Source organism: Vicia villosa, unplaced genomic scaffold (assembly GCF_029867415.1).
Source record: "Vicia villosa cultivar HV-30 ecotype Madison, WI unplaced genomic scaffold, Vvil1.0 ctg.001699F_1_1, whole genome shotgun sequence".
NCBI classification, from domain to species: domain Eukaryota; kingdom Viridiplantae; phylum Streptophyta; class Magnoliopsida; order Fabales; family Fabaceae; genus Vicia; species Vicia villosa.
Window position 1 is genome coordinate 300,171 of NW_026705701.1, and position 72,089 is coordinate 372,259.

At 37.6% G+C, this 72,089-nt stretch overlaps 2 protein-coding genes across 2 annotated transcripts; one reads left to right on the forward strand and one right to left on the reverse strand.

Annotated features, from left to right (window-relative positions):
- Positions 1 to 23,580: 23,580 nt before the first annotated feature.
- LOC131636342 (2-Cys peroxiredoxin BAS1, chloroplastic-like) lies at positions 23,581 to 26,860 on the reverse strand. The gene is made up of 7 exons (XM_058906959.1): positions 26,559 to 26,860; positions 25,326 to 25,400; positions 25,111 to 25,192; positions 24,948 to 25,027; positions 24,406 to 24,531; positions 23,961 to 24,074; positions 23,581 to 23,860 (listed from the first exon to the last, which is right to left on the reverse strand). Exons 1-7 carry the CDS (start codon positions 26,760 to 26,762, stop codon positions 23,744 to 23,746), a joined length of 798 nt encoding a protein of 265 aa, XP_058762942.1. The 5' UTR covers positions 26,763 to 26,860; the 3' UTR covers positions 23,581 to 23,743.
- A 730-nt stretch (positions 26,861 to 27,590) lies between these two features.
- Positions 27,591 to 55,536, forward strand: LOC131636340 (uncharacterized). The gene is made up of 8 exons (XM_058906957.1): positions 27,591 to 27,628; positions 27,751 to 27,827; positions 27,916 to 28,918; positions 29,078 to 29,219; positions 29,765 to 30,163; positions 54,406 to 54,790; positions 54,963 to 55,072; positions 55,519 to 55,536. Exons 1-8 carry the CDS (start codon positions 27,591 to 27,593, stop codon positions 55,534 to 55,536), a joined length of 2,172 nt encoding a protein of 723 aa, XP_058762940.1.
- The last annotated feature ends 16,553 nt before the right edge of the window (positions 55,537 to 72,089 follow it).

Below are 72,089 nucleotides of genomic sequence, written 5' to 3' on the forward strand. Positions count from 1 at the left end.
TCTTTTCCTCACTTGAAGGGGACCAGTAAGGGTATTTTTGGTATTCCAGTTGCAACCTGAATGGAAGTGAATGATAAGTACAACCTAGGGCAAAAGGAGAAGACACTTTTTGACAGATCGTAATAGAGAATTGCAGAGGAGAAAGAGACGGAAGCGAGAATTTGGAAGGCGAAGAGATTCAACGGTGGACACCATTGAAGATCTTAGTACTCCCAATTGATTGTAATGTCTAAACTTTTTCATTTGTGTTTTTTGAATACTATGAGAGGCTAAACCCCCCCAATGCTAGGGGGTGTCCCTGATTCGATCTGTAATAACTCTGGATTTGGTATTTCGTTAATTGAAATTATATTTTGTTCCTGTCAATTGTATAATGTTCATAATGCTTTCTTTATCGGACGATAAGGATTGTTCTGTGGTTAACAATTCGTAGATCTACAATTGTTAGGGTTTGTATGCAATTGAACCTTATGATCATCACCTAGGACTAGGGATATAATTTGGTTATTCGGAAATTCTTGATAAATACATGATTTGGTTTTATCCGATTTCTCTAAGGACTTAAGTAATCGGAGTTTAAATCAAATAAGATTGTCACTAAGGACTTAGGATTATCATTCTTGAGAATGAATACTTGGACCATATGATCGGTTTAATGAGATCTACATCCAGAGAAAATTAGAGAAAGAATCACACACCCTCCCTTAGCATTATTTTATCATATTCTTGAATTCAGTTTTAACTTTCGTTATTTCTTAGTAGTTTAATCTCTGTGAAACAACACACTATATGAACTTTTGTTTAACTGACTAAGTCTAATCACTTGTATTTCCTACGCAATCCTCGTGATCGATACTTTGGATAAAACCCATTATTACTACATCGGTAAAAATAGTACACTTGCTATTTTTCCGATCACCCACTGTGACTATCTTCTGGCCCTATCTGATCAGCTTCAGAATGGTTATCCAATTGGTGTTCTTTATAGGAACATTTAGCCCCCACCGTGGAGCCTTGGTAAAACTTTCTTAGGCCACACACAATTGTGAACCAAATCACTCGCCACTCCTACAAGACCAAGGTTAGCAGGAAAACCCAAGAATCATAAGTTGCCATGGAAGAATTGATCATTGTTGTCGAGAACCTGCGTCAACAAAACGAATTGTTGCAAAACACTGTTCAGACTATGCAGCAAAACCAATAGCAACCTACCAATGGTCTTCTCACTAAATCAAATATGAGTGGGATATACGTATTCTCTACAAAATAGGAGTTTCTAATTGGGATCCGACTAACCATGGATCACATATCACACTAACCCAATGATGAATCGTTTACAATTAAGCTTCCTATTGCATTTCCGTCCTTGATTAGTGGTATAATTATTATAAAAAACTTGATATATTAATTAGTGATGATATTGTTGGAATTTTTGTGAGTTTCTTAAATTTTAGCTAAAAAATGTTTGTTGGAAAACATGTCCCAGACATTGTTCTCCCAAATCTCCCAAACTTTGGTAAAGAAGATCTGTCTATAGGTGCCAATCTTCCTAAAATCCTTTATATGTCTAGGGGTGCTAGAGGCCATATTCTAAATGTTCTCATCAGAAGTATAAAGCTTTCCAAAAGATGATTGCTACCTTAACTAGAACAAAAGTGTGGTTTAAGATCTTATTCAAATGACGAATCCCAAATCTTTTGTGGCATCCACTTCTCAAGCAGCATGTCAAGATGCTAAGAAAGTTGATGAAACGTCTGTTGAAAATGAAGAACAAGCTAGCAATGAAGATGATAAAGATGTGGAATATGACTTTGTCTCCAATATTTATGACTTGTAGTGACCACATGGTTGATGATGAAGTTTTTTTTTTTTGGTTTTTTGATTAAGTGTTCTATAAGCCATTTGTATGGAAGGATTTTGGTTGCGCTCCTCTACCCATGTGTGGGTCTTTATTTTTTATGATGTGATTGCCCCCAAGTGGGTTGGATAATGTTCTTTTGTGCCTGTTGTTGGGCTATTTTCTGGTTTTTTGGTTCTGATTGTATGCCTTTTTTATGAACTAGATAGTATTTTCCCTCATAGTGCCCATTTATGGCCAATAGGGGGAGAAGAATGGTTCACATACTTTCACTTATATTGTAGAAAGGAACATGTTAAACATAATGTCCTACATTGTGTGATACATCTTGCCTCGCTCAGGATTGCTTCGTGCAAAAGCATGTTATAGTAATTCTCGTGCATTTGACGATTTGTTCCCTTTTATATACAACCAGAGACTTGTTTGTTTTTGCGTGTTTTTATATTAAGGAAAATTTTAATATGAATCATTTTTAGCATGATTGAATTTGTATATTTAAGAAATTCATATTTATTCAAGATTTTATCTATCAAGATTTACAATCAAAATTATTGAAGATTGATCCGTTGCACTTGTGAAGGTTCAACCGCTCTCAAAATCAAAAGCCTACTAGGCTTTCTATCTTGACCACTGTTGCTATTTAAGGAGTAGTTCTCTGTTCTGAAGATTCAAACCATGCACTACTAAGCTTGGCGTGTTTTATTGTTCTCGAGTCCTTTGTTTTTTTTTGTGTAATACTATATTCTTGAGTCATAATCCTAAGTTAGGAGAATAGAGTATTTGAGTTGTGTTTTATTTTCCATCATTCATATACTTTTGTAACTTTCCAAACATTTGGGAAAGTGTTTGAGTGAAAGTGAGAGGGGTCTCATATTCATAGGAAACCTGGATCGAAGTTCACAAGTAGTATTAGGAAAAAAAGGCATTGAATTGTGATTGTTAAAATCAGACCAATTTGTACTTTTGACTATTAAGAGTGAATTTCATTTAGTTAGGTTAATTCCTTCCAAATGTAAGTGATTTTGCATTGAATTGTGTTATCAATTCTCGTGTTATTTATTATATTGTGCTTTTATTCTAGATGTTACATGTTCTACTTGTCATACACATTGTTCCATCACTGTGTCTGAAATCTTGTTATCCATAGAATACAATTTCAAAATAGATAACAGAAAATAAATAGATGAAAGATAGAAATATCATAGGGTTAATAAACTTTTTCGTCCCTTTAAATATTTCAAATTTCGTTTTTAGTCCCTCCAAAATTTTCCTTCAAAAAATCGTCCCTTCAAATTTTTTCTTCCGAACTATTGGTCCCTAACGTCAAATTTCGTAGCTAATCAGTGGCTAAAGTCGTAGCTAATCTCTAGAAAATTTGACGTTAGGGACCAATAGTTTAGTCGAAAAATTTTGAAGGGACGATTTCTTAAAGGAAAATTTTGGAGGGACTAAAAACGAAATCTGCAATATTTAGAGGGACCAAAAAGTTCATTAACCCAATATCATACTAGAGAATTACACTAATTTTGTCTAACCACTTGACCTACACTAGTCCTCAAGATTTTCTTTTGAAATTTTCACTAAAATTTCCATTGAACTTTTTCACATGATTAGCCTAGCAATTTGAGCTTTTGTATATGATCAGTCCAAAAACTTTACAACAATAACTAGAGCTTTAAGGCTCAACTCAACATCCTTCACTCAAATTTTTTTTCACGTTTAGCTTGAAACTTTCAAAATCAATACCAATATATCGCGAGAGAACAAAAATATTGAATAAGAGCTTTTAGCATGACACCAATACAACAACTATCTGAATACGAGCTTTTAAAATTCTATGCCTTTTAATCTTTTATTAGCCCCCTTAATCTATTATGAGACATCACACTTTGATTTAATCAATTAAAAAGACATCTTAATCGATTAGGAAATGTATTTTTATCTTTGTAATTGATTAAAAAAAGCTTGCAATCCATTAAGTGCTTGCCCGAATTGGTTTTCAAAAGATTTATCAAAAGAGGTGTGGTTTGAAAATATGTTGTGAGTGTGTGTGATTGTCTTGGTATCTCAATACTTACTTTTATTCCTTTTATAATAAACTGATCAAGACTAGGAAAAAAATCCTAAGCGCAGGATAATGCGAGCTTTCAAACTTTTACACCTTCAAGCTTTAAGATCATAACTTCAAGTCTTCAAGTTCCTTTGCTTGATTCACTAATGACTAGCATTTTGACTGGAACTTAATATCTTTGACTGATGAGACTTGAGATATTTCTTCTTTGATTAGATACCATCATCATGAATCACTTGAAGAACAATCATGGTTAAAACCATTTGACTAATGTTACCAACACGTTTGACAGTTGTCTCATTTGTCATAATCAAAACTATAGTGTTACATGCATAACACATGGAACCACAACAAGTTCGTCAGGTTACTTTCTCAATAAAAGTTGTGAGGAAGGTTGAAAAATGATGGAAATGGGATTTGCTCACAAGCTCCTTCTTTCTTTCTTTTTTTGTTCAGAGTAAGCTCTAATAAAAATGAAGAGTAAATGTTTGACGCGATAATATAACTCAAAATGCGTCGAAAAGTATACTTCCGTAAGTTTTTACAAAAGTATACAAGCAACCTCACCCTTCCATTAATACAAAGATACACTCTCGTATTAATTTATGGCAAATTAAGAGTGACTCACTTACAAAATGTTGCGTGTGGATTTAAGTGCATTCGAAAGTGCTATGATGTGAACTTTGGATGTGTAGAAAATACATCTCCTTATTTAAGAGACATTTATAATTCTTCATAGAAGAAATGTGTGAGCACCATTAAAAATGCATTCAGTAATCCTTTTCCTTAATAATAAATAGATTCTCTCCCATGAGGGAAAACTTGTTGAATTAAGCCATTTCAAAATCAGATTCTTTACAAAAGTAGTTAAAAAATTAGTACTTCTTTTAAATTATTTTATCATTATCATGGCAAAGATGGTTGTTGCCTTGCCAACATTTAAAATTATATATTAGGGATATTTTATTAAGCTTGTATATCGCCAAATTCTATAATAAAAAAGAATTGTCCCACCGTATGTATAAGAGAAAATTGTGATGTAACGCAATACATGTGAGGCACATGATATATAGTAAATTACAATTCAATTACCTACCTAAAAGTTTATTTGGTTTAATTAATCATTATCAAATAAATCTAATCCAATCTGCTTGGAAAATTCAATGTCACCGACCTCATAGACTATTTATAAAATGAACTCAACGACGCTAACCAATTTTGTTGGTCTAAAGTTCTCATTCAACAAGAAACTAGAGAATTCCCAACTTCTGGCAGTGGGTCTATCTCTAGTTTGGCTGTTATATGTATATAATTAAATAGAGAGAAATGAATACAAAAAGTTTTAAGAGATTAAATATTTATTGTTGTCCATATGTATGTTTAAAATTTGGTCCTAGAAATTCGGAACCCACTTGAAGAATCAATAATAATCAAATAGAATTCTAGTTACAAAAATGTTTAAGAATCAATAATACTAATGTTACTTTATAAATATTCCCACTCTTAGTTTTACTGAATTTTTTACGGTAAATAATATCATTCATTCATCAATTATCAACTATCTACCCAATATCTACCCAATACTAAAGTGTTGTTCAAACTGACCTTTTTGCCCTTCCAACAAAATCTTTTTGCCTTTGCTAAAGGTTATTCAAGTAATTAACAAAATAAAAATTACTCCATTCCAAGTGTTGTGTTCTCATTAGTCAGTTTAATCATCTGTTGTACTTGCACATGTACTTTTCATTTCACTTTCGTTTCCCTCCAAGACAAAAGCTAAGCTTTGCAAGCAACATACCTCACTCATCTCAGTGTTTGTTTTCAAGGCGCCATTGTTTTCAGGAAGACACAACCATTGCTTTGCTCTCAAGTGCCGGAAACTGCTCTAACCTCTTCGTTTGCCCAAGCTCAGGTTTGAATCTTCCACCATACGCTTCGCCTGCTCCCACTAACGCGTTCGTCTATGGAACTTTAGTGTGTTTGTTTTTGCTCTTTCTTCAGTGCATTTTCTCTGTTGTTTTCCTCTTGCCATGGTTTGTATTTTCCGGATCTTTCAAGTATGGAAGATTCATTTTATCGTTTTGCATTTTTTCCCGGTTTCAAATGCTTCTCTGCGAATACGTTGTGACAACAAGTTTACATTTTTACTCTTATATTTTACATTTGCAATCGATTTCAAAAACCCTTTCAAGAAGACACAACCATTTTTACAGTCAATTGAAACAATTACTAGATCTCAATCAACATAGGAACACATTTCTTATCATCAACACATCAATAAGTTTTGTTACTGTGTGGCTTTAAGGTTCCAAGAATTAAAATACTAAGTAGTAAAATTATTTAATTAGACAAACAGGTTCATGGTGGTGATGGTGGAAAAGATCTTCACATGTTTGTTTGGAGTTCAAGTGTTTCACCTGTTTCTGAAGGTGGAATTCATGTCTTTAGAGGTGCCGGAGAGTATGGGAATGAACATCTTAATGGGGTAGCTCACCAAAAAGGTTTGACTTTTAGACTCTAATTTCCCTCTTTTGACTTTTTTAATGTTTAGGTGGTTTGTTTTGACATGTTTTTCTTAATTGTTATTGTTCCTAATGAATTATTGTCTCTTTTAAATATGGGTTGTTGTTGGATTTACCTTAGCTTAAGTTTGGTTATATGTTTTTTTGTTTGTATCTACATTCAATAATGTGTCATTTTTACTCATGTTTTTTGAATGATTGTTGTTAGATTACGAAGAATTTGGACATGATGAGTTTAGCTTCGGAAATAGAACTGTTGCTAATGGTGTGGACAAAGATGGACCAGTGTTATCCAAGCTTGGTTCAAGCTCAACTACTGAGCTTCATCCAAAAGATGGATCTCAAGTTGATTCCAAGCCTACTAACATGCCTCCTACAAGTGTTATGACAAGACTCATTTTGATTATGGTGTGGAGAAAATTAATTAAGAATCCTATGAGGTATTACTTGCAGCCATAGATGTGTTTTTGTTGCATCATTTATTTTTCTTAACATTGTAATTTAATGTTTGTTTTTTATTTAGTTTTTTAAGGAGATTATCTGTTAAAGATCAGTAAAACACTCAATGTAGGTTCATACAATATATTATACTTTGTGCAACCAATGTACCTTTGACCAACATTGTTATTTTTTTTCTTTATCTATTGTACAAACCAAGGCTGGCACGATATATAGGGTACATATAGCTTTCATTGGAAACAGCATTTATGGTTCAATATTTTTCCTTTCCTACGATAAATGGTTCAATAAAAAGCATTGGGAAAATGAAATTGATAATGTGAGATATTGGATCGAACTCTAGTATTGTCGAAGGGTAGCTTCTTGGTTCGACAGTTCGACAGAGTTAAGCATGAAGTCGAAGGATTGTTCACATGCTGGTGTCGAAGTGTGCATGCTATAGTCGAAGATGGGTCTAGCATGCAGATGTCGAAGATGCTAGAGTTGTTAGCATGTTAAATTAGGTTTTAGTGTTTAAACCCTAATTTGTTAAGTTAGCTTGTGTATTAAGTTGGCTTATGTAATGGGCCTTGCTGAAAAAGCCCATTAGTTAGTATGTTAGGTTTTATTATAAATAGCATACTAGTCTCTCATCATTGCTAAGCTGCAAATCCTAATTTAGGGTGAGAGAGGTTATTTGTTATTCTTGTAAACTTGTAATCTTGTTCTAAGAGAAAGTGAAAGAATAGCAGTTATAACCAATTCTTGTGTTCTTATTATCCTCTCTAATTCCCTATTATACTTTGTTATTGGTATCGTTTTTCACAACAAATTGGTGCGGTGAGCGTGGAGAAGATGCCTTCAACAAAGTATGAGATTGAAAAGTTCACCGGAGTGAATGATTTCGGTCTGTGGCGCTTGAAGATGAAAGCCCTACTGGTTCAGCAGGGTTGTTTGGAAGCGTTGAAGGGAGAGGCAGCCATGAATGCAGAATTGACGGCAGCGGAGAAGACAACTATGATCGAGAAAGCACACAGCGCAATTCTGTTGAGCCTTGGTGATAAGGTTCTCCGGCAGGTATCAAAGGAGACGACGGCATCAGGGTTATGGGTGAAACTTGAAAGTTTGTATATGACCAAATCGCTGGTAAATCGACTCTACCTGAAGCAAGCTTTGTATTCATTCAAGATGATTGAAGACAAAGTATTGGCTGAGCAGTTGGATATGTTCAACAAGCTGATTCTTGATCTTGAAAATATTGATGTGAAGATCGATGATGAAGATCAAGCGCTGTTACTATTGTGTTCTTTGCCTCGATCACATGCTCACTTCAAAGAAACTCTCTTGTATGGAAGGGAGTCCCTGACGTTTGAAGAAGTTCAATCAGCCTTGTACTCTAAGGACTTGAATGAACGAAAGGAGCATAAACCTTCGACTGTTGGCGAAGGTTTGGCCGTTAAAGGAAAACTCTTACGAAAGGATGGTAAGTTCGACAAGAAGAAAGGCAAAAGCCAGTCGAAGACTTACAGTGGCGAAGCATCTGGCATTCGATGCTACCATTGTAAGAAGGAGGGTCACACAAGAAAGGTGTGCCCTGAACGCTTGAAATATCATGGAGGTAAGGATAATGGCAACGCTGCCATTGTTCAAGATGATTTCGAATCATCTGATGTTCTTGTGGTTTCAAGCAGTGACTCTAAGAAGGAGTGGATTATGGATTCAGGTTGCACTTGGCACATGACTCCAAACAAAGACTTGTTCGAGGAATTATGTGATCAAGATGGTGGATCAGTATTGCTGGGAAACAACAAGGCTTGCAAGATTGCAGGTGTTGGATCTGTGAGATTCAAGCTCCATGATGAGTCAATAAGGTTGTTGACTGAAGTCAGGTATGTTCCTGATTTGAAGAGAAATCTGCTTTCTCTTGGTGAATTCGACAAGAAAGGATATGTTTTCCAAGGAGAGAAAAGTATCCTAAGAGTCATGAAGGGTTCGAAGGAAGTCTTGAGAGGCGTGAAGAAACAAGGCTTGTATACCCTTGAGGCTGAAGTTGTAAGTGGTTCGACAAATGTTGCATCCACGAAACCTTTGTCGAAAACAGAAATCTGGCACATGAGATTGGGCCATGTCAGTGAAAGGGGTCTGGTCGAATTAGGGAAACAAAATCTGCTTGGTGGAGACAAAGTCGAAAAGCTGAAGTTTTGTGAACCCTGTGTACTTGGAAAATCTTGCAGAGTGAAGTTCAACAAAGGCAAACAAAGAACACATGGATCCCTTGATTACATCCATGCTGATCTTTGGGGGCCTGCAAGGTGTGCATCACATTCAGGAGCAAGGTATTTTCTATCCATAGTAGATGATTATTCCAGAAAATTATGGGTATTCATCCAGAAGACTAAGGATGAAACTTTTGAGAATTTCAAAAGTTGGAAGACTCTGGTTGAAAATCAGACTGGCAGGAAGGTCAAGAGGTTGAGAACCGACAATGGCCTTGAATTTTGCAATGAGGCATTCGACAGTTTTTGTGTTGCCTCTGGTATTGCAAGGCATAGAACTACTGCAGGTACTCCACAGCAAAATGGTTTGGCTGAAAGGTTTAATCGAACTATTTTGGAGAGAGTCAGATGCATGTTGACTAGTGCCGGTTTAAAGAAGGTGTTCTGGGCTGAGGCTGTTTCGACAGCAACATATCTGATAAACAGATGTCCTTCGACAGCGTTAGATATGAAGACACCTGAAGAAGTTTGGTCGGGACATCCACCAGATCTCGACAAACTGAGAGTATTTGGCTGCATAGCCGATGCTCACATTAGGCAAGACAAGGTCGAACCTAGAGCTCTGAAATGCATGTTCATGGGATACCCTGAAGGAGTCAAAGCTTATAGGCTATGGTGCCTAGAGCCAGGTCACAGGAGGTGTATCACCAGTCGAGATGTAGTTTTCAATGAAGCTGAAATGGCTTTTAAGAAAACTGATGATGTTGGTCGAAGTACAGAAACATCTGACGAAGAGCTGGAACAGGTAGAGATTCCTGTTGAGGTGGAGCATGTTGATGCTGAATTGCATATCCCTGATGAAGTCGAAGAAGAAGCTGAAGTTGAGGAAACTGACGATGACTACCTATTGTCGAGAGATAGGTCGAGAAGAGTCATCAAGCCACCTCAGAGACTTGGATATGCAGATCTTATAGCTTATGCCTTAATCTCTGCAAGTGAGGTTCTAGACGATGAACCTAGAGACTATAAGGAAGCTATGAGGAGTCGAAATAAGACTGAATGGCAGAAGGCCATGGATGATGAGATGAAATCTCTTCATGATAATCATACTTGGGAACTGATCAAGAAACCTGCTGGGGCAAGGTTAGTCAGCTGTAAATGGATTTTCAAAGTTAAGGAAGGAATTGAAGGAGTGACGTCGAAAAGATACAAGGCAAGGTTAGTTGCAAGAGGTTTCACTCAGAAAGAAGGTGTCGACTTCAATGATGTGTTTTCTCCTGTTGTGAAGCATAGGTCCATTCGAATGTTGCTTGCCATGGTGGCACAGTTCGATCTTGAACTGGAACAGATGGATGTGAAGACTGCGTTCTTGTATGGTGATCTAGATGAAACGATCCTGATGAGGCAACCTGAAGGGTATGTCGAAAAGGGGAAGGAAGATTATGTGTGCAAGTTAAAGAGATCTTTGTATGGGCTGAAACAATCTCCTCGACAGTGGAATAGGAGATTCGACAAGTTCATGGCACGCATAAGTTTCATTAGAAGTCAGTTCGACCACTGCGTTTACTTCAGATTTCGACCTGGTAATTCATTTGTTATTTTGTTGCTTTATGTGGATGATATTCTCATAGCAAGCAACAATGTTAAAGATGTGATGAGGGTGAAGGCTGAACTCAATAAGGAGTTCGATATGAAGGATCTGGGAGCTGCTTCCAGGATTCTTGGAATTGACATTCGAAGAGATAGAAAGAAGTCGAAGTTATGTCTATCTCAAGAGGCATATCTACGGAAGATTCTTGAAAAGTTTGGTATGTCGAATTCGAAGCCAGTTGTGACTCCAACAAACCCTCAATTCAAGCTGAGTATTGATCAGTGTCCCAGTACTGATGTCGAAAGAGCCTATATGAATAGCATCCCATATGCTAATATAGTCGGTTCTTTGATGTATGCTATGGTCTGTACTAGGCCCGACATAGCTTACGCAGTAAGTCTTGTAAGCAGGTACATGGCGAATCCTGGAAAGGCTCACTGGCAAGCATTGAAGTGGATTTTAAGGTACATAAATGGGTCTCTGAATAGAGTCCTAATTTATGGTGGAGCCTTGGGTGAAGATAGTAAAACAATAATAGAAGGATATGTCGACTCTGATTATGCAGGGTGTATGGATTCCAGAAAATCTATTTCTGGATATGTTTTCACTATGTTTGGCACTGCAATTAGTTGGAAAGCAACACTTCAGAAGGTTGTTGCTCTATCAACCACTGAAGCGGAGTATATTGCCCTAACTGAAGCTGTGAAAGAAGCATTGTGGCTTGAAGGTTTTGCGAAGGAGCTGAAACTTCAAGGTCGAGGTATCACTGTTAAATGTGATAGTCAAAGTGCAATACACCTGTCGAAGAATTCTGCCTATCATGAGCGAACTAAGCACATTGATGTGAGGCTGCATTTCGTCAGAGGAGTAATCGAGCGTGGAGAAGTCCAAGTGCTGAAGGTTTCGACTGAAGACAATGCTGCTGATATGATCACCAAGACATTGCCGAGTTGCAAGTTTTTCCACTGTATGCAGTTGATAAAGCTGCATGAAGAAAGCTAGTTTGTTCCTTGACGTTGTAGAGTTAGGTCCAAGGTGGAGATTTGTGAGATATTGGATCGAACTCTAGTATTGTCGAAGAGTAGCTTCTTGGTTCGACAGTTCGACAGAGTTAAGCATGAAGTCGAAGGATTGTTCACATGCTGGTGTCGAAGTGTGCATGCTGTAGTCGAAGATGGGTCTAGCATGCAGATGTCGAAGATGCTAGAGTTGTTAGCATGTTAAATTAGGTTTTAGTGTTTAAACCCTAATTTGTTAAGTTAGCTTGTGTATTAAGTTGGCTTATGTAATGGGCCTTGCTGAAAAAGCCCATTAGTTAGTATGTTAGGTTTTATTATAAATAGCATACTAGTCTCTCATCATTGCTAAGCTGCAAATCCTAATTTAGGGTGAGAGAGGTTATTTGTTATTCTTGTAAACTTGTAATCTTGTTCTAAGAGAAAGTGAAAGAATAGCAGTTATAACCAATTCTTGTGTTCTTATTATCCTCTCTAATTCCCTATTATACTTTGTTATTGGTATCGTTTTTCACAACAGATAAATTAGAAAATTAAAAATAAACTAAATCAGAAAATTAAAAATATACTTGTCATTTGTGTTTTAGTTTGTGAGATCATTTTGATTTTTGAACAAAACTGTTACTAGAAAAATACAGTGTCAATTATCAAACATATCTTTTCAATTATGCTAGATAAAGATGTCATTCCTGATATGCTTACAATTAGAATTATAGTTGATAATAAATTATTATTTTTGACATGATAATTACGTATAGATATATATTGATTATCTAGAATTATCAATAATAAATAATAAAAAAGTTATTTAAATGATTATACCTGTGCGGATGCACGGGACACAATTAGTTAGATCCATGCAAAAATGAAATGTATGAAAATTTTAATATTTCATATTTTGTAATTGCATTTAAATAAATTATATACCAAATAAAATTGAAAACTATTCATCAAAAAAGTTTTCACGGGACACTATCAACACAATACATTTTTTATTTTAATCAACAAAATATTATAAATATTTATAATTAGCATAAACTCACTAATTTTACGGGACACTATCACCACAATACCTTTTTTATTTAAACAACAAAATATTTTGAATATTTATAATTATAAGTGATATTTGTAAATATTTGTAGTTATTAATCATATTTGTAAATATTTATAGTTATTAGACATATTAAATTTATCATGTTGCTATATATAGTTCTATTGCATCTATATTATGTTTTGTTAATCTTATTTTAAAATTCCTAATTTGAATTTTTAAACATCATTTTTTATGTGTAATACACTATTCGTTTTAAGATTTGATTTTACCCGTGTGGACGCATGGGTGTTAATTTCATATACTATTCATTGAATTTTAGAATAGTATATGTTTTTTATGGTTCAGGAAAATTAACTTTCAGCCTGCAGCATCGTAATATACTAATTTCATGATTGTTATTTATAGGTAACTATGTATCCTTCCAAGAACTTAAAAATAATCCGTCAAGCATGTTGTACTTTTTCTTACCTAAGCCATTAGTTTATTCGAATATATGGCCAATATAACCTTCATTGGGAACCTAATGTATGCATTATTTTTTTTCCTACATACATGTCAGAAAAAAGATTTGACTTAGTCCAGCTATTTGGAAATAACTTGAGTATAAGGTCACTTCAACATTAAATGCAAAGGAGATATTGAAATCTCTAGACAACCTGCACTTGCTTTATGAAGAACAATTTAGACCAAAGGAAAACAATACATCTACTTTTTCCCACCCTATTTTGTGTAATGTCAGTGTGTTACATAAAATATTATTACTTTTTCCATTTTCATAGCCGGTTTATAGATTTAACTTATTCACCAGCCTGTGTTTTTTGGTTTCATGGCAGTATATTTTTTGCATCACCACAAATAGCCTAAATGGTTTAAACAAAAAATCTCTTTACAAGACTAAGTTAGTTATTTTCTAATGGAATACATTCATTGTAGTTCAGCCTTATGAGCAATAGAGTATTTGAAGTAAATTAGGACTAATGTAATGATGAATTTAACAAAAAGTATTATGAACCATTTGCTTTTAAATAGATAAATAAATGGACGTAATACATGCCATTATGCCTATTATATGATTTTTGCTCTTACTTTATTTGACTTTTTGTTAAGTCAGTGTTTAAAACAAATAATAATAATAATAATAATAATAATAATAATAATAATAATAATAATAATAATAATAATAATAATAATAATAATAATAATAATAATAATAAAACAAGTCCTTTAGTTTCAATGAAATATAAAATAGAACTAATTGAGTAATTTTGTTGCAGTTAACAAAATCAATTCTCCAACAAGATCAGTATCTTCATTGTACATAAGAAATTACCTCTAATGACATGTTTTGAACTATAATCATGTCATTACAATACAATGCATGAATTTAAAAATGCTAATCTTGTCTTCCACGGGCTGGTCCAATGCTAATATTGTCTTCTTCACTTACATGATAGTGTAATGTATTTTTTAATTTTAATAATATTAAAACTGTATTTATTTCATGGGCCACTAACAAGACAATATTTATTTTAGTTTAATCTACTATTATTTTAATTTAAGATACAAAATCTTTATTTTTAAATATTAATTTTTTTCTCCATGTCACAATTATATTTTTTTTTCTTTTGTGTATGATCATTTCAAATTTTGCATTTATATCTAAAATTTTGCATTTGTATTTGATATTATCTAAATGTTATGACATTAAGACTCATTCATGTGTTATCACATTAACACATATTTTTTTGTTATTTTTTTATTTCATAATTATTATTTAAAATTTTTAAATTACTACATTTTTTTAATTATTTACGCACTATCATAATTAAATTACCCGTGCGGGAGCACGGGTCTCTTACTAATTAGATGAAATACAAGTATAGTAAAAGGCATTCTCCTAAGGACATTTCTCATCCACATTCTAAAAACATAGAGAAGTTGAAAATCAACAGAGTATTACTAATTCAATTTTTTAATCTAAGCAATCAAGTAAATTTCTTCCACAAATGAGAACTGAGTGTAAGAACCACAATCTTTAAATTTATCAAGTTACAAATTATTTCTTTAGCTTTTGATTGCACAGTTCAATTATACAGATTCTCGAGATTAAATAAAATCATCTGAGAATGAATCGTTTGTTGAGTGGAAAAGAGAAATCTTATTTACAACAGTCATTATCAGATTCTCACTCATCAACACTTTTCCTTCATCCAAACATCTTTGAGGTATTTCATCAATCACCTTGAGAACAAACTTAAAATAAGCTGAACATAAAAATAAAACACACACCTGAAACAAAACAAAAAAACAAAGTGACAACACAATATCTGAGAGATTCCAGATCTTCTGGTGGTGGAGGCTTTAGAGGAGGACGTTTTTCATATATGTTACCTTTTAGCCCATTGTTGGTGAAGATGGTTGTTGAGTTGCAAGAATAATGAGATTCTTAGCGGAAAGAAGTGAAACCATGATGGAGGTTGGAGGTGTAGAATAAGGCAAAGATCCAATGAAAATGGTTGATTCAAAGGAAATCGGACGGAAAGGAGAAAAACCCACAATAGAGGAGAAAGCTCCACTAAGGAGAGGACATCCTCCAAATCAGAGGAGGAAAGTAGCGTTGTCGGAGAAGAGAACCCTACAAGAGGGGAGGTGGTGCCCATCCATAATCAGAAAACCTAATTTTTTTTACCAAAATTTTATTTTAATAAAGATAAAACCATAAAAGTATGTTAGACGTACAAGTAGGGGTGGTAAAACGGGTCCGGTCTATCGAACATGTCCATTTTGCCAGCACTTTTTTGTGGAATACACTAAGATTTTAGATCTGCACCCTCTAATATCTTTGTTCTGCTCCACCCCATTTTTTGCAGACAGGCATTAGCATAAAAATTTACAATTTTAGACTTAAAAATTGCACTGACCACGGGTCGTCCCGCCCTACACTCATTTTCTTGAAGATATATATATATATATATATATATATATATATATATATATATATATATATATATATATATATATATATATATATATATATATATATATATATATATATATATATATATATATTATTAAGTATGTACTAAGAGGTTAATTATTATATACTATCTGTGTAAAAAAATTACACTGTCAAATCATCTGTTTATATTTATAAATGGTTAAAATAAAAGTCAAACTATTCAAGTGCACTTGGATGAGATGTCGGAGGTTCTTTCAGTTTAACTAGAGCATGGGTTTAATCTATGTCATGAACATAAAACAGTGTTAAATCTCCTTAGTCACCTATATTGTCTTATACGACTTAAAAGATTAATCTCTACAATTGCACAAAGAGAGTACTCCAAATATAAAAAAATAATAATAAAAGTCAAACATCTATAAACTTCTAACTTTATGATATGCTAACGATGTAAAAAGATTCTATATATTTTAATTAAATTCATGTATTAAATACGTAAAACAAAAATTATATTATTATAGAATATTGTCAATTATGTTTCTATAGTTAGCCCTAAGAATTTATGAGATTAAAATACGGTGCAGCGAATTTGAAGTCTTATAAAAAAAAATTGGCAGTTAAAATGTTATCCAAGTTATTTTCTCAATTCATATGGTCATGTTTCCTATTCAACAACAAAAAATCCTATGTTTAACATGGTCTCTTGCGTATTCCATTCAACCAACAATTGTAACTACCTTAGAAGAACCTATTTTGTAATGTGCAACATTGTTTAAGAATTTCTAGACACGAAAATATTTTCAAGTGGAACTGCCAAGATGATATATAATAATAACTTAATAAAATATTGAACATAGATAATTAGATATGAGATATCCTATCACTATTTAAAAGATATTCACAATGAAATCAACTAACATGTGAACATGCTTGATGCAGTTTTATTAGCATACTATATAATAAGAAAAAGTGAGGGTATGACATATATTTTATTTATTCAACCACTTTATTTTTAGAGAGAAAAAATGTTTAACTGGATTTTATTTTATGAAATCTGCAGGCTGCGATACTCTAAGCAAAATAATGGGGACAATGATAGTTTAACTTATGTAACATGATATGATTCATACTTCATGATTTGGGTGAGTTTGACCAATGGCTAAAGTAGTGCCTAAAATTGTGTTGTATCTAATAAAGATAGCACAGATATACAGAGATTCCATTTTGTGATTTATTCTTTTTTATAATATTGTTAATCTTGAAATTGTCTCTAATTCTTACTAAACCGTTGCTTTTATTTTAGTTGGGGAACTTAGAAGCTGAATACCAACTATAGAGATACAATCATGTTGATAAAGAAAATATACTTAAAAAGAGCTTATAAATAATGATAACTTGCCTTACAAATTGATCGAATATAAGAATGTGTTAATAGCATTTCTCTTATCAACATTGCTAGTTCTAGGTTTATACTGTGTATATGTAATTTTGAGTGTCATTATAACATTTCTTTTTATGTAAATAACAAATTCATTGTAATCGTAAAATTAAACATATTAGATATACTATTTGATTATTATAAACAAATTACAGTTGATTAAAAACAAATTACCATCTTTTTCTGAAAAACAAGATATTGCTAAAATATTTGAAAATTTCTTTATCAACCCCATGTCTTCTTGGTCACCTCTGGTGAAAAACCCAAACTACCCTTAACTTCGGAAATGCATTTCCGAAATGCAAGAAAAAGGTGTTTTCGGAGATGCATCTTCGAAAGCGCCTTTTTTTTTTGAAAAAATTGTCTTATTTCGAAAGTTCATTTCCGAAAACAGCATTTCGGAAGTTCATTTCCGAAATACTGCGCGTTTTGCAGATTAAGCAAAACAGCCCCCTCCCCCTAATCATTTACCCTAATCTTCTTCCAAACTCAAACTCTCTGCAAAAATTCTGCAAAAGCAAGTGTGAAGTAGCCAAACTCTTCTTCCAAACTCAACCAAACTCATCATCAAACACTAATTGGTAAGTTTATCATTATTTTTTCAAGTTTTAGATCCATTTGAATAAACTCTATTAGGGTGTTTAGAAACTGAAAAAATCAAATTAAGATAGGTTAGTACTGATATTAGGATGTTTAGTAGGCATAAAAATAGTTTTGGTTTAGGTTTTTGGGGTCTGCCATTGGAGGTTGCAGAGAAGTTCTGCGCAGGGGTGTTTCGGAAGTTTATTTCCGAAAACACCTCCATCCCAGTTTTCGGAAATGAACTTCCGAACTGTATCAGAAGTGCATTTTTTTTTGTTTTTTCATTTGTCTCGCATATTAATCGATTTCGATTGTTTACAGGAACATGTCAGGCAACCAACCAGCACGCATCAGACAGGGTAGGGAGACCCAGACTGCGTCGGCTAGACGCGAGCGGGCGGCGGCGCAGCTGGCGTCGACACAGGGACGGGGGCAGGGCCGGGGACGATGTGTGCGAGTTCCCGTGGGCGAGGTAGAGGGTACATCTGCTTCAGGATCTAGGAGTCGGCTGGCTCGGGTATCTTCTTCCCGCCATCGAGAGGAGGAGGAGGAGGAGGAGGATGAGGAGGAGGTGGCGGCAGTGCCCTACCACGAGCCGGAGGGGGTACCGGATGTTGACCCCCTAGCCGGGGAGGAGGATGAGCAGGAGGACAGCTATCCAGGAGGGCCCATTGACACTTCCATGCTGATTCACTACCACGATCACGTCGCTCGGCGTATCTGGGAGGGAGAGGTATTTTTTATAAATTAACCGTTTATTTGTCACCATTTTTTATAATTTAACCGTTTATTTGTCGCTTATTTGTTTTTTTTTGTAACAGGAGAGAGAGCCGTTGAAAATGGTGAACCACGCCCGGAAGATTTTCAGTCTGTTTAAACCAGCAGCTGAGTGGTTTAACGACCATGTGCGAGGTTCAGGACTTAGCGGGCTCTGCATGACGGGGTACACCACCATCAGCACCGGCATGCAGGGGGCATTTGTGGAGCGCTGGCACAAGGAGACGTCCTCTTTCCACTTGCCGGTTGGGGAGATGACGATCACCTTGCATGACGTGCAGTGTCTTCTCCACCTGCCGATTAGGGGGCCGCTGTTGCACCACTCTCGGATCCAGAGGGTCGAGGCCATTGAGTGGATGACGCTCTATTTGGGCATGGAGCACGAGGTTGCTCACTTTGAGTGTGTCACGACATCTGGGCCTCATATCCGGTTCACCACACTGAGCGCTTATTTTGAGCACCACCTGGACGCGGCGGCCGATGCCGAGCAGGAGGGTGACGAGCTATTCACACAGTATCACCGCGGCTGCGCTCTCCGGTGCTGGTACATGCATGTGGTAGGCGTTGCATGCTTTGTGGACAAGAGTGCAAGGTACGTCGACGTGATCTACCTCCGCTACTTCATGGACCTGGATACCGTTCAACAGTGGAACTAGGGGGCAGCTACTCTGGCATACCTCTACCAGAAGCTGAATGAGGCCTCCAACTGGAGGACGAGGCAGTTGGTCGGATCCTGCACACTACTTACGGTACGTTTTATTTTAATACATTATCGTATTTATTTATTTATTTATGTTTCGTATTTATTTTTAATACATTATCGTGTTTCTGTTTCAGAGCTGGATCATCTCCTACTTCTCCCGCATCCACGGCTTTCACATCGATCCTGTGTACGTGGACGCCATGCCCAGGGCCGCCAGATACGTTCTCCAGAGGGGGAACGATGCGATGGGGCCATACCGTGGATACCTGGACCGCACGATGCACGACGACGTCACCTAGAGGTCGTTCAGCGACTACGCTCAGATTGTCCCCTTTGACGGCATTGCTCTATATTCAGGCTGGCTGGCATGCGGGACTACCATCATGATCCGGTATCTCCCTGAGCGGTGCATGCGTCAGTTTGGATTCGTGCAGCGGATACCCAGGTCACCCTTTGAGGCTGCTCCCGACACAGTGACCTGAGTGCAGCTCACTGCCATATGGGAGGACTGGCAGCATCATGTGGTACCGCAGGAGTACCGTCTCACTCGGGTCACACAGGACTGGCACAATGAGGAGGGATACGTCACATGGTTCTATCGGGTGTCACATCCTCTGCTGAGACCCGACGTTCCCGACGCTCCTAGGCCAGCACACGAGGAGATCCTGGAGAACCAGCAGGCCGAGGATGACCACGCCATTGATCTCATGCCGATCTGCCAGCGTATAGAGATGCTTGGGCGGGACGCGTTGGATCGAGGTGTCGTTCAGCTGGGCGGTCCAGAGGCTGTGGCTGTGATGGAGATGATCGTCACTGATGCGGGCCGTGCGGCGGGGTACAGGCGGCAGAGGAGGGCCCAAGGTGAGAGGGTTAGGCACACCCAGTAGTGGTCGGGTTTATTTATTTTTTGATTTCGGATTGTATCTTTCGCACAATATTATTATTATTTTCGGCTTGTATATATTATTTGGATTTGATTTATCATATTAGTATTTTCAGTTTATCTGTTGCTTATTTTATTTGGCGTTTGCGTTTAATTAAAATGCGAGACTGTTAAGATAAAACATAAAAAAAACACAGTTTCTGCATAATTCGGAAGTTCATTTCCGAAGACACCCCCCATGAGGTGTTTTCGGAAGTTCATCTCCGAACACACCCCCCATGAGGTGTTTTCGGAGATGCACTTCCGAATTGTGGAAATTTTTTTAAAAAAATCAAAGCTTCGAAAGTTCATTTCCGAAGCAGGGGTATTTTGGAATTTCCGCTGGGGGTGACCCCCATAGGGAGGTGGCTAAAGAAATTTTCAAATATTTTAGGTGTATTGAAAGTTTAGACTTGCAAGTTTATAGAATAGGGAATAAGAACATCTCTTTATATATACATACGGTTTATACATTAAAAATTTATTTTTGCACCTGGTAGGAGTGGGGAAAAATCCTAAAAACTCGAAAATATTCTTGAGGTGTATTTTCGAACTTAAATTAAAGTGTTTTCGAATATGTATTTTTGAAATATTCTAATATTTAAAATATACTAATATTTGAACCTAGTATTTTTCACATTTCTGAAATAACTCAATATTTATTTAAATAAATACATCAATTATATTTATTGTATTAATCAAGATGTATAAATATATATCATTTTAATTCAATAGTTTTTTTAAAAAATATTCAAATACAATGTTATGTTATTAATTGAATAATTAATATTATAAATTATAAATTATGTAAATATTCTTTAATTTTCTTATATTTTAATATTCCCTTGTATTTAATTATATAATTATATAATTTAATTATCCACTAATGTATATAATTATATAATTAAATCACCTTGAATTTAAATTTAATATTGACTATAATAAAAAAAAATTAAAATTATAATAATCGTCTATATTGGTATGTTTGCATTCAAATTCATCTATTAAAAAAAGTTTGTAATGTCTGTATCTGAGATTATTTTAACGAACTAATAAAAAAATATTAAAATTTATAATAATTAATTATTCAATTAATAATATAAATATGGGTTTAATGGATATGCACTGACAGTGTAAAATAGTTTTACACTGTCATCCAATAGAAAACAAGCAATCTGTCATGTCATTAAAAAAATTTCAAAATAAAAGTGTGGTGTAATTGGATGCATGGGTGTGATTGGTTGACAGTGTAAAATTATTTTACACTGTCAGTGCATCACCCATTTTCTCTATAAATATTGTATTTGAATTTTAAAAAAAAAAACTATTGAATTAAAATAATATATATTTAATTATATATTTTGATTAATACAATTAATTATATAATTAATATAATTGATATACCTTAATTTTAATCTTTTTAATAAATAATGGTAACTTCGGAAATGCATCTCCAAAAAATTTCTAAATTAAATATTAGGATATTTCAAAAATGTATCTCCGAAAACACCATTTTTCACAAAAAAATAAAATAAAATAAAGTGAATTTGATAAATTTGAAAATACATCTCCAAAAGTACCTCAAAAAGACGAAATATGGTGCTTGAGATGCATCTCCAAATTTTAAGGGTAACAAGAAATTTCGCTAAAGACCCCTAAAAGGATTAAGGGGTTTAAAAAGAAACTCCTTTTTACATTACTATGCTTTTTACATTGCATGATAATAGTAATGATTTAGTAGGCCTCTAGAATAGATATGTGAGATGTGAATTAAGAATTTTCCTAGAGAATTTCTTTAAAGACTCCCTTCTCTTCTTGGTCATCCGCGGCGAATTTTGCAGAATGCCCATTTATTTTGGAAATGCATCTCCGAAGTTTAAAAAATGGTGTTTTCAGAAATACATCACCGAAAACTCTTTTTTCACTTAAAAAAAATATTTCGGAAATACATCTCCGAAAACAACATTTCGGAGATGCATTTTTGAAAAAAAGTGCGTTTAGCTGTTTAAACAAAACAACCTCCCTCCATTTCCATTTTACCCTAAATATTTCAAACCTTCAAATTACTACTCAAGCATTTGCAGAAGCACCAAAGGCTACTTCAAAGACCATCAATTTGCTATCCAAAGGCTCATAGACCACTTCTTAAGCACCTCCAACAACACCACAAATCTGTAAGTTTTCAAAACTTTCAATTTATGATTGAAATTGATATTAGGGGTGTTAGAAATTAGTATAATGTAGTACATTTAAGTTATTATATGTCACTGGATATGTTAGGGGTGTTAGAAATTAGTAAAAATTTGATTTTGATGCATTAGGGCAAGGATTTCAAGTTCTGCAAAAATGGTGTCCCAGGGGGTTTCGGAAGTGCACTTCCGAAATTTACCCAGAAATGTTTTTTTTTATTTTCTTGAGGATGATGTGGTGACTGCTTCCGGACTCGGTGGGTTGTGCATGATCGGATATACCAATATCAGCCACGGCATGCAGGGGGCTTTCGTGGAGCGGTGGCATAGGGAGACGTCTTCTTTCCACTTACCGGTTGGGGAGTTGACGATCACCTTGCACGATGTTCATTGTCTGCTCCACCTGCCGATTAGAGGGAGACTGCTGCACCATTCCTGGATACAGAGGATCGAGGCGATCGAGTGGATGGTCGACTATCTGGGTATGGACCCACACATGGCTGATTTTAAGTGTCGGACGACGAATAGGGCCAATATCCGGTTCTCCAGCTTGAGAGAGCTGTATGAGAACCACTTGGTGGCGGCGACCGAGTCCGAGCAGGAGGGGGCGCACTGTTTACTGCAAGCGTTGTCGTTTAATTAAAAATACGGGACTAAACGTTGTTTAGAAAAACAAAAAAAAACAATTTCTGCATATTTCAGAGATGTATCTCCGAAAACATCCAAAAATGTGAAAAAAGTGTTTTCGAAAATGCATCTCCAAAAATACCCCATTTGATGTTTTCGGAGATACATTTCCGAATTCTGGAAAAAAAATTACTTCAGAAATGCATTTTCGAAGTAAGGGTATTTTTCAGTTTTCGCTAGAGGTTCTCCCCATAGAGGGTTTACAAAGAAAATTCCTTTTCCTATCTATTTTCATTTACTAGAAAGCTAAAATTGTACGATACTCGGTCACAATTTATGCTCCAACGTCTATCTTATTGGTAGAACTGCTAGGATAAACATAAATGATACTACATGTTAAGCTGAATGAGCTCAAGAATTCATAAAAACTGCGTTTGTTGAGATCTTTTGGTTATTGTTCAAACTTTTTTTTCATACTTGCAAACTTAATTTTCAGTCAGTATTTTGCTTCTAAATTTCATTTTACTAAAAAAATAGTTTCCAATTTTAGCCCATTTTGCAAGGGATTGAAAGGCTACATGGAACTCCAACACACGATTATGATCATACAGACACCATAATCAAAAGAAAATGCAACTTATCAATACATAGTACAATACAAAATCCAATACACCGGCATAAAATTATTACCATCTTGTGGTTCAAAATACTATTACATGATACTCTTTTACAACTCAAATTGATACAGATGTGTGTGGCTACTCTTAATTGGTATACACATTACACCGCTGCAAAGTAATCTTTGCTAAGTTTGGGATCTGGTTTCATGGACTTCTCCCCAGGCTTCCATCCAGCAGGGCAAACTTCATCTGGGTTCTCTTGTACATACTGCAGGGCCTGCAAGACCAATGCAAAACATAGGAACAATGAAATGAAATTTTGTACTCGGTGAAATATTGTTTAATCTTCATGAGGTCCTAACTAGTTGTATAATCACCTGGAGTGTTCTCTTTGTCTCATCAACACTTCTACCAATCCCCAAGTTGTTGATGGTAGAATGTTGAATAACACCTTCCTTGTCGATAATGAACAATCCTCTCAATGCAATTCCCTGCATCATTCGATGTTTTTTGGTACATTATGACACAAGTTCGGAATAACGGAATGATAAGCATTGTAAATTTCATTCCAGAGAATATTGAAACATGTGCATGAAGGATATGTGATGGGAAAGGAAAGCAAAATCCTAGATCAATTCCTTAAAAAGCCAAATAAAAACTTGATTCAATTGGATTGCAGATAACTCACAAATTCTACAAAGGGGAGAGGATACCCTTATTACGTTCCTTTAGCGAGATGATACGATAGAAAAACTATACAATTGCTGCTTTATTTATAATTCAGCCATACATAGATAACACTATTTTCATGTCAGAATATACCTGATCGGGAATGAGAACACCGTAAGACTCCGATATAGATTTGGTGATATCAGAAACCAGAGGATATTTCAAGTCACCAAGGCCACCTGACTTTCTATCTGATTGAACCCATGCAAGATGCGAGAACTAAACACACCAACAAAAAATAACAATAGCATCACTAATTAATAAACAAATGCATGAAACTCAACACAAAAGCCTTGTTTAAGGGCATCAGTTAGCACTCGGCGTGTAAAAGTACCCTTGTGTTCTAAAGGCTGTGTGCATTAGTTTACAACTACTATGAATCACATTACACATGTCGACCAACAAATGAAATATTCAATTATTAATGTTTCAATGAAAGATCTATTCATATTTTTCCCTTTTCCATTATTTATAAAACAATTCTCTCTGACAATACTCTTATTCAATTCAGCAAGTATTCAGAGACATGAAAACATGATATGTATGAACCTTAAACCTTACGGTTTATCCCTCCTAGATAAATCCTTAAACAGTATCAAGAGTAATAATAAAAGCAACAGTGTAAACCAACTTACCACACTGTCAACTGAAACACCCAAAATCTCGGTATTTATTGCATCAAACTCTGCATGCCGGTCACTGAAAGCAGTGATTTCTGCATTCAAGTAGCAGATCTTATTGTTAGTAAGTTATGGGAAGAAATTTAATTGCACAACTAGATCAACCTGACTAACCAACCTGTTGGACAAACAAAGGTGAAGTCCAATGGGTAGAAAAATAGGATAACATACTTCTTCCCAATATAGTCAGAGAGTTTGACCTGGAATGACAATGCTTTAGCCAATAAAACATGAAAAATCCAAAAGCAATTACTCAAAAATTACCAAATAATAACAAATTAAATAAAACATTTCAAGCCATTAAGAATCAGTATTCATATTCACTTAGCGTACCTTGATAAACTCCTGATCGAAAACAGCCTCTGCTTCAAAATCAGGTGCTACATTTCCAACCAATGGAAGCCCACTCTGTGATGGTCAAACCAAAAATTTAAAGACTATAAACTCAGACTAAGATTGAGTGATTAAAGAAGAAGAAAATTTCAAAAAGCAAATGAACTAGATATATTGAAGAAACTACCAATTTTCAATACTCGCTTCAAAATCTATGAAGCACGGACACCTCTAGAGGTAAACGTGTCGCAGTGTCCGACACTTGTACGTCACGTGTCAGACAAGTGTCGGAAAAGTAAAACAATTGTTCCTAAAAAATAGTTTTTTTCTTTGGGTCTATACTCTCTGAATCGGTGTCTGACACCCACCCGTACGACACACATACAACACATCTCGGACAGTATTTTCAAAAAAAAAGTTTTTCTTTGTTCAATACACCTTACCTTATACTTCTTTTGAACATTGTATTGAATTTGAAGCAATATTAATGAAGAATTAATGACATTAATTTTAATTAGAATATTTTTAACTCCTTGAATAATAGATGGATAAATGAAACTTAAATTCTATCATATATGTGCAGTGGTGTTAGTCCTTCATAGTTCAAAATACCCAAATGTTTTAAAAGATTCTAGCTCAAAGTAAGATCATGTTTGTATAAACAACTTGGTTATCATGTAAGTATTTACGTGTACAAACTTTTTTTATAACAAAAGATAAAATAAAGTCAAACTATTTTCATATAAGCTAGAAGTTGTTTTCATAAGCTATCTTAGAGAGCTTGCGGAAATAAGCTAAAAACAACCCGTAGACATATGTTATAAGTTGTTTTCATAATTCTTTCAAACAAGACTCAGCATGCTATCATCAAGTCCAAAAAAAGTCAATCCAAACAAATGGAATCTGATTAGTTACAACTCCACTCTATTCCATTTCATCACATACCACCGACCCAAACATACCCTAGATCAGTGATTAATGAAAAAAATCCCAACAACGCACATGTACTAGAAATATTTCAAAATGTGCAATACTCCATGCTTAAAAATACCCAAATGTATACTCAAACAACCAGCATATCTATAATCTATGAATTCAATTATCAATTGATATTTACTTAACATACAAATGTTCAGAATTCAGACACACAGCAATAAACAAAGTGAAAGTAACAACAGTAACGTTTATAGCGATGCAGAAAATTTCGAAATGAAAATTGGGGGAAGAACTTACAGAGGCATTAACGAGAAATGAATTGCGGCGAGAAGAGTGTTGAAGAAGAGATGGGCGAGAAGATGAGAGTGAAGGGAGTGAGAAGGGTTTAGAGAGAGAATTAGGGATAGAGAGAGTGGAAATAGGTTTTTTGGGAGAGATGAGTGATGAATTAGGGTTTAGAGATAAGAGGGAAGAAGCAGAGGTAGTAGATGAGCATGCCATTGGGAGTGTTGTTTGTTATGATGTGGTTTGTTTGGGTGACGGGAATAAAAGAGGAACGGTGACTATGAGGTTGAAATGAAATGGGTTGAGATAAAAAGATAAAAGTGGAGAAACAAACCAGGCATAGAGTAGTAGAGTGTTCGGTGACAATTGAAAATTTTAGGCTATGTTTGGGAGTTTGGAGGGGAAGGGAGGGGAGGGCTTTGAAAAATAGAAGGAATTGGGTGAAAAGGATAAAAAGATTTTGGGTAGGAGGGTTTTGGAGGGTTTGAGTTTACTCATAACACCAAAAACCCCATAAAATGGGGGAACTCAAAAATTGTATTGAAGGAGGATTTTGGAGGGTTTTGAAGGGCTTACATAAATTTTCCAAATATCTTTTAGGTTGTTATACTATTTTGAAAATTAAAAATTTTGTAATGATAATAACTCTTTTATCATTCTAAACAAATTCATTTTTTCACAAAATGTCAAATATTTTTCTACATTTTTTTAAAATTTTGTTTTTGGAAACCTTCCCCTCCCCTCCCCTCCAAACTCTCAAACATAGCCTTACTTTCTACTCCTACAATTGCCTTTGTATCTCTACAATTTTTTTTAAAATAGCAATTTTATCCTCTAAAATTATTAACTATTTTACCATTTTATTTTTTATCATTTACTCAAAAAGTCAAAAAAATCTGAAAACTGCAACCCTACGCGCATCAATTTCGGAACACTTTATGCAAGTCTTTCTGTATGTAAATTAACAAACCGGAACTCATTCCCCAACTCTTCCGGTTCACAAAAAAAACCACCCGGAAGTCTTTTCAAAACAGTTCCGGAAAGATGAAAACCAAACCAGAACACTTTGGTAAAGTGTACAGGTACGCCTTTTTTCAAGTCGGAAGAGTTGACCAATGTATTCCGGAATGCGTTTCCGGAACTCTTTTCATATGTCTTCCGGAATGCTTTTTCTGTTTTTTTATTTTTTTTAATATTTTTTTAGGTATGGAAATTCTGGTCCAGATTTGTCAAAAAACGAGACAACTGTAGATACCACCGATGCTTTCACAACTTCACAAAGTGAGATTTGTCACACGGGAAGAGGTTATCCGATGGGTTAAAGAGACCGGAATCAATAATAAAGTGACTGTTATCATCACCCGTTCAGACACCGAAACAGGCAAAAGAGGAAGAAGCAACAAAGTGATATTTGGGTGCGATAAAGGGGGAAAATATAAGGATAAAAGTGAGACTCAAAGTGCTACTAAGAGACGTGGATGTCCATTCAAAATCAGGCCGACTCCGGCAAAAGATAGGTCTGGATGGAAGGTTGATGTAAAACGTGGAGTTCATAATCATGGTTTACCAGATAAATTAGAAGGTCATTCCTTTGTTGGTAGGTTGACAAGAAATCAGAAGCAACATGTTGATGATTTGACAAAGAGACATGTTCCGCCTAGACACATATTGATTTCCTTGCAAGAGCGAGATTCTAAGAATGCCACTCGTATCACGCAAATATACAAGCATAAGAGTGTGATAGAAGTAGAGATAAGAGGTCCAAGAAGTGAGATACAACATTTGCTTAAGCTTATAGAGGAGGTGAACTATGTTTATTGGAGTAGGAAAAGGGATGATTCGGAAGTTGTGAGAGATATTTTTTGGGCTCATCCAGATTCGATAAAGTTGCTGAATCTTTTTCCAACTGTCTTAATTATGGACGTCACATATAAGACCAACAAATATAGACAGCCTCTGTTTGAAATAGTTGGTATGACATCGACCGAGTTGACATTTGCGGTTGCATTTGCTTATATGGAGTGTGAGCAGACAGAGAGTTATTGTTGGGTCTTGGATAAGTTGAAGCAATTGTTTGTGAAGAAAGATGTGGGTCCACAAGTGATTTTGACGGATATAGATCTTGCTTTGATGAAAGTAGTTGAAGTTATGTTTCCTACGACGCATAACTTGCTATGTCGTTTTCACATTAACAAAAATGTTGGGATGAAATGCAAGGAATATATGATGAAAGACATGCAAGAGACGATAAACACATTGTGGAAAGATGTTGTATGGGCTAGTAATGAGGTTGAGTATGGTGTATGGTTGCAATATCTTGAGCAAGCATGCTTTGCTTGTAGTGACTTCCTCGATTACGTGAAAAACACTTGGTTGATCCCACATAGGCAAAGATTTGTAGGCGCATGAATTGATCGAGTGCTTCATTTTGGTAACACCACGACTAATCGGTATGTCATAATTCTTAGTCTTTTTAGTATGTATTAATTTTTAAAGTGTTATTTTTTTATACTTAGTTTGTTTATTTTTAGGGTTGAGTCTGCACATTGGAAGCTAAAGCAGATGATAGGGAACAGTCTTGGTGACATGGTCAAAGTTTGGGAAGCTGTGAATTCTAACTTGAAAATACAAATAGGTAACATCCGAGCTTCGTTTCAAAAGAGTTTTTATGAGGTTGAGCACGCACACATTAGTCCATTTTACTAGGGGTGTGCATGGTTGGTTACTTTCAAAAACCAAACCATAACCATTTAAATAGTTTGGATTTATAACCATAATCACATTTTAATCAAAACTGGTTATATAACCGGTTATAAATTTGGTTATGATTATATAACCAGTTTAAAAAAAATCTAGTTTTAAAGAATTATTTTTTTCGAAAAAAAATTTTTCAAAAAAAAAAAATATTTTGACAATTAAAATATTTGGATTTGGATTATAACCGAATCCAAAATAATTTAACCAGTTAATAACCATTTAGTTATATCCGGATTATATGAATGGATAACCAAACCAGTAATAACTAAACCGGTTAGTAACCATTCAATTATATCCGGATATTTAAAAGTGGTATGGATTTGGTTATGGATTTGGACATCACAACCGGATATTTTGCACACCCCTACATTTTACAGTAATTTGCATGGTTCGGTATCGAGATCAGCTTTGAGACGCATCGCTGAAGAGTTATTGAGGCTTGATTATGTGTTAAATAGTAGGGAAAATGTGGTTGTACTATGAGAACAAGTTATAGGTTACCTTGTGCTTGTGAGATGGGGAAATTGATTGTTGTTGGAATTCCAATACCAATAGAAAGTGTTCATCTTCAATGGAGGATACTATCTATGGAAGGTGAGTTGCCTTTAGATGAGGAAGGTGGTTCAGAGGTGGAAATGAGTAATGCAATTGATGAATTGTGGAGAACGTTTAAATCACTAGATGTTGTTGGAAAAAGAGCATTGAAAAGTAGGATTTGTAAAGTTGCATATCCCACAACAACTTCATTGTGTCCACCACCTGAGAAAATAAAAACTAAGGGAGGAGTGAAGAGGAAAGGGAAGAAACCAGTTGGGTATGATGTTTATAGGGATCCTTCAAGTTTTGAGTATGCTGACCAGGTGTCTCAATCTTCACAAATACAATCGCAAGCATCACAAACTTCTAGGAAGTGTAACACCCCATAAAATTCTTTATTTAATTTAATTAATTTTTGATTAAATATTAGAATTATTTGAGTTAACTGAGAATAATGGAAATAATGAGGCTAATGGGCCAGTGTCGCTTGTAGTAGAAAGGGGGGTGTCAGTGGTGAAGCCCATTACTAATGATAAGCTTATTTTCATAAAATAGAAGGAGTTGTGGAATAGAGAGAGTTACAGCATTTTGGGAAAAGAAGTCTGAACGTGAAAAGAGGAGAAGAGCGAAGAAGTGCGACGCGAGGAAGAGCGAAGAATCAACCTTCAGGTAAGGGGGGACTCTTCCGTTTATCTTCTATTATGGGATTATAGGTAGTATGATAGAATTTGATCGTGTTATTCGTATCAATTGGGTTGTGCTTAGGTTGTAGAAATGTTAGGTTTTGGGAGGATTGATGCATAATGATTATATTGATCATGTATTGGTGATAATTGGATGGTTGAATGTATTATAAATGTGTTATAATATGTGTTATTTCACTGTATGCGAAATCTGGTTGGAATGAGATTGGTTTGGTAGTGATTCGGTGAAAGAGGGACGAAATCGCAGGCTGTTTTCTGCTATTCGGAGCGCTGGAAATCGCCAGTTCGCGCCGCGTCCAGGAGTTGGCGCCGCGAACTGCTTGGCAGAAGGCCAGAAAGTTTTGTTGTGTTCAGTACGCGCCGCGAACATATGGCCGCGCTGCGAAGGCGTAGTTCCTTCTCGTTCCGCACCGCGAAACCTTGTTTGCGCCGCGAAGGCGTAGTTCCGATTCGTTCCGCGCCGCGAATGTGTGTGGCGCCGCGTGCTGTTAGTTGTTGCGACAGGCCGTTTTGAAAAGTTTAAAAATGTGTAACTTTTAAACCGTAAGCCGGATTTTGGTGCCGTTTCGAGTACAGTGAAGCTAAACAAATAATTTATATACTCAAATGGTGTTTGAGTGGTGGCTTGAATTATTTTTAAAACACCCGATTTTATTTGTTTGTGGTGAGATATGTTTATAGGTACACTAATGAATGTATTACCTGTATGATGTTGTGGGTATAACTGGTGTTTATTATACATGTATTGTTGGTATGAAATATGTGTTTTATTGATGATTATGACATTGATCGATGTATGTGGGTGATGAGCATGTTATGGTTGATGCATGCATTCATAATCATTACGTGGCTGGTCCTTGACGATGGTGGATCAGTGGTAGCTAATTCCCATTGTGTGGAATTAGTGAGTGGGTGTTACCGTATCCTTGACGATGGTGGGTCGGTGAGTTGGGTTATCCCAGATTTTGGTACCACATGCATGTAGTTGCATTGCATTAGGCTGTTTTGCTATTATAACATGAATGGAAGATTGTCCAATGTTATAATATGTGTAAATTTGGTTGTTTGCTTGCTGATTGTATGGTTTGAATCTGATCATAACTGTGATTGGGTGAATGGCATGTGAAATGATATTTTATTATCTATATCTTATAGCATTAGTTAAATGTGAATGAGACTCACCCTTACTGTTGTTATTTTTCAGATTAAGGAGTAGCTCTCGTACTTGGTGAGGATTAGCTCGTCAAGTAGTTCGTTAGAGTCAGTTGGGTCCGTGTCATGCTCTGGTCGTGTAACACTGGGGGCGTCGTTTAGAGTTACTTGTTAAACTCTTTTATTTTGGATGGATTTTTATGTTGATGTTTTAAGTCTGTGACTTGGCTGTTTGTTATTCAGATGTTAAAGATAATTCCGCTGTGTTAAACATGATGATCTGAATAAATTGGGTTGACGTTCTCTTTTATGGCATGACATGAGTATTATATTTTATTTTTATGGAAGTTGTAATGCCCTTTTCCATGTTTACTCTGATTATTGTTTATTATTGTGCGGGGTATTAGAAGGGTGTTACAATAGTGGTATCAGAGCATAGTCGGTCGTTTGAGTCAGAGTCTTAGTGTCGGTTGATCCCTCGTATGCGACTAGTGTAAGATTGACACAGTCGATACTGCTTGTTCTAATAAATATTGTTTGATATTCAGCAGAACAATGGCCGGAAGAGGAGGAAGAAATGACGACGCGATTGTTGAGGCTCTCGGTATGATTGCTGGTGTGTTGGGAGGGAATGCCAATGGAGCTGGAATTGGTGCTGACAGACAGCTGAATAGTTTTCAGAGGAACAACCCTCCGTTGTTCAAAGGCACTCACGATCCCGAAGGCGCTCAGAAGTGGCTGAAGGAAATTGAAAGGATCTTCCGGGTGATTGATTGTGACGAAAATCTGAAGGTGAGATATGGTACTCACATGCTGTCTGAGGAAGCTGATGATTGGTGGATGGCTAGTAGGGACGAACTGCAAGATGCAGGTATTGCAATCACTTGGGCTGTGTTCAAGAGAGAATTCTTGCGGAGGTACTTTCCTGAGGATGTTAGAGGCAGGAAAGAGATTGAATTTTTGGAGCTGACACAAGGTAACATGACTGTGCCAGAGTATGCGTCCAAGTTTGTTGAGCTGGAAAAGTATTATGTCCACTACAATAATGATGAGGCTAGTGAATTCTCGAAGTGTGTTAAGTTTGATAATGGTCTCCGTGATGAGATTAAACAGGGTATCAGATACCAGAGGATTCGCAGGTTTGTCGATTTGGTTGACTGCAGCCGAATCTTTGAAGAGGACAATATTAAACTGAAGTCGTCACACTCTCGCGAGTTAGTCGACAGGAAAGGAAAAAATCATATGGATCGTGGTAAGCCATATGGTAAGGGTAACCAGAAAGCTGGAGGCTGGAAGAAGCCTAGTGGGGGAGACTCTAGTGCCCCTATTAAGTGCTTCAAGTGTGGAGAACCTGGACATCGCATTCACGAGTGCAAAAGTGAGGAAAAGAAGTGCTATAGATGTGGAAAGGCAGGTCACATTGCTATTGAGTGCAAAGGGAACACTGTAACTTGTTTCAACTGCGGGGAAGAAGGTCATATTAGTCCTAAGTGTCCTAAGCCGAGGAAGAATCAAGCTGGTGGTAAGGTGTTCGCCTTATCTGGTTCAGAGACTACTCCAGAGGATCGGTTGATTAAAGGTACGTGTTTTATCCATGGCACTCCTTTAATTGCAATAATAGATACTGGAGCAACTCACTCGTTTATTTCATTGGATTGTGCTAAACGACTGAATTTGGAAATATCTGAGATTAATGGAAGTATGATCATTGACACTCCTGCGTCGGGTTCAGTGACTACTTCGTTTGCTTGTTTGAACTGTCCAATTGATATTTTTGGTAGAGAATTCCGAATGGACTTAGTGTGCCTTCCGTTGGAACAACTGGATGTTATCCTGGGCATGAATTGGTTGCAATTTAACCGGGTTCATATCAACTGTTTCACGAAAACGATTACTTTTCCTGAAGATGTCAGTGTTGAGGACTTAGAGTTGACGGCTAGACAAGTGGATAAAGCAATGAAGGACGGGGCTGCCGTGTTTATGTTGATTGCGTCCATGGAAGTGAAAAAGAAAGCGGTGAGTAGTGACTTATCGGTAGTATGTGAATTTCCGGAAGTTTTCCCCGAAGATGTAAGAGAATTACCGCCAGAGAGGGAGGTAGATTTTGCTATTGAATTAATTCCTGGAACTAGTCCTGTGTCAATGGCACCTTATCGTATGTCGGCATCGGAGTTGACTGAGTTGAAGAGTCAATTGGAAGAGTTACTTGAGAAGAAATTTATTCGTCCTAGTGTCTCACCGTGGGGTGCACCGGTGTTACTAGTGAAGAAGAAAGAAGGTTCAATGAGGTTGTGTGTGGATTACAGACAACTGAACAAGGTTACTGTCAAGAATCGGTATCCCTTGCCGAGGATTGATGATTTGATGGATCAACTGGTTGGAGCTTGTGTGTTCAGCAAAATTGACTTGAGGTCGGGATATCATCAGATTCGGGTGAAGACGGACGATATTCAGAAAACGGCATTTAGAACGAGGTATGGTCATTACGAATATACAGTGATGCCATTTGGAGTAACCAATGCGCCGGGGGTTTTCATGGAGTATATGAATAGGATCTTCCATCCTTATCTGGATCAGTTCGTAGTAGTGTTTATAGATGATATTTTAATACATTCTAAGAATGAAGAAGAGCATGCAAATCATCTTAGAGTGGTATTGGAACTATTGAAGGAAAAGAAACTTTATGCAAAACTGTCAAAGTGTGAGTTCTGGTTAAATGAAGTGAGCTTTCTTGGGCATGTAATTTCTAAGGATGGTATTGCCGTTGACCCAACGAAAGTAGAAGCAGTGTCTCAGTGGGAAGCTCCGAAGTCAGTTTCCGAAATCCGTAGCTTCCTTGGTCTTGCGGGTTACTATAGAAAGTTCATTGAAGGTTTTTCAAAGTTAGCATTGCCGTTAACTAAGTTGACTAGGAAGGGTCAAGCTTTTGTGTGGGATTCGAAATGTGAAGAAGGATTCCAAGAGTTGAAGAAGAGGTTGACTAGTGCGCCGATCTTGATTTTGCCGAATCCGGCGGAATCTTTTGTTGTTTATTGTGATGCTTCGTTGTCGGGATTAGGGGGTGTACTAATGCAGAATCAACAGGTAGTCGCTTATGCGTCGAGATAACTCAAAGTGCATGAGAGAAACTATCCGACTCATGACTTAGAGTTGGCAGCAGTGGTATTTGTGTTGAAATTGTGGAGGCATTACCTATATGGTTCAAGGTTTGAAGTATTTAGTGATCACAAGAGTTTGAAATATCTCTTTGACCAAAAAGAGCTGAATATGAGACAAAGGAGATGGTTAGAATTTCTCAAGGATTATGATTTTGAACTGAATTATCATCCGGGTAAAGCAAACGTTGTTGCCGATGCATTGAGTAGGAAGTCCTTGCATATGTCTATGCTGATGGTGAGAGAATTGGATTTAATTGAGCAATTCCGAGATTTGAGTTTAGTATGTGAAGACACTCCTACCAGTGTTAAATTGGGTATGCTGAAGCTGACTAGTGGTATTCTTGAGGAAATCCGAGAAGGTCAGAAGACTGATGTAGAGTTGGTTGATAAGTTGACTCTGATTAACCAAGATAAAGGAGGTGAATTCAGAATCGACGAGAATGGTATAATGAGGTTTGGTAATCGTGTTTGTGTTCCTGATGTTGCCGAATTGAGGAAGAGTATTCTTGAAGAAGGACATCGTAGCGGATTGAGTATTCATCCTGGTGCTACCAAGATGTATCATGACTTAAAGAAGCTGTTTTGGTGGCCTGGAATGAAAAAGGAAATAGCTGAATTTGTCTATGCTTGTTTGACTTGCCAGAAGTCGAAGATTGAGCATCAGAAGCCGTATGGAGCTATGCAACCGTTATTTATTCCAGAATGGAAGTGGGATAGTATATCTATGGATTTTGTTTCAGGTTTGCCGAGGACGGTGAAGAATTGTGAAGCTATTTGGGTTATTGTGGACAGGTTGACAAAGTCTGCTCACTTTATACCAATGAGAATGGATTACCCAATGGAGAAGCTGGCCCAATTGTATATTGAAAGGATAGTGAGTTTACATGGTATTCCTTCGAGTATTGTGTCAGATAGAGATCCAAGGCTTACATCCAGATTCTGGGAAGGTTTGCAGAAGGCTTTGGGTACTAAGCTGAGATTGAGTTCTGCTTATCATCCACAGACGGATGGACAGACACAAAGAACTATTCAATCACTAGAAAATTTGTTGCGTGCTTGTGTGTTGGAAAAGGGCGGTGCTTGGGATAGTTATCTACCCTTGATCGAATTTACTTACAATAATAGTTTTCACTCGAGTATTGGTATGGCTCCGTTTGAAGCTTTGTATGGTCGGAGGTGTAGAACGCCTTTGTGTTGGTACGAATCTGGCGAAAGTGCTGTGATTGGGCCGGAAATTGTTCAGGAGACAACAGAAAGGATTAAGATGATTCAGGAGAAGATGAAGACTTCTCAGAGTCGGTAGAAGAGTTATCATGATAAAAGAAGGAGGACACTTGAATTTCAAGAAGGAGATCATGTGTTCTTGAGGGTGACTCCTACAACTGGTGTTGGTAGAGCACTGAAGTCAAGGAAGTTGACTCCGCGTTTTATTGGTCCGTTTCAAATTACGGAGAGGGTTGGAGAAGTGGCGTATCGTATTGCGTTGCCACCGACACTTGTGAATCTACATGAGGTATTCCATGTGTCGCAGTTGAGGAAGTACATTGCTGATCCATCTCATGCGATCCAAGTCGATGATGTGCAGGTAAAGGATAATCTGACAGTTGAAGCTTTGCCTATGAGGATTGAAGATCGGAAGGTGAAACAATTGCGTGGCAAGGAGATAGCGTTGGTCAGAGTTGCTTGGGGGGGACCAGCCGGTGGAAATGTTACGTGGGAATTGGAGAGCCAGATGAAGGACTCCTACCCGGAACTCTTTGCCTAAGGTATGTTTTCGAGGACGAAAACTTTTCTAGTGGGGGAGAGTTGTAACACCCCATAAAATTCTTTATTTAATTTAATTAATTTTTGATTAAATATTAGAATTATTTGAGTTAACTGAGAATAATGGAAATAATGAGGCTAATGGGCCAGTGTCGCTTGTAGTAGAAGGGGGGGTGTCAGTGGTGAAGCCCATTACTAATGATAAGCTTATTTTCATAAAATAGAAGGAGTTGTGGAATAGAGAGAGTTACAGCATTTTGGGAAAAGAAGTCTGAACGTGAAAAGAGGAGAAGAGCGAAGAAGTGCGACGCGAGGAAGAGCGAAGAATCAATCTTCAGGTAAGGGGGGACTCTTCCGTTTATCTTCTATTATGGGATTATAGGTAGTATGATAGAATTTGATCGTGTTATTCGTATCAATTGGGTTGTGCTTAGGTTATAGAAATGTTAGGTTTTGGGAGGATTGATGCATAATGATTATATTGATCATGTATTGGTGATAATTGGATGGTTGAATGTATTATAAATGTGTTATAATATGTGTTATTTCACTGTATGAGAAATCTGGTTGGAATGAGATTGGTTTGGTAGTGATTCGGTGAAAGAGGGACGAAATTGCAGGCTGTTTTCTGCTATTCGGAGCGCTGGAAATCGCCAGTTCGCGCCGCGTCCAGGAGTTGGCGCCGCGAACTGCTTGGCAGAAGGCCATAAAGTTTTGTTATGTTCAGTACGCGCCGCGAACATATGGCCGCGCCGCGAAGGCGTAGTTCCTTCTCGTTCCGCGCCGCGAAACCTTGTTTGCGCCGCGAAGGCGTAGTTCCGATTCGTTCCGCGCCGCGAATGTGTGTGGCGCCGCGTGCTGTTAGTTGTTGCGACAGGCCGTTTTGAAAAGTTTAAAAATGTGTAACTTTTAAACCGTAAGCCGGATTTTGGTGCCGTTTCGAGTACAGTGAAGCTAAACAAATAATTTATATACTCAAATGGTGTTTGAGTGGTGGCTTGAATTATTTTTAAAACACCCGATTTTATTTGTTTGTGGTGAGATATGTTTATAGGTACACTAATGAATGTATTACCTGTATGATGTTGTGGGTATAACTGGTGTTTATTATACATGTATTGTTGGTATGAAATATGTGTTTTATTGATGATTATGACATTGATCGATGTATGTGGGTGATGAGCATGTTATGGTTGATGCATGCATTCATAATCATTACGTGGCTGGTCCTTGACGATGGTGGATCAGTGGCAGCTAATTCCCATTGTGTGGAATTAGTGAGTGGGTGTTACCGTATTCTTGACGATGGTGGGTCGGTGAGTTGGGTTATCCCAGATTTTGGTACCACATGCATGTAGTTGCATTGCATTAGGCTGTTTTGCTATTATAACATGAATGGAAGATTGTCCAATGTTATAATATGTGTAAATTTGGTTGTTTGCTTGCTGATTGTATGGTTTGAATCTGATCATAACTGTGATTGGGTGAATGGCATGTGAAATGATATTTTATTATCTATATCTTATAACATTAGTTAAATGTGAATGAGACTCACCCTTACTGTTGTTATTTTTCAGATTGAGGAGTAGCTCTCGTACTTGGTGAGGATTAGCTCGTCAAGTAGTTCGTTAGAGTCAGTTGGGTCCGTGTCATGCTCTGGTCGTGTAACACTGGGGGCGTCGTTTAGAGTTACTTGTTAAACTCTTTTATTTTGGATGGATTTTTATGTTGATGTTTTAAGTCTGTGACTTGGCTGTTTGTTATTCAGATGTTAAAGATAATTCCGCTGTGTTAAACATGATGATCTGAATAAATTGGGTTGACGTTCTCTTTTATGGCATGACATGAGTATTATATTTTATTTTTATGGAAGTTGTAATGCCCTTTTTCATGTTTACTCTGATTATTGTTTATTATTGTGCGGGGTATTAGAAGGGTGTTACAATAGTGGTATCAGAGCATAGTCGGTCGTTTGAGTCAGAGTCTTAGTGTCGGTTGATCCCTCGTATGCGACTAGTGTAAGATTGACACAGTCGATACTGCTTGTTCTAATAAGTATTGTTTGATATTCAGCAGAACAATGGCCAGAAGAGGAGGAAGAAATGACGACGCGATTGCTGAGGCTCTCGGTATGATTGCTGGTGTGTTGGGAGGGAATGCCAATGGAGCTGGAATTGGTGCTGACAGGCAGCTGAATAGTTTTCAGAGGAACAACCCTCCGTTGTTCAAAGGCACTCACGATCCCGAAGGCGCTCAGAAGTGGCTGAAGGAAATTGAAAGGATCTTCCGGGTGATTGATTGTGACGAAAATCTGAAGGTGAGATATGGTACTCACATGCTGTCTGAGGAAGCTGATGATTGGTGGATGGCTAGTAGGGACGAACTGCAAGATGCAGGTATTGCAATCACTTGGGCTGTGTTCAAGAGAGAATTCTTGCGGAGGTACTTTCCTGAGGATGTTAGAGGCAGGAAAGAGATTGAATTTTTGGAGCTGACACAAGGTAACATGACTGTGCCAGAGTATGCGTCCAAGTTTGTTGAGCTGGAAAAGTATTATGTCCACTACAATAATGATGAGGCTAGTGAATTCTCGAAGTGTGTTAAGTTTGATAATGGTCTCCGTGATGAGATTAAACAGGGTATCAGATACCAGAGGATTCGCAGGTTTGTCGATTTGGTTGACTGCAGCCGAATCTTTGAAGAGGACAATATTAAACTGAAGTCGTCACACTCTCGCGAGTTAGTCGACAGGAAAGGAAAAAATCATATGGATCGTGGTAAGCCATATGGTAAGGGTAACCAGAAAGCTGGAGGCTGGAAGAAGCCTAGTGGGGGAGACTCTAGTGCCCCTATTAAGTGCTTCAAGTGTGGAGAACCTGGACATCGCATTCACGAGTGCAAAAGTGAGGAAAAGAAGTGCTATAGATGTGGAAAGGCAGGTCACATTGCTATTGAGTGCAAAGGGAACACTGTAACTTGTTTCAACTGCGGGGAAGAAGGTCATATTAGTCCTAAGTGTCCTAAGCCGAGGAAGAATCAAGCTGGTGGTAAGGTGTTCGCCTTATCTGGTTCAGAGACTACTCCAGAGGATCGGTTGATTAAAGGTACGTGTTTTATCCATGGCACTCCTTTAATTGCAATAATAGATACTGGAGCAACTCACTCGTTTATTTCATTGGATTGTGCTAAACGACTGAATTTGGAAATATCTGAGATTAATGGAAGTATGATCATTGACACTCCTGCGTCGGGTTCAGTGACTACTTCGTTTGCTTGTTTGAACTGTCCAATTGATATTTTTGGTAGAGAATTCCGAATGGACTTAGTGTGCCTTCCGTTGGAACAACTGGATGTTATCCTGGGCATGAATTGGTTGCAATTTAACCGGGTTCATATCAACTGTTTCACGAAAACGATTACTTTTCCTGAAGATGTCAGTGTTGAGGACTTAGAGTTGACGGCTAGACAAGTGGATAAAGCAATGAAGGACGGGGCTGCCGTGTTTATGTTGATTGCGTCCATGGAAGTGAAAAAGAAAGCGGTGAGTAGTGACTTATCGGTAGTATGTGAATTTCCGGAAGTTTTCCCCGAAGATGTAAGAGAATTACCGCCAGAGAGGGAGGTAGATTTTGCTATTGAATTAATTCCTGGAACTAGTCCTGTGTCAATGGCACCTTATCGTATGTCGGCATCGGAGTTGACTGAGTTGAAGAGTCAATTGGAAGAGTTACTTGAGAAGAAATTTATTCGTCCTAGTGTCTCACCGTGGGGTGCACCGGTGTTACTAGTGAAGAAGAAAGAAGGTTCAATGAGGTTGTGTGTGGATTACAGACAACTGAACAAGGTTACTGTCAAGAATCGGTATCCCTTGCCGAGGATTGATGATTTGATGGATCAACTGGTTGGAGCTTGTGTGTTCAGCAAAATTGACTTGAGGTCGGGATATCATCAGATTCGGGTGAAGACGGACGATATTCAGAAAACGGCATTTAGAACGAGGTATGGTCATTACGAATATACAGTGATGCCATTTGGAGTAACCAATGCGCCGGGGGTTTTCATGGAGTATATGAATAGGATCTTCCATCCTTATCTGGATCAGTTCGTAGTAGTGTTTATAGATGATATTTTAATACATTCTAAGAATGAAGAAGAGCATGCAAATCATCTTAGAGTGGTATTGGAACTATTGAAGGAAAAGAAACTTTATGCAAAACTGTCAAAGTGTGAGTTCTGGTTAAATGAAGTGAGCTTTCTTGGGCATGTAATTTCTAAGGATGGTATTGCCGTTGACCCAACGAAAGTAGAAGCAGTGTCTCAGTGGGAAGCTCCGAAGTCAGTTTCCGAAATCCGTAGCTTCCTTGGTCTTGCGGGTTACTATAGAAAGTTCATTGAAGGTTTTTCAAAGTTAGCATTGCCGTTAACTAAGTTGACTAGGAAGGGTCAAGCTTTTGTGTGGGATTCGAAATGTGAAGAAGGATTCCAAGAGTTGAAGAAGAGGTTGACTAGTGCGCCGATCTTGATTTTGCCGAATCCGGCGGAATCTTTTGTTGTTTATTGTGATGCTTCGTTGTCGGGATTAGGGGGTGTACTAATGCAGAATCAACAGGTAGTCGCTTATGCGTCGAGACAACTCAAAGTGCATGAGAGAAACTATCCGACTCATGACTTAGAGTTGGCAGCAGTGGTATTTGTGTTGAAATTGTGGAGGCATTACCTATATGGTTCAAGGTTTGAAGTATTTAGTGATCACAAGAGTTTGAAATATCTCTTTGACCAAAAAGAGCTGAATATGAGACAAAGGAGATGGTTAGAATTTCTCAAGGATTATGATTTTGAACTGAATTATCATCCGGGTAAAGCAAACGTTGTTGCCGATGCATTGAGTAGGAAGTCCTTGCATATGTCTATGCTGATGGTGAGAGAATTGGATTTTATTGAGCAATTCCGAGATTTGAGTTTAGTATGTGAAGACACTCCTACCAGTGTTAAATTGGGTATGCTGTGTTAGAACAAGATTTGTTCTTATCAATTATCTTAGTTTTGATGATAACAATAATATGAATTTTGCTTAAGATAATATGGTACTCTAATCCAATGCAATTTCCCTTTCAGGAAATATATAAAGAGTACGCATAATTCAGCGCTCAGAAGATGTGTCTCAAATGGTTCAGCATGCAACATCAGAACATGGTCTGGCAAGACATCAGAAGATGGTCGAAGCAGAATCAGAACATGGGTCTATGGAAGCATCAGAAGAACATGAGATCAGAAGCACTGAAGATCAGAAGATGGTATCACGCTCAGAAGCACTTCAAGATCAGAAGATCAGAAGATGCTGTGCACCAAGCTGTTTGACTCTGATGATATTCAAACGTCGTATTCACAAACATCAGATCAGAAGGAAGTACACGTGGCAGACTACGCTGACTGACAAAAGGAACGTTAAAGCTACTAAAGGCTACGTCAGTAGACACAGCGTGAACAAGGCTCGAGGTAGTTGACAAAAGCGTATAACATTAAATGCAAAGCTGTACGGAACACGCAAAGCATTAAATGCATTCAACGGTCATCTTCTCAACGCCTATAAATATGAAGTTCTGATGAGAAGCAAGGTCAATGATTTCGCACCAATACAATTCAAATTAACTTGCTGAAACTCTGTTCAAATCTAAACTCAGAATCTTCATCTTCATCAAAGCTCACTACATTGCTGTTGTAATATCTTAGTGAGATTAAGCTTAAACTGTAAGAGAAATATCACAGTTGTGATTATCGCTTTTAAGAAGCATTTGTAAACTCTTGAATAGATTACATTAAGTTGTAAGGAACTAGAGTGATCAGTTGATCAGTATACTCTAGGAAGTCTTGGCAGTTGGCTGAGCAGGAAGTCTTGGCAGTTGGCTGAGCAGAAAGTCTTAGGAGTGAACTAAGCCTAGAGTGATCGTGTTGATCAGTAGACTCTAGAAAAAGTCTTAGGAGTGAACTAAGCAGTTGTTCCTGGAGTGATCAGGTTGTGATCAGAAGACTCTGGAAGACTTAGTTGCGGCTAAGTGGAAAACCATTGTAATCCGTGCGATTAGTGGATTAAATCCTCAGTTGAGGTAAATCATCTCTGCGGGGGTGGACTGGAGTAGCTTCGTTAACAGCGAACCAGGATAAAAATAATTGTGCATTTTATTTTTATCGCTCAAGATTTAAAGTCACACTTATTCAATCCCCCCCCCCCTTTCTAAGTGTTTTTCTATCCTTCAATTGGCATCAGAGCGCCGGTTCTAAGGTGCAAGCACTTAACCGTGTTTAGAAAAGATTCAGGAAGAGAAAAACGCTTCATTTAAAAGATGGTTGATGAAAGTGAAAGGACTATACCTACACCTGCATCTACATCTGGCTCTGCTGAGCAATACAACGGTAACAATGGTTATACTAGACCGCCGGTATTTGATGGTGAAAACTTTGAATACTGGAAAGATAAACTGGAAAGTTACTTTCTGGGTCTAGATGGTGATCTATGGGATCTTCTGATGGATGGTTACAAACATCCAGTAAATGCCAGAGGCGTGAAGCTGTCAAGGCAAGAAATGAATGATGATCAAAAGAAGCTTTTCAGGAATCATCATAAATGTAGAACTGTTTTGCTGAATGCTATCTCTCATGCTGAGTATGAGAAGATATCTAACAGGGAAACGGCCTATGACATATATGAGTCCTTGAAAATGACTCATGAAGGAAATGCTCAAGTCAAGGAGACAAAAGCTCTTGCCTTAATCCAGAAGTATGAAGCCTTCAAGATGGAGGATGATGAAGACATTGAAAAGATGTTTTCGAGATTTCAAACTCTGACTGCTGGATTGAGAGTTCTTGACAAAGGATACACCAAGGCTGATCATGTAAAGAAGATCATCAGAAGCTTACCCAGAAGATGGGGTCCGATGGTGACTGCATTCAAGATTGCGAAGAATCTGAATGAAGTTTCTCTGGAAGAGCTTATCAGTGCCTTGAGAAGCCATGAGATTGAGCTGGACGCAAATGAGCCTCAAAAGAAAGGTAAGTCTATTGCATTAAAATCAAATATCAAGAAATGCACTAACGCTTTTCAGGCCAGAGAAGAAGATCCTGAAGAATCAGAATCTGAAGAAGAAGATGAACTGTCCATGATTTCCAGAAGGCTAAATCAACTCTGGAAGACCAAGCAAAGGAAGTTCAGAGGCTTCAGAAGTTCAAGGAAATTTGAACGTGGAGAATCTTCTGATGAAAGAAGATTTGACAAGAAGAAGGTCATGTGCTATGAATGCAATGAGCCTGGACACTACAAGAATGAATGTCCAAATCTTCAAAAGGAAAGTCCCAAGAAAAAGTTTCATAAGAAGAAAGGTCTTATGGCAACCTGGGATGAGTCAGAAGATGATTCAGAAGATGAGCAGGCCAACTGTGCGCTGATGGCAACAGAAGATGACGGATCAGAATCTACATCAGAATCAGATTCTGAAGAGGTATTTTCTGAACTTACTAGAGATGAGTTAGTTTCCGGTCTAACTGAACTTCTGGAACTCAAGTCTCAGATTAGTCTCAAATACAAAAAGCTGAAAAAGCAATTTGAATTTGAAACAAAGAAGCTTGAGTTGGAGAATTCTGAATTAAAAGAAAAACTTTTAAAATTATCCAATGATGTTGGATCTCCTTCTGATTCAGAAAAATCCACTACTAGTCTGAACCATATTCTGAAAGAATATGATTTAAGTTTCAGAAAGTTCTTATCTAGAAGTATTGGCAGAAGTCAGCTAGCTTCTATGATATATGCTGTGTCTGGAAACAAAAGAGTTGGCATTGGTTATGAGGGTAAAACCCCATACAAACTTGAACCTGTTGATGAAATGAAAATTACATACAAGCCATTGTATGATCAGTTCAAGTATGGCCACTCTCATGATATTAGGCACACCTCACATGCACAAAGTTTTCACATAACACACACTAAGAAGCATGTGACACAACCTAGGAAATATCATGAAACTCACATTAAAAATTATCATGTTGTTCCTCCTATTGCTTACAATGTTAAACCCAAGTTCAATCAGAACTTGAGAAAATCTAACAAGAAAGGACCCAAAAAGATGTGGGTACCTAAGGATAAAATTATTCCTATTGCAGATATCCTTGGCTGCAAGAAGGACAAAGCACAACATGTCATGGTACCTGGACTCTGGATGCTCGCGACACATGACAGGAAGAAGGTCTATGTTCCAAGACCTGGTGCTTAAGTCTGGAGGAGAAGTCAAGTTCGGAGGAGATCAGAAGGGCAAGATAATTGGCTCTGGAACTATAAAATCTGGTAACTCTCCTTCCATTTCTAATGTACTTCTTGTAGAAGGATTAACACATAACCTTTTATCTATCAGTCAATTAAGTGACAATGGTTATGATATAATCTTTAATCAAGAGTCTTGCAAGGCTGTAAATCAGAAGGATGGCTCAATCCTATTTACAGGCAAGAGGAAGAACAACATTTATAAGACAGATCTGCAAGATCTTATGAGTCAGAAGGTGACTTGTCTTATGTCTGTTTCTGAAGAGCAGTGGGTCTGGCACAGAAGATTAGGTCATGCTAGTTTGAGAAAGATCTCTCAGATTAACAAACTGAATCTTGTCAGAGGACTCCCTAATTTGAAATTCCAATCAGATGCTCTTTGTGAAGCATGTCAGAAGGGCAAGTTCTCCAAACCTGCATTCAAGTCTAAGAATGTTGTTTCTACCTCTAGGCCATTAGAACTCTTGCACATTGATCTGTTTGGACCAGTCAAAACAGCATCTGTCAGAGGAAAGAAATATGGATTAGTCATCGTAGATGATTATAGCCGCTGGACATGGGTAAAATTCTTGAAACACAAGGATGAGACTCATTCAGTGTTCTTTGATTTCTGCATTCAGATTCAATCTGAAAAAGAGTGTAAAATCATAAAGGTCAGAAGTGATCATGGTGGTGAATTTGAGAACAGATCCTTTGAAGAATTCTTCAAAGAAAATGGTATTGCCCATGATTTCTCTTGTCCTAGAACTCCACAGCAAAATGGGGTTGTAGAACGAAAGAATAGGACTCTTCAAGAAATGGCCAGAACCATGATCAATGAAACCAATATGGCTAAGCATTTCTGGGCAGAAGCAATAAACACTGCATGTTATATTCAGAATAGAATCTCTATCAGACCTATTCTTAATAAGACTCCCTATGAATTGTGGAAGAATAAAAAGCCCAACATTTCATATTTCCATCCTTTTGGATGTGTATGCTTTATTCTGAACACTAAAGATCATCTTGGTAAGTTTGATTCCAAAGCTCAAAAGTGTTTCCTTCTTGGATATTCTGAACGCTCAAAAGGCTACAGAGTATACAATACTGAAACATTGGTTGTAGAAGAATCAATCAATATCAGGTTTGATGATAAGCTTGGTTCTGAAAAACCAAAGCAAGTTGATAATTTTGCAGGTTGTGATATTGACATATCAGAAGCTGTTGAGCCAAGAAGCAACGCATCAGAAGCAGAGCTTCTCAGAAGCAAAGAATCTGAAGATCAAGTATCAGCTTCTCTGGAGGATCTAAGTATTTCTGAAGAACCATCTGTCAGAAGATCATCCAGACTCATCTCTGGTCATTCAGAAGATGTCATTCTTGGAAAGAAGGATGATCCAATCAGAACAAGAGCATTCCTTAGAAACAATGCAGACTGTCAATTAGGTCTTGTATCTTTGATCGAGCCAACTTCTGTTGATCATGCTCTAGAAGATCCAGACTGGATAATTGCTATGCAAGAAGAACTAAATCAGTTTACAAGGAATGATGTTTGGGATCTTGTTCCTAGACCAGATGGATTCAATATAATCGGTACAAAATGGGTCTTCAGAAACAAGCTCAGTGAGAAAGGCGAAGTGGTAAGGAACAAAGCCAGACTGGTGGCTCAGGGTTATAGTCAGCAAGAAGGGATTGACTACACAGAAACCTTTGCACCAGTGGCCAGGTTAGAATCTATTCGTCTATTAATTTCTTTTGCCACTCAACATAACATCACTCTCTATCAGATGGATGTTAAGAGTGCCTTCTTAAATGGTTATATAGATGAAGAAGTTTATGTCCATCAACCTCCTGGTTTTGAAGACTCTATGTCTCCTAATCATGTTTTTAAACTTAAGAAATCATTGTATGGATTGAAACAGGCTCCCAGAGCTTGGTACGAACGCTTAAGTTCTTTCCTTCTGGATAATGGTTTCACTAGAGGAAAAGTGGACACTACTCTCTTTTGTAAAACCTTTGAAAAGGATATTTTAATTTGTCAAATATATGTAGATGATATTATTTTTGGAACATCTAATGCTACACTTGGAAAGGAGTTTGCTAAGTCTATGCAGGCTGAGTTTGAAATGAGCATGATGGGAGAACTCAAGTATTTCCTTGGAATACAAATAAATCAAACATCAGAAGGAACGTATGTTCACCAAACCAAGTATGTGAAGGAACTTCTGAAGAAGTTTAATCTTCTAGACTGCAAAGAAGCCAAAACTCCTATGCATCCAACATGCATCCTAGGTAAGGATGAGGTAAGTAAGAAGGTAGATCAGAAGCTATACAGAGGTATGATTGGATCTCTTCTATATCTGACTGCTTCTAGACCTGACATTCTGTTCAGTGTTTGTTTGTGTGCTAGATTCCAATCAGATCCTAGAGAATCTCATCTAACTGCTGTTAAGAGGATTCTAAGGTATCTGAAAGGTACTACTAATGTTGGTTTAGTTTACAGAAAATCTAAAGAATACAACTTAGTAGGATTCTGCGATGCTGACTATGCTGGAGACAGAATTGAAAGAAAAAGTACTTCAGGAAGTTGCCAATTTCTTGGAAGTCATTTGATCTCCTGGTACAGCAAGAAGCAGGCAACTATTGCTCTATCAACAACAGAAGCAGAATATGTCGCTGCTGCTGGTTGTAGCACACAGATGCTCTGGATGAAGAGTCAGTTAGAAGATTATCAGATATTTGAGAGTAACATTCCTATATTCTGTGATAATACTTCTGCTATATGTTTATCTAAGAATCCTATTCTTCATTCAAAAGCTAAACATATTGAGATAAAACATCATTTCATAAGGGACTATGTTCAGAAGGGTGTTATTTCTTTAAACTTTGTTGATACAGACCATCAATGGGCTGATATCTTTACAAAACCCCTGGCTGAAGATAGGTTTAAGTTCATCCTGAAGAACATCAGTATGGATTTATGCCCAGAATGAGAAGATGAGAAGTTCTCATGTATGAGTATCTTCTGAAATGAATGAGGAACATTTTTTTTTAATCAGAAGTTCTGATTGAAATCTTTTAGAAATTATGATTCGGTTATTACTAACGTTTCATTGTCTAAGTTGATTCAGAACCTCTTTTAAAGCAAAACAGCTGTTACGTTTTATCTCGGGATGGTAAACCTGTCGTTACTATTCATAGATAAGCGCGCGTGCAGTTGAAGGGACGCCGACCATAGGTAACTGTGCCAGTCACTTCATTTGTCTTTATTATCTCTCCTCACGTCACGTAACATTAAATACTTTTCATCATTCGTTTCATTTTATTTTCCTTTAAATACTCTTCAAAATGGTTTTCGGTTTCCTATCTCTTTGTTTTCTTCTTAAAGTTTTCTCTCTCTCTCTCCCTCTCTCGGTTTTCATTTCTTCTCTCAAAACCTAGCGTTCACCCTAAGCCTGTTGAAGCTCCATGACTCAAAGGCGTCAGATCTCTGTGCATCTCGGGATGGCTCTTCTAATACCTCTCAAGTCAGATCCTTCTTTGATGTTGTTATCAACTTTCATCCAAAGACAGAAGACTTTCTTGAGTTGTGGGAAGATATACTCAACTTCTATGTTGAGTTTCTTGACCGAATGTTGTATTTTTTATTTTTTGTAGTCATTTCCTCTTTGGAAATTCTACTTTGTAGTTTTCTTTTCCTTGCTGCTTCTGCTTGTTTTGTATTTGCTAGGAATGTTTTTCCTCTTGTTAAACATAGGAACCTTTTGTAATATCTTTTGATTATCAATGAAAAAGTTTCTTTGTGTTTTACATTCCAGTAAATGTTTTCTTTTGTCGTTTTATACATCTGAATCTTTTTATATATTCTTTTTGATGTTATGACAAAAAGGGGGAGAAAGATAAATGATAAATGATTTGATTAAATCTATCAGTTGCTGGGTAAAGGCTCCCACACATTCACTAACAAGAACTGCAAGTTCTATATGGTTTAAGTGTTTTGCAGGTACAGAGAAGTGAAGTGAATCTTCAAAGCAAACACTAGAAGCAAAACCATGGAAACTGAAGCAAGCTGAGTGCTGTCAAGCTTCAGAGATCAGAAGCAAGAAAGAAGAATGAATCAGAAGCACTGATAATAGAATTTGAATATCATTGTCTATCCTGTTATGACAAAATTCTATTTGCCCTGATACATATAATGTTATGGCTCTGATACATTATTTGCTCTGATACATGTTTTTAGCCTAAATGCTCTGATACATTTGGCTCTGATACATATCATGTATTTGAATATACATTTTATGTTCTAACTCGTTCATGCTGACTTTTGTCGTTTAGTTTTTGTTCTGTAACATTTCAGGATGTAGAGATGCTCAGATGATGCTCTGGTACATTCAACAATGTTCTGATACAAATCTAGCATGAAGTGATGTTGGTAGAAATTCAAGTTCTGAAGCTGTCCTGAATGGAAGCAGAAATCAGAAGCTGTGAATGTTCTGAAGATCAAAGAAACTCAAGTTCTGAAGCTGTCCTGAATGGAAGCAGAAGTCAGAAGCTGTGAGTGTTCTAAGGATCTAAAGAAATTCAAGTTCTGAAGCTGTCCAATGGAAGCAGAAGTCAGAAGCTATGAATTCTCTGAAGGCAGAAGCTTATATGATCGTCTCTACCGAAATAATCAGGGAAGTCTTTTATCAAAGTTCTTCGAGTATTTATTTCAGGGGGAGATTATTTATCTCAGGGGGAGATTGTTAATCTCAGGGGGAGACATATTCATATGCTTATGCTATAGCTGTGTAATCTGTCTTTTGCCGTCTACTCTTTCTGATCGCAAATTCATATCATTTATATATGTTTTTGTCATCATCAAAAAGGGGGAGATTGTTAGAACAAGATTTGTTCTTATCAATTATCTTAGTTTTGATGATAACAATAATATGAATTTTGCTTAAGATAATATGGTACTCTAATCCAATGCAATTTCCCTTTCAGGAAATATATAAAGAGTACGCATAATTCAGCGCTCAGAAGATGTGTCTCAAATGGTTCAACATGCAACATCAGAACATGGTCTGGCAAGACATCAGAAGATGGTCGAAGCAGAATCAGAACATGGGTCTATGGAAGCATCAGAAGAACATGAGATCAGAAGCACTGAAGATCAGAAGATGGTATCACGCTCAGAAGCACTTCAAGATCAGAAGATCAGAAGATGCTGTGCACCAAGCTGTTTGACTCTGATGATATTCAAACGTCGTATTCACAAACATCAGATCAGAAGGAAGTACACGTGGCAGACTACGCTGACTGACAAAAGGAACGTTAAAGCTACTAAAGGCTACGTCAGTAGACACAGCGTGAACAAGGCTCGAGGTAGTTGACAAAAGCGTATAACATTAAATGCAAAGCTGTACGGAACACGCAAAGCATTAAATGCATTCAACGGTCATCTTCTCAACGCCTATAAATATGAAGTTCTGATGAGAAGCAAGGTCAATGATTTCGCACCAATACAATTCAAATTAACTTGCTGAAACTCTGTTCAAATCTAAACTCAGAATCTTCATCTTCATCAAAGCTCACTACATTGCTGTTGTAATATCTTAGTGAGATTAAGCTTAAACTGTAAGAGAAATATCACAGTTGTGATTATCGCTTTTAAGAAGCATTTGTAAACTCTTGAATAGATTACATTAAGTTGTAAGGAACTAGAGTGATCAGTTGGTCAGTATACTCTAGGAAGTCTTGGCAGTTGGCTGAGCAGGAAGTCTTGGCAGTTGGCTGAGCAGAAAGTCTTAGGAGTGAACTAAGCCTAGAGTGATCGTGTTGATCAGTAGACTCTAGAAAAAGTCTTAGGAGTGAACTAAGCAGTTGTTCCTGGAGTGATCAGGTTGTGATCAGAAGACTCTGGAAGACTTAGTTGCGGCTAAGTGGAAAACCATTGTAATCCGTGCGATTAGTGGATTAAATCCTCAGTTGAGGTAAATCATCTCTGCGGGGGTGGACTGGAGTAGCTTCGTTAACAGCGAACCAGGATAAAAATAATTGTGCATTTTATTTTTATCGCTCAAGATTTAAAGTCACACTTATTCAATCCCCCCCTTTCTAAGTGTTTTTCTATCCTTCATGCTGAAGCTGACTAGTGGTATTCTTGAGGAAATCCGAGAAGGTCAGAAGACTGATGTAGAGTTGGTTGATAAGTTGACTCTGATTAACCAAGATAAAGGAGGTGAATTCAGAATCGACGAGAATGGTATAATGAGGTTTGGTAATCGTGTTTGTGTTCCTGATGTTGCCGAATTGAGGAAGAGTATTCTTGAAGAAGGACATCGTAGCGGATTGAGTATTCATCCTGGTGCTACCAAGATGTATCATGACTTAAAGAAGCTGTTTTGGTGGCCTGGAATGAAAAAGGAAATAGCTGAATTTGTCTATGCTTGTTTGACTTGCCAGAAGTCGAAGATTGAGCATCAGAAGCCGTATGGAGCTATGCAACCGTTATTTATTCCAGAATGGAAGTGGGATAGTATATCTATGGATTTTGTTTCAGGTTTGCCGAGGACGGTGAAGAATTGTGAAGCTATTTGGGTTATTGTGGACAGGTTGACAAAGTCTGCTCACTTTATACCAATGAGAATGGATTACCCAATGGAGAAGCTGGCCCAATTGTATATTGAAAGGATAGTGAGTTTACATGGTATTCCTTCGAGTATTGTGTCAGATAGAGATCCAAGGTTTACATCCAGATTCTGGGAAGGTTTGCAGAAGGCTTTGGGTACTAAGCTGAGATTGAGTTCTGCTTATCATCCACAGACGGATGGACAGACACAAAGAACTATTCAATCACTAGAAGATTTGTTGCGTGCTTGTGTGTTGGAAAAGGGCGGTGCTTGGGATAGTTATCTACCCTTGATCGAATTTACTTACAATAATAGTTTTCACTCGAGTATTGGTATGGCTCCGTTTGAAGCTTTGTATGGTCGGAGGTGTAGAACGCCTTTGTGTTGGTACGAATCTGGCGAAAGTGCTGTGATTGGGCCGGAAATTGTTCAGGAGACAACAGAAAGGATTAAGATGATTCAGGAGAAGATGAAGACTTCTCAGAGTCGGTAGAAGAGTTATCATGATAAAAGAAGGAGGACACTTGAATTTCAAGAAGGAGATCATGTGTTCTTGAGGGTGACTCCTACAACTGGTGTTGGTAGAGCACTGAAGTCAAGGAAGTTGACTCCGCGTTTTATTGGTCCGTTTCAAATTACGGAGAGGGTTGGAGAAGTGGCGTATCGTATTGCGTTGCCACCGACACTTGTGAATCTACATGAGGTATTCCATGTGTCGCAGTTGAGGAAGTACATTGCTGATCCATCTCATGCGATCCAAGTCGATGATGTGCAGGTAAAGGATAATCTGACAGTTGAAGCTTTGCCTATGAGGATTGAAGATCGGAAGGTGAAACAATTGCGTGGCAAGGAGATAGCGTTGGTCAGAGTAGCTTGGGGGGGACCAGCCGGTGGAAATGTTACGTGGGAATTGGAGAGCCAGATGAAGGACTCCTACCCGGAACTCTTTGCCTAAGGTATGTTTTCGAGGACGAAAACTTTTCTAGTGGGGGAGAGTTGTAACACCCCATAAAATTCTTTATTTAATTTAATTAATTTTTGATTAAATATTAGAATTATTTGAGTTAACTGAGAATAATGGAAATAATGAGGCTAATGGGCCAGTGTCGCTTGTAGTAGAAGGGGGGGTGTCAGTGGTGAAGCCCATTACTAATGATAAGCTTATTTTCATAAAATAGAAGGAGTTGTGGAATAGAGAGAGTTACAGCATTTTGGGAAAAGAAGTCTGAACGTGAAAAGAGGAGAAGAGCGAAGAAGTGCGACGCGAGGAAGAGCGAAGAATCAATCTTCAGGTAAGGGGGGACTCTTCTGTTTATCTTCTATTATGGGATTATAGGTAGTATGATAGAATTTGATCGTGTTATTCGTATCAATTGGGTTGTGCTTAGGTTATAGAAATGTTAGGTTTTGGGAGGATTGATGCATAATGATTATATTGATCATGTATTGGTGATAATTGGATGGTTGAATGTATTATAAATGTGTTATAATATGTGTTATTTCACTGTATGAGAAATCTGGTTGGAATGAGATTGGTTTGGTAGTGATTCGGTGAAAGAGGGACGAAATTGCAGGCTGTTTTCTGCTATTCGGAGCGCTGGAAATCGCCAGTTCGCGCCGCGTCCAGGAGTTGGCGCCGCGAACTGCTTGGCAGAAGGCCATAAAGTTTTGTTATGTTCAGTACGCGCCGCGAACATATGGCCGCGCCGCGAAGGCGTAGTTCCTTCTCGTTCCGCGCCGCGAAACCTTGTTTGCGCCGCAAAGGCGTAGTTCCGATTCGTTCCGCGCCGCGAATGTATGTGGCGCCGCGTGCTGTTAGTTGTTGCGACAGGCCGTTTTGAAAAGTTTAAAAATGTGTAACTTTTAAACCGTAAGCCGGACTTTGGTGCCGTTTCGAGTACAGTGAAGCTAAACAAATAATTTATATACTCAAATGGTGTTTGAGTGGTGGCTTGAATTATTTTTAAAACACCCGATTTTATTTGTTTGTGGTGAGATATGTTTATAGGTACACTAATGAATGTATTACCTGTATGATGTTGTGGGTATAACTGGTGTTTATTATACATGTATTGTTGGTATGAAATATGTGTTTTATTGATGATTATGACATTGATCGATGTATGTGGGTGATGAGCATGTTATGGTTGATGCATGCATTCATAATCATTACGTGGCTGGTCCTTGACGATGGTGGATCAGTGGTAGCTAATTCCCATTGTGTGGAATTAGTGAGTGGGTGTTACCGTATCCTTGACGATGGTGGGTCGGTGAGTTGGGTTATCCCAGATTTTGGTACCACATGCATGTAGTTGCATTGCATTAGGCTGTTTTGCTATTATAACATGAATGGAAGATTGTCCAATGTTATAATATGTGTAAATTTGGTTGTTTGCTTGCTGATTGTATGGTTTGAATCTGATCATAACTGTGATTGGGTGAATGGCATGTGAAATGATATTTTATTATCTATATCTTATAACATTAGTTAAATGTGAATGAGACTCACCCTTACTGTTGTTATTTTTCAGATTGAGGAGTAGCTCTCATACTTGGGGAGGATTAGCTCGTCAAGTAGTTCGTTAGAGTCAGTTGGGTCCGTGTCATGCTCTGGTCGTGTAACACTGGGGGCGTCGTTTAGAGTTACTTGTTAAACTCTTTTATTTTGGATGGATTTTTATGTTGATGTTTTAAGTCTGTGACTTGGCTGTTTGTTATTCAGATGTTAAAGATAATTCCGCTGTGTTAAACATGATGATCTGAATAAATTGGGTTGACGTTCTCTTTTATGGCATGACATGAGTATTATATTTTATTTTTATGGAAGTTGTAATGCCCTTTTTCATGTTTACTCTGATTATTGTTTATTATTGTGCGGGGTATTAGAAGGGTGTTACAGGAAGCAATCATAGTCAAAGAAGCAATCACAATAAAAAAAACCAAGATTTCACTCTTCAGTTTCCTTGTCATATTAGGCCATATATTACCGAGATTGTTAATGTTGAATCAGCTGATAATTATGGATTTAGAGCCATTGCATCATTTTTAGGGTATAAAGAGGATGGTTGGGAAATGGTTCGTCGTGACTTGGACATGGAAATAAGAGAAAAGAAGGACTTATATGAGAGATTGTTCGGCACTCGATTATCCGAAGTGAGAAACGGATTGATGATAGATAATGTTCGTTTTAAACCACCGGAGAAATGGTTGTCATTACCAGACATGGGCTATTTGATAGCGAATCGGTATAACGTCATTCTTGTGCATTTAGGCAACCTGTTAGGAGTGAATTATTAGTATTTTCATATGTTAAAATAACTACCGTTTGATCTGAAGTCGGGCTTATTGTATGATTTTTAGTGATTTTATGGTTAGAATTGAACTCTAGAAGTTTGATGCTAATTGTAGAGCAAATTGAATCACTTTGGGTGTTATTTGTGCAGGTATTAAGGCTGGAAGGCGTAAGGATACTAGAGACGCAAAATCACAAAGAAGTGGGATAAAGCAGAGGCCGAGCCGCAGCAAAACTGGGCGAGACGCGCCAAACCTTCAGGTCCCAGTTCGCGCCTCGCTAACCCGTGCCGCGCCGCGGAAGCTTCGTAAAAAGAAACTTTGTTATAAAAAGAAGCCCTAATCCTCATAAGTGAAAGATCTTGGGAGCAAAATTTAGAGAGCATTCATATTCCAGAGCTGAAAACAACATTCGAGGGAGAATTCAACATCAATCGAAGACATTCCCTTGATCAAGATGAATCCATCTATGAAGTTTTGTGTGTTCTTCATGTCTATGGAGAGCTAAACCCCATTGTGTTGAGTTTAAGGTAGTAGTTAACCTATGAAGATGCAATAACTTTGATTAATCCCGGTGAACAATTGTTTAAGTTTTATTATCAATAAAGAACCTTGCTTTTATTTTATATCATTGTTGAACTATCAATCGAGAGATAGGGTTCATACTTTTGCCCTAGGTTTTTATATTGACTTGTTCTTAATTCGCAGAGATGGGATTGTGAATAAGTTTTCATAAATCATTGTGTTTAATTCCCTTTATCTTTATAGTTATTCTGAGAGATCGAATATCATACCGGTAGAGGTGGCTCTAAATTGATCTTAGACATAATATTTGTTTTGAGGATGAATGAAGATAATAGATTATATAATGGTTCACTCTTGGATTAATTGATCATTGCATACGAATAGGTTGATGAACCCTAGAACTCAACATATTCATCATCATTGTTAATTACTTTCCAAGCTTTCAGTCAATTAATTATTATTTTCTTATACGCACTTTTAGACTAAATAATCAAAACCAATGCTTTTTACCACTCATTATAATTTGACTATAGAACGGAAGTACTATTGACTCAGTCTCTGTGGATACGATATATTAGAAAATATTTACCCAAAATACTTTCAACAAATTGGCGTCGTTGCCGGGGATTGGTGTCAATATTGCACGCATTGCAATAGTCGTATTATTTTTAGTTATTTACTTAATTTTAGATTTTTAGTTTAGTTCCTTTATTTTAGATTTTTAGTTAGTTACTTTATTTTAGATTTTGTTATTGCAATAGTCTTTTAATTTTGATTTTTTTTATTATTATTTTTTTTTATCGTGTTATTTCACTTGGTTGCTAGTTTTGTAGATTTTTGTTTGTCGGAACGTTGGACCCAAATATAAATGTTGCGATTCATGCTCAAAACGAGATCCTAACTCAACAAATGGAGTATCTCCTTCAAAGTGTGTCACAGTTCACACCTCAAGTTAATGAGTTTCATGATATCGGATGGTGCACACCGGAAGATGCGATGGAGTATCATATGGCTAACCATGAATATCAACAACAAAGGCTTTCACACTATAATCAAGGTTATCAAAGAGGACCCTCTGAATTAGAGGAAACCATGAATCAATTCATGCAATTCTCTTTAGCCATTCAACAAAACCGGGAAACTCAAGATGATCAACTTACCAAATTCTTAACCGAGCAAAATGTAAGTCAAGTCTCAACTTTTCAAAACCCTACGACTTGTGTAGAAACTTGCAATACTACTTCTATAAGGAGTGTAAAAGTGATTGGTGAGGATGTTGGAAAGAAGAGAGTGGAGGAGGAAGTTGATGACAAGGAAGATGTTGTTGAAAAGGATAATATAGAGTATGTAAACATCAAGAAAAATATAGAAGTTGAGTATGAGCTCTCAATGAAGCTACCTTATCCAAGACCTCATAAAAAAGTAGATGATGTGTTAGTCGAAGGAACAAAAATAGAGGATATAATCAAAGAAGTCGTGAATGAGTTAGCAACTTCAAAAGTTGAAAATTTTTCAAAAGAGAATATGGTGGACTTAGAGTTGAAGAAGAGTAGTAATGCAAAGGAGCTTAAACTCTCATTGGAATTACGTCCTCTACAAGTTCCTAATAAAGAAGGGAATGAGATTCATTACTTTCGGCCAATGGAAATGTTTAGCCGTTTGCAAATCACCATCCCATTTTTAGAAGGTTTAGAGTTAAAGCCAAAATGTGTCAAATTCATCAATGATAGGTTCTCACAGAAGAAGAAATTAACGGATAAGGAGGTTATCTCTCTTGAGGAGAGGAAAAACAAATGAAGGAAGAGAGATCGCGAGTTGAAGTGGTGAGAATTAAGGATGAAGAAACCAAACAAGCAAACATTAAATACTTTTGGGGCTTCACATTGGTAAGAAAAGTACCCAGAAAACGAGACAATGGTTGATGATTCAACCATGAACCGTCGAGCCATGCGATGTTAAACGGGGCGCTTCGTGGGAGGTAACCCACACTTCTAATGTTTTATTTTGTTTTGTTTATTTTTATTTCAGGAAATAATAAGGGGACCTTTCTGGTGATAGCTAGGAAGAAGCAATTGATATGGCAATACCCTTTGTGAGTCAACCCTCTCGGGCTTGTTCTGAAACATTGAAGTCAATGTTTAGTTCAAGTTTGGGGGTGGATTTACTCTTTTGCATTTTTTTTCAATTTTCTGTTTATTATTTGTTTGTTCTATCCCCAGTTTAGAATGAGTAGTTCCTACAGCATAATGAAAAGCTCGAGCGAAACAATGAGAATGCCAACAATGGAGCAACATGCATGAAAGTGGTAGTGAGCGGAAATTTTTGAAAAATTATTTTCCCCTTTCTTTTTCAATAAAAGTAACAAGGCAGGTGTCATACCCCAAAATTTGCCCATACCATTTCACTTATTCAAATTCAAAGCTCAAGAACACTTCCATACAATAAAAAATGAAAGAGTTATGATTGGTGCAAGTTGGGCAAAAAAATTTGAGAAAACCATAAAATCCTAATTGGTGAAATTGAAACTTTTAAGCTAATGGGCCCAAGTTGTGGATTTTAAACATGGATATGACTAAAAAAAAAAGGGCCCATAATAATTCATTTATTTTTATTTACTTATTTTATTTTGATTTTATTTAAAATCTAAATAAATCAAGTAAAATATAACAATATTTTGAATTAATTCAAGGAGATTTATTTTCATCCAAGTGGCCCATAAACCATTCCCTAATTATTTTTTTGATCTTTATTTTATTTTATTATGAATTTATTCATTTAAATATAAATAAAATCAAAAAAATAGGGAAATAGTTATGGAATGGATACTCCATATTTGCCTCTTGATTCAGTCAGAATAAAATCAGTTCCTAAAAGCAATAAACACGTGAAAATTGAAATAAGGGAGATTTGGATTGATTGAAGATAAAATCAGAAACTTTCAATATTTCTCCCTAATCAAATTTCAATCTGTTAATTATTAAAGATTTGATTCTTTTGTTCCTAGCCTAATTACATCTCCTATAAAAACGAAGGAAATTGAGATCACAAAAAAAAAATTGGCTGCAAAAGAACCCCACACGGTTTCATAAAGATCGTGGAAAAAGTGACATAGCAAACCGAGTTCTAGGCCAAATCAAGCCATTCCAAGCATCACACGACATTCCTCGATCTCCCCTGAAGCATTCTAGGTCGTCACAAAGCGCTAACACGTCCAGAAATTGGTCCTGCAATTCACGGATTTGAGAAGGGAGGTCTATGGCCTCGCGTGTGAACCGTTGCCAAAAAGGGCTCCTATGTTGCAGAAAATCCACGAAGAAGATGATCTGTTTGGGCGCGATTTTTTTTTTTAATTTACTTAGTAATTTAGTTTCTTATATTATAATCAGTGTCCATACCATTAACAGCTAATATCTCCAGCGCAGTTGGCAAGTAAATCACCTGATTACCCTAAGATCCTTAGTTCGATTCCTACTGAGGACAAATTCTTTTTCCTCAAAATTAAAACCGAGATCCGGTACACTGCTCCAGCACAAGACCACCACGCGTCTTCAACCTTCACTATTGGATTTCCACGAAGTCCAATCTAACGCCCAGGAGGCTGCTTCACTATGGTGGATCTCCTCAAACGACCACACAGTAGTCCACGCGCCCAGCTAAGTCATTCTCCTATTTTATTTTATTTTAATTGGATAAATGCTGTTGTCAATTCTCTTCTTCCTCTTACCATTATTATTTTTTATTTCCTTATTTATTTGTTTTTTAAGAAAACTCTTTTAATATTTTTTCTTTGTTAATGAAAATTAGTTCTTAAATTCTTTTTGTATAAAAAAATATATTTAAAATAAAAATATTTATTTTTATTATTATTGATAATTTTATTTGCTTAAATAATTAGATGTTTAAATTTTTTAATAATTAACTAATTATCAATGTTTTTATTAATTGTTTAAAAATACATATTTAGGTTAGATAATCGAAAACCTATTTTCATCAATTTAATTAATTAGGTTGAAAACCAATAATTAATTAAATCGATTTTGTTACTTTATTCAATTTACGCCCAAATCAGGGTTTGCGAGAATTTGCCCTACACTAAAAAATGTTATTTTTCTGTGTCCTTTTCATGGTTGACTTTTCGAATGCCTTCCGATTACGCGCCACGCCTTTCAGGAAGCTAAGTCCCGATTAATTTTATATCTTATGCAATATTATTTTCCCTTTTATTCTTTTTAAATATTTACTCTGCCCTATTGATGAAAGAATTTCCATACACTCACTGTATTTTCTTTTTCTGTCAATTCTCCGAGGATCAGAGTCAATGCTCAGGGCGACCTCCGACTATCAACCTTCATCAATCGAAGCTAAGTTTCTTTTACACTTTTTTTTCTCTGTAATTTTTAGGTTTAAATTTTACTTCTACCTTTTTCTCATTTTAATTAAATTAATCATGCATTAATCCTAATTAAAATCAACCATACAAAAAATCCAAAAATATTTCTTTTATCTTATTGCAATTTAAATTCCTAGATAAAGTGTATAGGTTGTCAAATTCATGTAAATAGCGTAGTTTACATTTCTCGCACAATCGATGTAATAGCGTAGATTTACTTTCCGCATTTTACATTCCCGCATTTTAATTCCAGTACATATAAAACTGCGTGTATGTCAAAGATAAAAACTGAAGCGTTAGATCACTAACTTCAAAGACAAAAATATCTGAATCAAAACACAATCACACTTGCACCTCTTAGGGTAATCCCTCTGTTACTCTTTTCAAAAATCAAATTCTATTGTTTCAAATGCAAAATCGAACTTTGTTTACATCCGGTAAAAGGAGAATTTTCTAAAGGAAATAGGAAAGGACCTTATAAATTTAGGGTAGATCTCCTAATTGCTTGCTCAAATCAAAACAAACAAATGTCTCATATATCATTGTTTTTCAAAATAAAACTTTCAAAAAAAAAGACAATACTTGGTATATATCCAAACAAGGATCATTACGAAGTTAACGTTCTTTTTTTTAAAACATCCTTCGAAAGGTAAAAACACTTTGTATACATCCGCACAAGGATCATTATAAAGTCAATTTACAAAATGAATTTTAAGACCACATACAAGCATTTCAAGGCAAGACAAATGATTCAAAACAAGTGAGCTAAGCAATTAAGAGCCCATGGATAACCATGGATACAAAGGGTGCTAACACCTTCCCTTTGTATAACCTACCCCCTTACCCAAAATCTCTTAAAGGTCTTTTTCTGTTTCTTTTATAAACCTTTCCTTAATTGGATAAAATAAAAGCCGGTGGCGACTCTTTGATTTTCAAAACACAAAAGCAAAAGAAGAGTCAGTTCGTATCTCTCACACGAGAGGTAGTAAAAAACCGAGGGCACGACAGAACTGGCGACTCTGCTGGGGAATTCAAAAAAACAAAATGTTTTCAAAAGGGGTTACCTTAGAGTTTAGATCACTTCGATGTTTTCAATTGCTTGTCTTAATTGATCTATTTTTCAAAGGTTTGTTTGGGTATTTGCTTGTGTGAAAGATTCTAACCCGAATCTCGAGATACCTTAAGTATGTGACAATAGACCAAGGAAACTGTACGGCATGTACCGATACGGTTAATCTGGTAGTCACCGTTAGTGCGACACTTTGGTTTATACTGATATCCCTTGAAAACGATCAAGGAGTATGTTAGGCTTCCGAAATGTCATTAAACACTAATTTGCCTTAGAACCTTTTAGTTGAACTTGACTTGTGGCCTATTAAGTGACTAGCTTTGAAATTGATCGAAGTTAGTTATCCTCGAGGAATATTTTTGATCGGCCGTCCGAGCGCCGTATTAAGATGTTACCTCCAAGGATCATAGAACCCGAATACTATTCTAGGACAGGTTTTAACCAACTCAACTTCAGTGGGGAGGGTATCACCTATCAACCTCATGCAAGCCTTTAACCTAAGGCTATTTGTTTGATTTGTTTGTGTTTGCCACATGTTTGACATCATGACATCATAAGCATCATAAGCATATCATTTTCTCACTAATCATTTCAAGGATCGAAGAGTTTACCTTTGTTCTGTTTTTACAGGTAATGGCTCCCGCTACCAGAGATTATATCCGGATCAACATCTTGACAGTACCATCTGAACTTAAGGATTTAATATCAGAACTTCCCAGAAATGCTCAATTCACTGAAAAGCACGGTCACCTACTCCATTTAGTTACCTCAAAATTTGAAGAAGACATGATACGGGTCCTTTTCCAGTTCTTTGATCCCGAACATCATTGTTTTACATTTCCTGATTACCAGTTAGTACCCACTTTGGAAGAGTTCTCTGAACTGATTGGGTTACCTGTTCGAGATCAATTACCTTTCACTGGCTTAGAAAAGATTCCAAACCCTGAAATCATTGCTGCTGCCTTACATTTGCGAAAGTCAGAAATCGAGTCCAATTGGGAAACAAAGAGTGGAATCCAAGGTTTGCTTGCTAAGTTCTTAATGGAAAAAGCTCGATTACTACTAAAAAACAGAAGTTACCTAGCTTTTGAGGAAGTTGTGGCTCTTTTGATCTATGGGTTGGTTTTATTCCCTAATCCCGACCAGTTCATAAGTATACACATTATCAACATTTTCCTAACCCGCAACCCGGTATCTACCTTGCTGGGAGACATTCTACATTCTCTACACACTCGTACCATGAAGAAACGAGGAACTCTGTATACCACTACTGGCTAGATGGTTTACATTACACCTTCCCCGATCAGTGTTGAGAAATGAACAAAGGATGCAATGGTCTCGCAGGATTATGTCTTTGTCTCATTCAGATATCCGATGGAACAACTTCTTTCAAAGAGACATTACTATCATTGACCATTGTGGAGATTACCCTAATGTGCCACTCCTTGGCATCAGGGGAGGCATCACTTATAACCCCTCTTTAGCTTTGCGCCAATTCGGATATGCACGAAGAAACAGTCCTCACAACATGATTATCCGTGGCATTGTGTTCGACTACGAAGATGATTCCCAAAGATATCGACGAAGGTTTATACATGCTTGGGACAGTGTCTACAAAGTAGAAAGCAATACTTTAGGACAATGGACCTCTATTCCTATGGAGCCTTACCTCAGATGGGTGCGTGCTCATGCTCAGAAACTCATCATGCCATATCCCGCTATTCTACCTGTGACTGTTGAGCCAGAAGTCGAAGGGAGTGAACCTCGAGTTATTCTACATCCGGACATGCCAACTGACCTGGAAGAGCTGCAGAAATCTTGGGTTCAACTAAGAGAAGAAAGAGACACCTTCAAAGCACACTGTCAAGACTATGAGAGGAAAGTGTAGGAGCTCACCAGACAACTCCAGGAAGAACAGCAGATCAACACGTTCCTAGGTGCGAAGAGAAAGCGTCCATGGGAGGCTTGAGGAATCCTTTATTTTCTTTATTTTGTAAGCCCGAAAGAGGCAAATAAAAGAAAAAAGAAAGAAAGAAAAAATAATAAAAGAAAGAAAAAAAAAATAAATTATTTGACTAATAAATGTTTGTTTCTCTTTTGTTTTAACAAATCTAAATTCTAAGATCCTTGAAAACATTGCATATGCATTTCATTCATAAACATTGCATAACAGGTTCACATGATGGGTTTCTCATCTCCTCGTTGTTTATTTCACGTCAGAAGAGATGGATTCCGAAACAAGCGTCAAGAATCTCGAAGCACAGAACGCCCAAGTTCAGGTAGCAATTCTGGAGCTAGCAAAGGGGCAACAAGAACTGAAAGCCCTGATAATCAAGAAGAAAAAGAAGCCCAAAGGATCTGTAGGCTTAAGTCACCTCGCAAGGAAAGTCAAAATCCCAGTCAAGAGGTCCAAAAAGGCACCGATCCCTGAAATAGTCGGTGAAGGTGATCGAGAAGACAATCACAACAACCAGGGTTCTGCCAAACCCTCCCTCTCTTCTAACGAAGAAGATTATCATTCCGAAGACGAACAGGGTGATGACAAATACCAGCAGTTGGAAGAACGCATGAAAGCTATGGAGATACAAAAAATACCTGGTTTAGACTTCAATGACCTTGGGCTAGTCTCAGATATTGTTATCCCTCCAAAATTCAAAGTTCCTGTCTTTGCAAAGTATGATGGAGTTTCTTGCCCAAAACTACATCTAAGGACCTATGTTAGGAAGATACTACCTCATACAGCAGATAACAAATTGTGGATTCATTTCTTCCAGGAAAGTCTGTCGGGTACACAACTCGAGTGGTACTACCAGCTGGAAAGTACAAAAGTTCACACCTGGGAAGATTTGGCTTCTGCTTTCTACAAACAGTATCAATACAATGCTGACCTTGCACCGACCCGTACTCAACTGCGGGGCATATCTATGGCACCAAAAGAAAGTTTCAAAGGGTATGCACAAAAATGGAGAGATCTGGCTGGAAGGGTTCAACCACCCTTATCTGATCGCGAGCTGGTCGACATGTTCATGGGCACTTTAACTGGCCCTTTCTACAGTCATTTGCCGGGAAGCTCATCATCAGGTTTCACCGACCTGATATTAATTGGAGAGCGTGTCGAAAGCGGTATTCAAAATGGAAAAATTCAAATAGGCTCCTCCTCTGGTACTACAAAGAGGCCCATCAGTGGGAGAAATGAAGTCAATACAATGCACGGTCAGAAAGGTCGCAAAAGTGAGCATCACCAATCTGTAAGGGCTGTTCTGATCTCTGCATCTGCACCTCAAAAAGATCAGCCGCCGAAGTATACGCGTCGACCAGATGCACCAAGAAGAAACTTCACCAGAATCAATATGCCAATCTCTCAAGCATTGCAGCACTTGTTAAAAGCAAATCTGATTACATTGAAAGACCCTCCAAAGAATGTCAACATTTCCTCTCCAAGTTATCGCCCCGATGCAATATGTGCATACCATTCTAACTGTCCAGGACATGACGCAGATCATTGTTGGGCCCTGAAAAATAAAATACAAGACATGATAGATGCTGGGGAAATTGAATTCGATCCTCCAGAGACTCCAAATGTCATCACTGCACCTATGCCAAAGCACGACAAGACCGTTAATGCTATCATAGACACTGTTTACATCTATGATGTGAGAGAATTGTCAACTCCGCTCCTTGAAGTCAAAAGAAAGCTAATCCGAGCTGGTTACTTTCCAGGATGTGACCCTGATTGCTTTTATTGTGCACATCTACCTAATGGTTGTGAGAATCTGAAAATAGGAATTCAAAAGTGGATGGATCGTCGTATCATTATGTTTGAGAGGCTCCCTTCTATGGACGATTTATGCGAAGTCTTTTCAAACGGGATGAGAATAGAGGACGTCTCAGTGGTTTCTAACATACCATTGAAAATCCCTACCAAAGCTCCTTTCAAAATTTCTGCTGCACCCAAAGTGGCATCGGTAATCATTACCAGTCCGACTCCATTTCCATACTCCTTAGACAAAGCTGTCCCGTGGAGTTATGACACTAATGTCTATGTCCATGGAGTTAAGCAAGACACCTCGACTGAAGAGGCCATAAATTTTACTACTCCAAGTGTTGATAATATTGTGGGTACTAGTAAGATTACGAGAAGTGGAAGGATCTTTCTCCAAATGTTGCTACTAATCCAGTCCAAGTACCAGTTCATAATCAAGATATCAACGCTCGAGGCAAAGAGCCGCTAGTTGAACCAGTTCAAGTACCGGTGGAAGTCACTGTTGAAGATCCATCGAAGCAAGAAATGGAGGAAATATTGAAAATCATCTGCAAAAGTGATTACAATATTGTCGAACAACTGGGGCACACTGCTTCAAAGATTCCAATGCTGTCTTTGCTAAAATATTTAGAGGCTCATGCCAAGGACTTGATGAAGTTCCTGAAAGCTGCACATGTACCACAGGAGATTTCTGTCGATCAATTCGAAAATTGTGTTGCCAGTCTAACAGTGAATAACGGTCTCGGTTTCTCTGATGCTGATTTAACCTCTGCTGGGAAAAATCACAATAAAGCCCTGCACATCTCCATTGAATGTAACGGCACTACTCTGTCTCATGTGCTGGTAGACAACGGTTCCTCTTTGAACGTGTTACCAAAAGCAGTACTGGAAAAACTTGACTTCGAAGCAGTTGTGTTACAACCAAGCGATGTTGTGGTAAGAGCCTTCGACGGGTCAACAAGAACAGTGTACGAAAAAGTGAAGCTCCCAATCAGAGTGGGCTCTCAGATCTTTGATTCTACCTTTTACGTAATGGAAATTCACCCAGCATATTCCTATTTACTAGGACGCCCTTGGATACATGGGGCAAATGCTGTAACTTCTACCCTGCATCAGAAGTTAAAGTATCCGATTAAAGGTAAGGTCGTCACAGTTTATGGAGAAGAAGAGTATGTGGTTAGCCATCTGAGCAACTCCAGGTATGTTGAGATGGATGGAGAATTCATCGAAACTCCCTGCCAATCTTTTGAGGTGGCCCCTCCAGATGTCTCTACTGCCAAACATATTTCTGCTACTCCTGCTACAAAAGTAACTCCAACTATGGCTTCTCTCAAAGATGCCAAAGCTGTGATCGAAGAAGGTGGTTGCACAGTATGGGGACAACTCCTCGATGTACCTTACAAGTTCGATAAGCTAGGTTTGGGCTATGCTAATGGAACTCAAAAGAACGATCAAAGTCCTCGTTCTGGAGGATTAATGTCACATTTCATCAGCCAAGGAGTGAACGCTATTGAAGACGATGGAGTGTTCTTGAACCATATTATTCAGCAATATCCAAATGAAGTTCCACCTGTTTCCATGGAAGTTTGGGATACTTTGGGAGAACCAAGCGGCGGGTATGATTTTCTAGTAAAGTACACTGCACCTCAGAGTTCTTTTATTGCCATGGAAGACATTGTCCCAACTGGATGGGGTGATCAATTTGAAGATTGCAAAAGTTTCACAAGTTCCATCGCTGAGCAATATCAAAGTCCACCTAGTCCAAAAGAAGTTTGGGATACACTAGGAGAACCAAGTGGCAAGTATGACTTTATGGTGAAGTATTCTGCTCCCTTGAGCTCGCAGATCGCTATTGAAGACATCACCCCAACTGGATGGGACAATCATTTTGAAGACAATATGACATTCACAAGCCCTGTCGCTCCTGAAGAAGTCTGGGAAACACCAAATAATGAGAATGATTTCCTAATGCAATACACTGCTCCCCAGAATGCACAAGTCTCCCTTGAAGACATCATTCCGACTGGATGGGACGATCTTATCGGGTATCTCGCTCAGTCAACAGAGGTATCTCAGCCTGGGCTCTCGTATCCAGCAGAGTATCTTGCTCACCCTGAAGGATTAACAACTCATTTCTCCACCAAAGAAGTCAATGCTGTGGAAGACGAAGAAGATAACTACAACTGGAACAACTGGATACTCCCTGCTCACAACCATGGATTGAACAACTGGGAAGTTGAGGATGTGATCTCCTTTGATCAGGAGTAAATGCAATTTCCTGTTTTCGTTGTTTATATGTGCAAAGATAAAAATGGTTCCTGTACTATCGAACCATGAACTTGAAAGCCGCGTGCCTTGCCCGAAGCACACTGGTCCTTTTTATAAGGGTTTGTCATATCATGATCATGTTCATTCAATAAAATCATAGGACGTTTGCATATTCAAATTTTGTGATCCTTTTTCTTTCTTTGCTTTATTCATTTTCAAATAGCTATGTGTTCTTACAGACACCCACATAAATGTAGATTCACATTCACTCTGGATCCTGTTGATAACGATTCTGCTTCGAAAATCCGATTTACCAAACTGAGGACGAAAGTGAGGAAGATTGTGAAGTACCAAGGGAACTTGCAAGGCTGTTAGAACAAGAAGAAAAGACTATACAGCCGCATGAAGAACCAATTGGGGTTATCAACTTGGGCAGTGACGAAGAAAAGAAAGAAGTCAAGATAGGGGCTGATCTAGAAGACAGTGTCAAGCAAAGACTGATTCAAATGTTACAAGACTACGTTGAGATATTCGCCTGGTCCTATGAAGATATGCCTGGCCTTGACACAAATATTGTGGTTCATCGCCTGCCGATCAAAGAAGGTAGCACTCCAGTTAAGCAGAAACTGCGGAGCAGTAGGCCCGATATGTCAAAGATGATCAAAGATGAGGTTGAAAATCAATTCAATGCTGGCTTTCTGAAAGTTGTAAGTTATCCTCCTTGGATAGCTAACATCGTGCCTGTACCTAAAAAAGACGGGAAAGTCAGAATGTGTGTAGACTACAGAGATTTAAATCGGGCAAGCCCCAAAGATGATTTCCCTTTACCTCACATCGATGTACTGGTTGACAATACCGCACAATGCAAGGTATTCTCCTTTATGGATGGATTCTCAGGGTACAATCAAATCAAGATGGCGCCCGAAGACATGGAAAAAACAACCTTCACAACACCCTGGGGAACCTTTTGTTACAAAGTAATGCCCTTTGGTTTAAAGAATGCAGGAGCAACATATCAGCGCGCAATGGTAGCTCTGTTCCATGATATGATTCATCAGGAGATAGAGGTTTATGTGGATGATATGATTGCAAAGTCCAACACCGAAGAAGAACATCTGGGTCATCTGCACAAGTTGTTTGACAGACTCAAGAAGTACAGATTGCGACTGAATCCAAACAAATGTACCTTTGGAGTAAGATCCGATAAACTCTTAGGTTTCATCGTCAGTAGCAAAGGTATTGAAGTTGATCCTGCCAAGGTCAAAGCCATTCGAGAAATGCCCATACCCCGTACCGAGAAACAAGTCAGAGGATTCTTGGGACGTCTGAACTACATAGCCAGATTTATTGTTCATATGACTACTACTTGTGTGCCGATCTTCAAACTGTTGAAGAAAGATCAAGTGGAAAGATGGAATGACAAATGCCAGTTAGCCTTTGATAAAATCAAAGAATATCTCCAAAAACCGCCAATCTTATTACCACCAGTGGAAGGAAGACCTCTGATAATGTACCTAACAGTGTTAGAAGATTCAATGGGGTGTGTACTGGGGCAACATGACGAGTCTGGCCGAAAGGAGCATGCAATCTACTATCTTAGCAAAAAGTTTACAGATTGTGAAACAAGATACTCACTGCTCGAGAAAACTTGTTGTGCCTTAGCATGGACGGCTCGCCGACTAAGGCAGTATATGCTAAACCATACCACTTTCTTGATCTCCAAAATGGATCCTATCAAGTATGTGTTCGAAAAACCTGCTCTCTCTGGAAGAATAGCAAGATGGCAAATGATCTTAACAGAGTATGACATCCAGTACACTTCACAAAAAGCGATCAAAGGAAGTGTGGTAGCTGATCATCTGGCTCATCAAGCAGTGGATGATTATCAAGCGTTGAACTTTGACTTCCCAGATGAAGACATTATGCTAGTTACTGACTACAAACAACTAGGACCAGAGGAAGGACCCGAGCCAGGATCCCGATGGACTATGGTTTTTGATGGAGCCTCTAATGCACTTGGCAATGGCATCGGAGCTGTGATCATTTCTCCTACAGGAGGACATACACCATTCACTGCCAGATTATGCTTCAACTGCACTAACAATATAGCCGAGTATGAAGCATGTATTATGGGTCTCAAAGCTGCAATCGATCTAAGAATCAAGTTCTTGGAGGTCTACGGAGACTCGACGCTTGTAATTTATCAAGTCAAAGAGGAATGGGACACGAAGCGCCCGAATCTAATTCCTTACAAAGAATATGTGCTGAGCTTGATTCCTTACTTTGAAGAAATCACTTTTGAACATATCCCGCGCGAAGAAAATCAATTGGCTGATGCCTTAGCTACCATGTCATCCATGTTCAAAGTCAGGTGGGACAATGAGGCACCAATGATCACCATTTACAGACAAGATGAACCAGCCTATTGCAATGAGATTGATACCGAAGGAGTGGAAGAAAAACCATGGTTCCATGAAGTAAAAAGATATCTCGAAGCTCAGGAATACCCTGAAGGGGCATCCATTAACGATAGAAAGTTTCTAAGAAGATTTGCTGCTAAATTCTTTCTAAGTAATAGAATCCTGTACAAACGCAACCATGACTCGACTTTGCTTCGTTGTGTAAACAAGAAGGAAACAGAACAGATTATGGAAGACATACACGATGGTGCTTTCGGTACTCATTCAAGTGGACATACAATGGCTAAAAAGATTCTGAGAGCAGGTTATTACTGGTCTACCATGGAGACAGACTGCCATCATCACTCCAGAACTTGTCACAAATGCCAGATATATGCTGACAAAGTACATGTACCTCCAGTCCCGTTAAACGTCCTGACGGCTCCTTGGCCTTTTGCAATGTGGGGTATTGATATGATTGGAGAAATCAAGCCTACTGCCTCCAACGGACATCGTTTTATCCTGGTCGCTATCGATTACTTCACCAAATGGGTAGAAGCAGCTTCATTTGCTTCTGTCACCAAGAATGTGGTGGCCCGATTTATCAAGCACAATCTCATTTGTCGGTATGGCATCCCTGAAAGGATCATCACAGACAATGGCACAAATTTAAACAACAGAATGATCACCGAACTCTGCACACAGTTCAAGATCAAACATCATAATTCATCTCCATATCGACCAAAGATGAATGGCGCGGTGGAAGCTGCCAACAAGAACATCAAGAAGATCATACAAAAGATGACAGTAACCTACAAAGACTGGCATGAGTTATTACCTTTTGCTCTTCATGGTTATCGCACATCAGCGCGTACTTCAACAGGGGCAACTCCATTTTCCTTAGTCTATGGTATGGATGCAGTTCTTCCAATTGAAATTCAGATTCCTTCCCTAAGGATTATGAAAGAAGCTGATCTAGACGAAGACGATTGGATTCAGACTCGGTTGGACCAGATAAACTTGATTGATGAGAAGAGGCTCGCAACTATTTGTCATGGTCAGTTGTATTAGAAGCGTATGATCAAAGCCTTCAACAAGAAAGTCAAAAGTCAGGCATACCAAACCGGTGATTTGGTTGTCAAACGCATCATCTTACCACAAGGTGACCCCAGAGGCAAGTGGACTCCCACTTACGAGGGACCGTTTGTGATCAAGAAAGTATTCTCCGGCGGAGCCATGTTGCTTACCACTATGGATGGCGAGGATTTCTCACACCCTGTAAACGCGGACATAGTCAAAAAGTACTTCGCTTAAAGAAAAGCTCGCTAAGTTGAAAACCTGAAAGGGCGACTTAGGCAAAAATGAGCGTCTCGGTGGATTGAAAACCTGAAAGGGCGATCCAGGCAAAAATTAGAGACTAAAAAATATAATTATCCCGGTAGGCTGAAAACCTGAAAAGGCAGCCTAGGCAAAAGTTAGGGAATAAAGCGTACGACTATGTCCCGTTTAGCTATCTACTCACCTTCGAGGTTCAACACATCAAAGGCACCGATCAGTCCAATCACTTTCTTCCAACAAGTGAGGGATGAGATACTCAAAGACAGATTGGCAATAGCATAATTGAAACTTGACTGGATTGCTTTCACATAGCTATTTCTCTTTATAAGTACTTTTTAAAGATTTATGACAATTTCCTACTACTAGGATTTTTGTCTCCTTGTACTAATCCGCCTATTATGGCTCTTTTTCAAAAAATCAATGCAGCTCATGCTCAAAATCAACGTTTTCACTTTTTCTGTTTTGAATACGTAAACGTCCCAATGATAATTTTGAATGAACATATGCATTTGAATATGACTGATGTTTATAAGAAAAACAGGAATAGCATTCAGGTAGTGTCCCAATCATCTGGACATCATCCCGAAACCAGTTTCAGAGGAAAATTCCCCAACAGAGATGTATTTCTCAGCAAATTCCTCTATGAGATTTTTCTCTCCAACAAAATGATTCGAGAAATCTTATTCCCCAGCAGGGCTGTTCAAGATCACTATCCCCAGAAGGTGTGGTCTCCACACCAAGGCTTGGTCAAATAGTGCATCGGAGGATTATGCATCTTTCTCATTCCCATTCAAGGGGCATCAAAATCAGAACTTTCAAAATTACCTTCATCCCCAAGCGGTAATCAAAGATCCCTCAACAGAGTACTCTGGTCCGTGAGGAATTTCCCCAGCCGAGTACACTCGAACAAGATAGCAAAAATCATCAACGATCACAATGCTTTCGTTTCCAAAATAGCAAGCAGGGATTTATTTTCCCAACCAGAAGGTTGATACGCTCTAAATTGCATAAATCATACATCATACATCATACATCATACATTATACACAGCATATAATGTTTCATGACAAACACATACATAACATGCACATTTCTCACTTAGTTTGAGAATCTCAACATATACATTACATGCATCATGACATTTCATGTCACTAACTTGATCTTTTTCAGGTGGACGAATATCCTCAGAAAAGTTGTTCTCAATCACATGCAGTGTTCCCCTGAATTCTATTCAGACGAACGTTCCTTTCAGATATAATCAAGCCAAAGATTCATTCTGAAGAGATATTTCTTTTCAAAGCACCTATCAACTAAAAAAAAAGATACCAAGCAACACAGATCTAAGTCGATACCTTGGACGGTTCCTTAATGATCTACCTTTGGATCTAAGTCGATACCTTGGACGGTTCCTTAATGATCTACCTTCAGATCTAAGTCGATACCTTGGACGGTTCCTTAATGATCTACCATCAAAGATCTAAAGCGGAAACCTTGGACGGTTCCTTAATGATCTACCTACAGATCTAA

Coding starts and splice junctions, on each gene's coding strand:
- LOC131636342 (XM_058906959.1), bottom strand. CDS start 26,762: ATGGCATGCTCATCTACTACCTCTGCTTCTTCCCTCTTATCTCTAAAC. Junction 24,532..24,947: donor GTGTTTCAGTTGACAGTGTG/GTAAGTTGGTTT, acceptor TGGTGTGTTTAG/TTCTCGCATCTTGCATGGGT. Junction 23,861..23,960: donor AGACAAAGAGAACACTCCAG/GTGATTATACAA, acceptor TTGGTCTTGCAG/GCCCTGCAGTATGTACAAGA.
- LOC131636340 (XM_058906957.1), top strand. CDS start 27,591: ATGAAAACCAAACCAGAACACTTTGGTAAAGTGTACAG. Junction 28,919..29,077: donor GATTACGTGAAAAACACTTG/GTTGATCCCACA, acceptor GTTTATTTTTAG/GGTTGAGTCTGCACATTGGA. Junction 29,220..29,764: donor TTCAAAAGAGTTTTTATGAG/GTTGAGCACGCA, acceptor GTTAAATAGTAG/GGAAAATGTGGTTGTACTAT.